At 32.8% G+C, this 72089-nt stretch overlaps 1 protein-coding gene across 1 annotated transcript; it reads right to left on the bottom strand.

The window, feature by feature from the left end:
* Window positions 1-43444: 43444 nt before the first annotated feature.
* Window positions 43445-44335, bottom strand: LOC139890290 (uncharacterized). Its single transcript, XM_071873182.1, has one exon. It carries the CDS (start codon window positions 44333-44335, stop codon window positions 43445-43447), a length of 891 nt encoding a protein of 296 aa, XP_071729283.1.
* Between the last annotated feature and the right edge of the window lie 27754 nt (window positions 44336-72089).

The following is a 72089-nucleotide window of genomic DNA, read 5'->3' as shown; positions in this document are numbered from 1 at the left end:
ACTTCAATTCCTTCCTTTGAGATTTTATGACCAAGAACGATGCCTTCTTTAACCATGAAATGACATTTCTCCCAATTAAGTACTAGATTTGATTGTTCGCATCTAATAAGCATTCGTTCAAGATTAACTAAACATGATTCAAATGTATCACCGAAGACTGAAAAGTCATCCATGAAAACTTCCATGCATTCTTCTATCATGTCGTGAAAAATCGCCATCATGCACCTTTGAAAGGTTGCAGGGGCGTTGCAAAGTCCAAATGACATGCGTTTGTAAGCAAAAGTACCATAAGGGCACGTGAATGTGGTTTTCTCTTGGTCCTCGGGTGCAATTGGAATTTGAAAGTATCCGGAAAAACCATCTAGAAAACAATAGTAACTGTTTCCGACTAACCTTTCTAACATTTAATTAATGAAAGGTAAGGGAAAGTGATCTTTTCTGGTGGCGTCATTTAATTTTCTATAATCAATACACACACGCCATCCTGTTACAGTCCTAGTAGGAATAAGCTCATTTTTCTCATTTGTAATGAGAGTCATGCCACCCTTCTTAGGCACGCATTGAACTGGGCTTACCCATGGACTATCAGAGATTGGAAAAATTAAACCTGCATCTAGCAGTTTAATAATTTCTTTCTTAACAACATCTTGCATATTAGGATTTAGTCTTCGTTGGCGTTGCACATACGTTTTATGACCTTCTTCCATAAGGATTTTATGTATGCAATACGAAGGACTTATTCCTTTAATATCATGAATTTTCCATGCAATAGCTGGTTTATGAGCTTTCAACACAGAAATGAGTTGAGATTTTTCATTTTCAGTAAGAGAAGACGATATTATTACAGGTAATTCAGATTCACCATGTAAATAAGCGTATTCCAAATTTTTTGGAAGTGGCTTTAACTCTAATGTTAGTGGTTCTTCTATCGATGATTTATATCGATATCTGTCTTCTTCTTTTAGCATTTGAATTTCTTCTATTGTTGGTTCATATCCATTAGCCATTAGTGTAGCTAACATTTCAGTTTCATCAATTGGTTCAGTACCTTCTCCTAAAGAACATTCTCCTGTTCCCTGTAATTCTGGAAATTCCTCTAACAATTCTGCATGTGATTCTATAGTTTGAATATAATAACATGTATCATCTGCAGATTGTGGTTGTTGCATTGCTCTATCAATTGAAAAGGTAACACTCTCGTCCTCTATACTTAGGGTCAGTTTCTTACCAAACACGTCTATCATTGCTTTAGCCGTGTTTAAGAATGGTCTTCCTAATATGAGAGGAACTTGAGAATCTTCTTCCATATCCAGAACAACAAAATCTACTGGAAATACTAAAGTACCAACTTTAACTAGCATGTTCTCCATTATCCCTCTAGGATATTTTATTGATCGATCGGCTAGTTGTATGCTTATTCTTGTTGGTTTCAATTCTCCAAGGTCTAGTTTAGCGTATAGTGAATACGGCATTAAATTTATACTAGCACCTAAATCTGCCAATGCTTCTATTGAACTAAGACTACCCAGAAAACATGGAATTGTGAAACTTCCTGGATCTTATAATTTTTCTGGTATCTTATTCAACAGCACTGCTGAACAATTAGCATTCATAGTAACGACCGAGAGTTCTTCCATTTTCTTTCTATTTGAGATTAGATCTTTCAGGAATTTATCATATCTAGGCATTCCTGAAATCACATCAATGAAAGGAAGATTTACATTTATCTGTTTAAACATATCCAAGAATTTGGATTGCTCGGCTTCAAGTTTTTCTTTTTTCATTTTACTCGGGTAAGGAAGTGGTGGTTGGTATGGTTTAACATAAGGTTTAGCTTTAACTGTGTTATCTTCATTACCCTTTTCAACTACCGGTTCTTTTTCCTTATCTTGTTTAGGTTGTGGTTCTTGTGGAGTAGGAATAGCTTCATCAGAAATTACAGGTATTTCAGGTGTTTTAAGTGTAATACCACTTCTTGTGGTAATAGCTTTAGCTGTTTCATTTCGGGGGTTAGCATTTGTATCACTAGGTAGACTTCCCGGTTTTCTTTCACCTATTAACCTTGCTAGGTTACTTACTTCTTGTTCCAAGTTTTGAATAGAAACTTGTTGATTTCTAAATGCTTGAGCATTTTGTTCATTCGTTTGTTTCTGAGATGTGAAAAACTGCGTTTGAGTTTCAACTAGCTTCGTCATCATATCTTCTAAATTCAGTTTTTTATCATCGGTTTGTGGTGGTTTGTTTTGAAAATTATGTCTTTGCTGATTGTAAGTATTATTGGATACTTGTTGATTGCTAGGACATTGTTGGTTGTTGTATGGAACATTTCGGTTATAATTCTGGTTTTGATTGTAAATTGGTCTTGGCGATTGATAATTATTCTGATAATTATTTTCAGGCCTTTGGTTTATGTATGAAATATTCTCTTTGTTCCATTGTTAGTTCAATATTGAGACAATCTTTTGTCAAATGTGGTCCTCCACACTGCTCACAACTAATTCGTATTGAGTGTATATCCTTAGTCATCTTTTCCATTCATCTCTCGACAGCATCTATCTTTGCGGAAATGGAATCTAAGTCATGGCTAGAATCGGCTCTAGCTGCTTTAGATGATCTAATGATATCTTTTTCTTGGTGCCACTCATGTGAGTGGGAAGCAGTGTTATCAATAATTTTATAAGCATCAGTTTCTGTTTTCTTCATAATAGAACCACTAGCTGCTATATCGATGTATTTCCTTGTAGTGATGTCGCATCCTTGGTAGAATATTTGTACTATTTGATAGGTGTCTAAACCATGTTGCGGACATCCTCTCAATAACTTTCCAAATCTGGTCCACGCCTCATATAGAGTTTCATTCGGTTTCTGTGTGAACGTAACTATTTTTCCTTGAAGTCTTACGGCTTTAGATGCCGGAAAGAATTGTTTGAGAAATTTTTCAACTAAAACGTCCCATGTATCGATCGCCCCTTCCGGTAACGATTCCAACCAATCTTTGGCTTCTCCCTTTAAAGTCCAGGGAAATAACATGAGATATATCTGTTCATCCTCAACTTCTCGGATTTTAAATAGTGTGCAGATCCTATTAAAGGTACGAAGATGTTCATTTGGATCTTCCTTCAGCGCACCACTAAATTGGCATTGATTAGTTACCATATGTAGAATTTGTCCTTTGATTTCATAATCTGGCGCATTAATGTCAGGATGAGTAATTGCGTGACCTTGGCCAGTGCGTTTAGCCCGCATTCGGTCTTCCATACTTAGAGGTTTCAGATTTTCCATAATTGAATTTGTTGAATCTGAATTACTAGAGGATTCTGATTTAATGGCTCGTTCCTCAACAATCTCTGTTTGAATGATTGGTGATTCTGGAGGAAAAATTAATGGTTCAGGATCTATAAATCGTCCCTGAATATTCTCCGAATTCTCAATTGTGAGGTCGGGTTCAAAAAATGGATTATCGGAAATTTGAATTGGAGTACTTGGTCGACTGGATATCGATTCTAAAGAAAAATCAACGGCGACAATATTTGCTAGATGTCTTGATCGAGTTACAGGTGGTGAACGTACAAAAGGTGGTGAACGTCTTGCTCGGTGCATTCACTGAATATCCTATTCCTATTCATATAAGCTTTTAAAGGGAAAGAAAAATTATATAAGTTATCCAATTAATAGACTTTTCTGATTTTGCCCACATTTCGAATAGCCAAAAGATGCAGCAGAGGGGCAGGATTCGTTTGGTCTCAATATAATTGAGTACTGTTTGGCTCCAATAACCCGGTCCACGTACAAATCCAACTATTACTACGAACCAGAAAATTTTGATGTCTATCAATTTAACCACTTAAAATAAATTTTCGTAATTTTAAGAAATTTAGAGAAGAAGTAGAAAAAATTCTAAGTCCTAAAAACTAGAATGGCGAGGAATAAGAGAGAAAAAGAGTGCGTCGAAAAAGGTCGAAAAAGAAAAGGGTTGAATAATAAAAGGTGTCGAAAAATAAGAAAGAAAAAGAGTGACTTATGAAACTTTAAAACACTCGACTATCCCAACCTTATTATTATCACTAACTTAAAATTGAAATTGCAAATTGAGATTACTAATTGGAGTGATAATTGATACATAGGTAAAAGGCGTCGAAAAATAAAAATAAAAATAAGAAAGTAGCGCGTTGAAACTTAAAAAGAAACTAAAAACTAAAAGTTGCGTCTAAAAATATTAAGGCTTACAAGTAAAACTATATCCCGAATGACAATAACTTAAAAAGGTATTAAAACTTAAAAAGGTGTCTCAAAATTCTAAAGCACCTAAATCTTAGTCTAAAGAAAAAGCACTTAAGGGATTTTACGGCAAAGTCTAAAAATCTAGAAATAAAAATAATTATGGCAAAAATTATGACTTAAAATTATAATTACGAACGATACGATTAAAAACAACGAACTAAATAACAAAAAGATAAAAATTATAAAAAGATATAAACTAAAATGATAAAAGTAATTGTTTTTTTTTGACCAACAAATATTTCTTTGCTTTTCTTCTTTTGGTGTTTTCGTGACTTACAGCAACAACACCAACAATTTATTAGCTTTTCACTCATGGGTCCCACCTGTAACAATTTAGTTCTTGTCCTTTTTGTTCTCTCACGTGATCACACCAAACCAAATACCAACTTCAATTCAATTTGTTTCTTTCTTTCTTCTTTATGTCGATCGAGCAAAACCACCGAGGGTCCCACGATTTTTTTTAACTTAAATAAAAAATAGAATAACAAACTTTTTAATTGTTTTTTTAATTCATTTACTATTTATTGAATAGTAAATGAAACGAAATTAATTAATTTACTATTTACATGAAAGCGACATGATAGAAATTATTAATTATAAGTTACATAATATACCCCTAAAGTATTTAATAAATACGACTTTTTAAATCAAATTTGATTCGAAATTATATTATTATATTTTACTTGAATTCTTTTTATAAATGAAAAAATGGCTACGATAAATATGGTTGGAGTTTAGTCTCCTTTTTATATCCAAAAGGCCAAAACAACACCGCTTCATCTTTTAAAGCTCACCATCGCCGTCACATACTATTATCGATTAATCAACCAAGTAATTATACAATAGCTATTACAAGATATTCCTAAATCATTCAACCTTTTCATCAATTATGTAACTGAAATTGGTTTAAAAACCCTTGATCTTGAAATCCATATATATGTTTACCTTAGCTAATTTTTTTTTTCAAACTATACTTATCTAAAATTTATATATTTTACAAAATCTAACTAAGAAAAAAACTTAAATATACCGTGAAGACACAAAAAGTGTCCCCGCAATTACTTTTTTTTATAATTATATTTTTACAAATATAAATTAAAAATACAGCGTATTAGCGCTTCCCCGGCAGCGGCGCCAAAAATACTTGATGTTATGCGAGGTGTATATGAAATAGCTTTATTTTTTACTAGGAAAAACTATTAAATACGATACAATTTTACACAAGATATTTATTTATTTATAGAATGGATATACTTAAACCTTGCTACAACACTTATAGACAGTGTACCTAATCGTACAGTAGTGTAGTTTTTAGTAAGTTCGGTTCATTCCACAGGGAAAGCTAGTGAAGTTTAACGCTATATTTTTAAAACTATATTTGTATAAAAATATATATATATATATATATATATATATATATATATATATATATATATATATATATATATATATATCGGTAGTAGTAGTATTATTATTATTATAAAATGGGGTTTTTACCGTTTAATGACCGGTTTGTCGATTTTAAAACTTAGTCGCAGTTAAAACCTAATGTAAAATATTAAATAAATAAAATACTTAATTTAAAGCGTAAAGTAAATAACGATAAATAAAAGTGCGATAAAATAAAATTGAGATAATTAAAAAGTACGATAATTAAAAGTGCAATTAAATACAATAACAATAAATAAAAGTGCGATAATTAAAAGTGCAATTAAATATAAAATAAAGGAAATTAAATATGAAATAAAAGAATTATGCTTATTTAAACTTCCGTAATCATGATGTTTGACGTGTTGATTTTAGTTTTATGCCCATGGGTTAATTGTCCTTTGTCCTGGATTATTTAATATGTCCGTCTGGTTTTTGTCCATAACAGTCCATCAGTCATAAATATAAAGTGCGAGTATCCTCGTCAAATTATCCTTATACCCGAAGTCAAATATTCTAACAAATTGGGGACTTAAACTGTAACAAGGTCTTAATACTTTGTTTAATAATTACACCAGGATATCGACTGTGTAACCCAAGGTTTTAATACTTTGTTAACAATTATGCCAAGTGTCCTTGTACATAATTTTACCCCTGTTTTAATAAATCCATAGACTATTAATCCATTCCCGTGTCCGGTTAAATGAACGATTATTCGTACATATAAATACCCCGCCCATCGTGTCCGATCGAGTGTATATGGTTATTTATAGGGACGTCCAATTGTAAATCTTTATATTAAAATTAACAAACTATCATTTAGTTAAACAAATATAAAGCCCATTAATAGCCCATAGTCTAATTTCCACAAGTGTCGTTCTTTTGTCCAAACCCCAATTATGGTACAAAGCCCAATTACCCAATTTTAGTAATTAGCCCAACATCATGATTACATCGGCTTAAATAAGCATAATAATAATTTAGCTACGAGACATTAAATTAAAAAGGTTAAACATAACTTACAATGATTAAAAATAGCGTAGCTTTACACGGATAGAATTTCGACTTACACCCTTACAACATTCGCTAACATACCCTTATTATTAGGATTTAAAATTAAAATTAAAATTAAAATTATAAATTATAAATATAAATATATTATGAGAGAGTGAGAAGAAGAAAAGACTGATTAGAAAAAGGTGTAATTAAATCGACGAATTACATGGCCTTTTATAGGTGAATGATTAATTTGAATTTTCACTTATGACCCCTTAACTATGCTCAATTAACAACTTTTTATTATTTATTATTATTCTTATTATGAATTATTTAAATATTATATTATATTCTTGTGCATAGTTGACTTGTACTTTCAGCTCCGTTGCGTCGAGCGTTGAAAGTTGGTTCATGTCTCGGTTCCGGATTTTCGAACGTCCTTGCGTACTATTTTATATCGTGTACTTTGCGTTTTGAGTCTTGTACTCTTGTAATTTTGAGATGTTTCTCAACAATAAATTGAACCACTTGGATTGTACTTTGTACTTTTGAGCTTTTTGGACCTTTGCGTCTTTAATTCGTCGAATCTGCCTTTTGTCTTCACCTTTTATTATTTAAACGAATATCACTTGTAAATAGAACAATTGCAACTAAAATCTTGTCTTTCTCGAGGAATAATGCTATAAAATATGTGTTCATTTTTAGCATTATCAGTATGGCAGCTCTTCTTTTTTCGATTGGGAACGTTTATTTACCACTCGTAGGCCTGTATATAAAGAGTGATGTGTTGAGCTAATGAGTACTATAGCTTTTAATAAGGATGTAGATAGGTTAGACGATAAGAGTTTTCTTAGATTTTTACTTGGCCGTAGGATGTACAGGATGTCCATGCTGGACATGGCCAGGGCTTTACAGATTTACACTCCCGCTGAATTACTATCACCTGATTGTACAAATTTGATTTATCATGGTGAGAGGGTAGATAGAAATTTTGACGCTAAGGCCATCTGGAGGCGTATGTCAAATTTAATGTGTTTACGCGAGGTGGAAGACACGCATACTTAGATATTGATAGAGCAGAGCTCCGGATAATACATCGATTCTTAGCGAACCCGATTACACAACGGGGTAGAAACATAGAAAAAATGACCCTAAACAATTTATTTTACCTTAAGTGTATTCGGGACCCGAGGAGCTTTGTTAACATTCCTTATTGCATAGGCCACTATTTATCTAAAGTGGTTGAGGGTATGCAAGCAGGAAGTATTATAGGGGGTGGTATTTTTGTTACTCTCATTGGAGAGTACTTAGGTGTAGATAAAGAACATGGGGGTCCGATGGTGGAGATTGAGGAACAAGCTGAGAGCATAGGCTTGTAGGTTTATCAAGGTGCCAAGGTACTAAAACGGAGACATAATATGCCAATACCATATCATGGCACCCATCCACAGGTAGAGAGGGGTTCGGATGAGGAGATAGAGGAAGCAGATGACATTAGGGATGTCATTAGGGATAGTTATACTGATGTCTTCCAGCATGTAGATGAAGTAGAAATGAATAACCATGATAGGCATCATCGGTATGAGCAGTGGCAAGCCGCGAATGAGTATGAGACTTCCAGGCGATGCCAACACGATAGCTGGTAAGTTCATCAGCACCAAATCATGAGCCAACTATCATATCAGGTACCAAATAACTACATCCCGACTTGACCTACTTACTATCCACCACATCAGCCCGACATGCGACCACCTTATGACCTGTACGACCCCAATCAAGCCTACCAGGACACCTATCACCAACATGGAACCCGAACGACGATATGAATTGGAATCCCTATCCAAATCAATAGTGTTCCATTGGTGATTTCTTATCTTTTATTATTTTTATCTATTTATGTTAAACACTTAACATTTTGATACTTTTATGTAATGTTTAATATTTTTATTATTGTATACTAATATTTCATTTTTTGTTATTTGAAAGTGGGATATTAAGTCCCATTTCAAATTACCATGCATGTTTATATTTGTATTATATGTATTTTATCTCATGTACACAACAGGGTAAAACAACGCATTTTCAAAGACTGGCACTAAGTTCAGCAAAAGCAACTAATTTTGACAACAAGATACAAAATAAATGTGAAATAACAACTGCAGGAATGAAAAAATGATGTGCACCATTTATTATTCAAACAAACAACAATATGTTTGGAAACTTTGGTAAAATTTAATCATTTTTTTACGCTAATCACCCTCAATAATTTAAATTGTTACTGATTTCTTGCAAATGAGGGCATTGCAAGATCTTAAGTGTGGGAAGGAGTTAAATTCTTTCGGGTTTTAAAATTTTAATTTAAACACTTGGTTACCATTAAAAATACTAGTAACGTAGTAGTTGTATTAGAATCTAGTGCTCTCTGATAATAAAGAACAGCCCTAGTCTTATATACTGACTACCCAATTCTAGTAAAATTTTTAAAAATTTTCAAATAAATGAATTCAAAATCATGTTTATACATATTTATGAACGATAAAACTAGGTGTTAACACCGAAATTATTGTTACCTCGAAAAGGACATAAATTGAGAAACAACCCAAAATGCTTGAATTCATTTAAAATGGAATAGGGGAGAATAAAAAGGCAAAGAAATGAAAATAAAAGCCAAGTGTGGGAAAAATTTACCAAGTTATTTAGAACATATATCACATATTTTTGTACAAATAATTGAAGATACTTTTTGTTTTGGACGATATTAATCAATTTTACCCAGTTTATTGTAATATAAATGGAATTTAAAAGGAAGTAAAGTCTTCCGAGAAAAAGACACGCGCTTCTTGATTTAGGTCAGGAAGTTGTCGTCCAGACCAGTTGTAGATCTACGAAAAATCTTGAAAACTTTTCTCGAAAATCAGCTGGAAATCCACGGACCTCAGCATCAAACAGGGTTGCCAAGTGGTCAGACTTATCCTAACCATGAGAGGATATGTCTCGTACAATGGGGAGCATGATGTTATGCGAGGTGTATATAAAATAGTTATTAAATTTTAGCAGAAAATACTATTAAATACGATACAATTTTACACAAGATATTTATTTATTTATAGAATGGATATACTTAAACCTTGCTACAACACTTATAGGCAGTGTACCTAATCGTACAGTAGTGTAGTTTTTAGTAAGTCCGGTTCGTTCCACAGGGAAATCTTTAAACAAAGCTCAACGCTATATTAGTTTACTTTTATAAAAATACAAATATATATATAAGTAATATTATTATTATAAAGGGGGGTTTTTACCGTTTAATGACCGGTTTGTCGATTTTAAAACTTTAGTCGCAGTTAAAACCTAATGTAAAATATTAAATAAATACAAGACTTAAATTAAAGCGTAAAGTAAATAACGATAATGAAATTGCCAATAATAAAAATGCGATAAAATAAAATTGCGATAATTAAAAAGTACGATAATTAAAAGTGCGATTAAATAACAATAAATAAAAGTGCGATAATTAGAAGTGCAATTAAATATAAAATAAAGGAAATTAAATATGAAATAAAAGAATTATGCTTATTTAAACTTCCGTAATCATGATGTTTGACGTGTTGATTTTAGTTTTATGCCCATGGGTTAATTGTCCTTTGTCCTGGATTATTTAATATGTCCGTCTGGTTTTTGTCCATAACAGTCCATCAGTCATAAATATAAAGTGCGAGTGTCCTCATCAAATTATTCTTATACCCGAAGTTAAATATTCCAACTAATTGGGGATTCGAATTGTAACAAGGTTTTAATACTTTGTTTAATGAATACACCAGGTTATCGACTGCGTGTAAACCAAGGTTTTACTACTTTGTTAACAATTACACCAATTACCCTTGAATGTAATTTCACCCCTGTTTTAATTATTCTAGTGGCTATTAATTCATTCCCGTGTCCGGTTAAATGAACGATTATTCGTACATATAAATACCCCGCCCATCGTGTCCGATCGAGTGTATATGGTAATTTATAGGGACGCCCAATTGTAAATCTTTATATTAACATTAACAAACTTTCATTTAGTTAAACAAATATAAAGCCCATTAATAGCCCATAGTCTAATTTCCACAAGTGTCGTTCTTTTGTCCAAACCCCAATTATGGTACAAAGCCCAATTACCCCATTTTAGTAATTAGCCCAACATCATGATTACTTCGTTTTAAATAAGCATAATAATAACTTAGCTACGAGACATTAATATAAAAAGGTTGAACATAACTTACAATGATTAAAAATAGCGTAGCGTTACACGGACAGAATTTCGACTTACACCCTTACAACATTCGCTAACATACCCTTATTATTAGGATTTAAAATTAAAATTAAAATTAAAATATAAATTATATATATATATTACGTATATATTGAGAGAGAGATAGAAAATATGTTATGAAATTTGATCAGAATTCGGTTTGCTTTATAGCCAGAAGTGAAATTTGGGGCTCCGCGACTCGCGGCAAAAGCCTCTCCAAACTCCGCGAGTCGCGGAGATAGAAATTACAGCTCAGTCCTTGGAGTTTTCTCTGCCGACGGTTTTTAATATATATATATAATATATATATAATTAATATAATTAATTATATATTATATTATATTTATATACATAGTTAACTTGTAATTTTTAGTCCGTTGCGTCGAGCGTTAAGAGTTGACTCTGGTCCCGGTTCCGGATTTTCGAACGTCCTCGCGTACAATTTTATATTTTGTACTTTGCGTTTTGAATCTTGTACTCTTGTAATTTCGAGACGTTTCTTATCAATAATTGGAACCTTTTTGATTGTCTTTTGTTCTTTTGAGCTTTTTGGTCGTTTGCGTCTTCAATTCGTCGAATCTGTCTTTTGTCTTCACCTTTTATTATTTAAACGAATATCTCTTGTAAATAGAACAATTGCAACTAAAAGCTTGTCTTTCTTGAGGAATAATGCTATGAAATATATGTTCGTTTTTAGCATTATCAAATATTCCCACACTTGAGCGTTGCTTGTCCTCAAGCAATATTGTCTTGAAATACTAGAATCACTTCTTTATTCTTCACACTTTGTACATCAGTGATTTCTATACGGCGGTATAAACAATGGTAGTAACGATATGGTTTACAGTCCCACATGACTATAAAAAGTTAGATCCATTAAGGAAATTGGATCTTTATGAAAACATTTGATCTTTTGAAATCTAGTTTTTTTCCCTAGATAAGTTTTCTGGGATAACCCTTTACCGGTGTTTGCAAAGTATTTTTGTGGGTTTGGTGGGTTTCAGATTTGAAAATTTTAGCTCAAACTTGCGGTTTTGTGTCACCCACTTGCTAACCTTGTATTTGGAAAGCAACACGTCCAGTTTACTTGTCCCGTATATTACCTTTCGGCAAACTACCGTCCGGTTGTAAAGGAAAGCGTTGAACAAGCAACTGTTTAAGGCAATGTCCCGTGACATGCTTTTGATTATGGTCTATAACGTGTCGGACGCAATTACTATCCTTGGTAGGAGCAATAGTAAAGCTCACCCTTATAATTTTTTTTTTTTTTTTCGGTCTGGCACAAGGTCCTGTCTTTGACCACTATGCAACCACCGTTCTTACGGTTGACACCCGATTTAGTTCAGGTGACCTAATGAATTCCAGGTGAATTCCTAGGATTTTACATTCAATGGTAATGAACGCATTGAAAATAGGGTTTTCAGAAAACAAATCGGTTTGTAGTTTTGATCAAAATATTTTCTCGTTTAAGCTCGAGTTTAGATATCATTGAATTCCATGAGTTTGAATTCTCAATCTTTAAGGTCAATCTCTAGGATTGAGTAATATCAGTCTTAAAAGCTGATTTTTAATCTTTAAGGAGATTATCCTTTCTGGGGATCTGATTCATTAGTCTTATCCAGCTAATTTGCATGGTGCCCCCCCATTGTACGAGATAAATCCTTCTCATGGTTAGGATAAATCTGACCACTTGGCGACCCTGTTTAATGCTGAGGTCCGTGGATTTCCTGCTGATTTTAGAGATGACTTTTCTAGATTTTTCGTCAACCTACAGCTGGTCTGAACGACAACTTCATGACCTAAATCAAGAAGCGCGTTTCTTTTTCGGAAGACTTTACTTCCTTTTAATGATGGAATTGATTCATCGTGTAGATCCATCTCTTCTTTTCTTTCATTGGGTAAAACAGTTTAGTTTAGTCCAAAGCAAAAGTATTTTCAGTTATTTGTTACAGATATATGTGACATATGTTTAAAATAATTTGGTAAATTTTCCCACACTTGGCTTTTTATTTTTCTTTTTATCGTCCTCTATTCCATTTTAAATGAATTTTAACATTTTAGTTTGTTTCTCAATTTATGTCCTTTCCGAGGTAACAATAATTTCGGTATTAAAACCTAGTTTTATCGTTCATAAATATGTATAAACATGATTTTAAATTCATTTAATTGAAAAATTTTACTAGAATTGGGTAGTCAGTATATAAGACTAGGGCTGTTCTTTTTTATCAGAGAGCACTAGATTCTAATACAACTACTGCTTTACTAGTATTTTTAATGGTAACCAAGTGTTTAATATAAAAATTTTAAAATCCGAAAGAATTTAACCCTTTCCCACACTTAAGATCTTGCAATGCCCTCATTTGCAAGAAATCAGTAACAATTTAAATTATTGAGGGTGATTTGTGTGAAAATGATTAAATTTTTACCAAAGTTTCCAAATATATTGGCGTTTGTTTGCTGAATGATAAATGGTGCACATCATTTGTTCATTCCGTCTTGTTGTTATTTCACATATATTTTGCATCTTGTCGTCAAAATTAGTTGCTTTTGCTGAACTTAATGCCAGTCTTTGAAAATGCGTTGTTTTACCCTGTTGTGTACATAAGATAAACTGCAAACATATATACATATTTTTGAAGTTTGGTTTATTACCCCACATTCAAAAATTATTAAAATCTAAGAATAAAAGTTAGATAATTATAAAAATGATTACAATATTAACAAAAGTATTAAACATATCAATAATTACAAATTACAAAATAAAAAAAAATAAAAAAAATAATAAGTAAACTAAGGATGATATTGGTACCAATAGGGGTTCCAGGCATAACCATAAGTGCTATAGAATGCTTCGGCAGGGTCATACGTAGGATATGGTGGCTGCATCTCTATCGACCAAGGAGGGAAGATGGGTTTCGGTGTAGGAATATAGTTTCTACCTATATGTTGGCAATGAGCTATGATCTGGTTCTGATGAACTTGCCAATCTTCAAATGCTCTCTGTCTAGCATTTTCGTATTCCTGAGAAGCTATAAACCTATGCATTTCTTGCATCTCATTCCCCCCCTCCTACATTACCTTGTTCCTGGTTTCTCTCCACCTGTGGATGTCTACCATGGTATCGTACTGCGGCGTTATTTCGCCGCTTCAAAACTTTCGCACCATGGTATACATTTAAACCTATAGTGTCGCGGGGTTCCGGCTCTTCTAGTAATAATCCCCCCCGACTTATATCCACACCGAGATATTCACCAATCAAAGTAATAAAAATACCACCTCCTATTATGCTATGTTGGCGCATCCCCCGAACCATAAATGATAAATAATAACCCACACAATATGGTATACTTACAGCGCTCTGTGGGTCTCGAATACACATATGGTAAAACAAATCTTGTTCATTTACCTTTTCTTTGTTTTTACCCCTTTGTGTAATCGAATTAGCTAAAAACCTATGTATTACTCTTAATTCGGCTCTATCTATATCCAAATAAAAGTAGTTTCCCCCTTTGAAACGGTGATGGCTTGTCATTTGACTCCACACACCGTGTGTATCAAAATTCTCATCTATCTTTCTACCGTTTAGTATCAATCCTCTACAATCGGCAGACGCTAACTCCTCAGGCGTATATATACGTAAAGCCTGAGCCATGTCCAGTAAAGACATGTGGCGCATCGAACCGCCTAACAAAAATCTAATAAAAGAACGATCGGTTAAACTAGCTACCCGATCATTCAACTCTATACTACATAACAACTCTTCACACCATACTTTATATACAGGTCTGCGTATGGTGAATAAACATATCCAGTCATTAAAAGAAGAATTACCATACCTCTGTACAAGTAATTCCCTAATTGGCCCGGCCAATTCTACAGCTTCTAAGGGTCCCCATTCTATGACCCTCGGTACCTCAACAACCTTAGAGTGAAGAGTATGCAAACCCCGTTGATATTTTGGATAATCTATCCAAAGTCTGTCAAATCGCAGGTTCGGGTGCAACTCTTCCAAATGCATATCGGAAAAGGTCATGACTGGATGAGGTACATCCTGCTTGTAGTAGTTATCTACCTCCTGTTGTTCCAAATTCTCGGCAGGAGCATTGCGGGCTTGGGATGAAGATTCACCCCTTTCATTCTGTAAAACACATCAAACACAAATTTTGTGCATCCAAATATGCATTAGTGTCAGCAAAATCATCAATCAAAATAATTACAATGACATTATCAATTTATATCAAACTTAAGCTCATTTTCATATTTTTATCAAATCTACACTTTTTCAAATAAGCATATACGAAAATGTTCGCCAAGTTCATAAGCATTCAACTCAAATAACATGTCAAAATAATCATTACTAGCAATCAAACAAGTCTCAAATGGCATTATTTTTCAAAAATCAAGTTCATGAATTTTGGACTTGAAAAAGTCCACTTTAATTCTCAAAATCATGTTTAGGCTCAAAGTTTGGATCATTTAACTACCTAGACATGTTACACTACTTAATTTAGCAACAATTCATGACAAAAATCGGCCATAACCTGTTTATATCAAAAAGCCCCAAATTTGCTCAAGAACACAAACCCTAGATTATTCAAAATTTGAAGTTTAAGGCTTCTAATCATGTTAAACAGCATCAATCTAGGTTATACAAGCATAATACATAAACAATTTAAGTCTAATTACACTAAAAAGCATCAAAATCAAATTGGGGAAAAAATAGCTCAAGAACACCTAATTTCGAATTAATGGTGTTTAGGTGTAGAAATTTACCGTTTTTCTTGAGTAATTCTTAGATAGCATCCTTCTCAACATGATTTTAGCAAAAAATTTGGTGATTAACGGTTAAAAATTGGGATTTTTGGGGTGTTTTTGGGTGGTTTTTCGTGGGTTTTTCGCAGTGTTTTCGAGTTGTTTTTGTGTGTGGGAGCTGATCAGTTCGTGCAGCTCTTTTATTTTTTTTTCTGGGTTTTGGTCCCTCCGCGAGTCGCGGGGATTTACCCTCCAAACTCCGCGACTCGCGGAGTTTGGTATTTTTTTTTTTTTTTTTTTTATATAATCTTTAACTTATTAAAACAATTTAGTAAATAATTTTAAAATTTTGTTTCCCTTGTTATTTAGGACGAGGTCGTTTCGGATCGATGTCCTAGTCCGTCCTTCGACAAAATTTTAAAATTTGTCTTTTTGTAGCGATTGTTTTAAAAGCTAAGATTTTTGGGTTTTTTCAATGTTTTTGGCATACTTTAAATCAATAAGATTAAAAATAATGATAATAAAAGTTCTCGTCCCTCCCTCGGGTAAAGCAATTTCGGTTCAAAGACCTAGTCTTCAACTTACGACGAATTTTAAAAATCATATTCTTAACTTAATGAGATAAAATAAATTTTTGTTTTTAAATTCACACAACATAAATATAAAATTCAAAATTAATATTAAAAATTCACACCAAACTCAAAATTTAAAATGCATAAAATTAAAAATTAATATTTTAAAAATTAAAAATTCACACCAAACTTAATTTAAAAATTTATAAATTCATATCAAACTTATATTAATTTTTCAAATATTTACAATTTTAAATATATTGTTTTTACAAAGTTTACAATATTAATTTAAGATTTAAATATTAATTTTAAAAACATGGTAAAAATAAAATTAAAAATCTTTTTGTCTTTTTATCCCACTTTAATCAATCAAATATTATCAAAAATATGCGCCCCTCTTTTCGGTAAAGTAATTTCGGTTCCAAGACCTAATTTAACTCATGACGAATTTTTGAAATATTTTGGGTTGATTGATTAAAGATATTTATACCTTAAGAATAAACGTTAAATTTCGCAGTGATGTAATAAATTTTTGAATGATATCAATAATTTCGGTCGCCAAACCTAATTTTATTCAATACCAATTTAATACTTTTTAGCGAACAAATTAGCGTTTATTATCAAAAGGTTAAAAATAAAAATAAAAATAAAAACTGTACAGACATACCTGTGAAATAGATTTCTTAGTTATATGATCTATCCCATTCATAAGATAGTCGGTTTAATTGGTTTTCCATGGCTCCAAAGGCGTAACCTCGAGCATTCAGTGTCTTTTCTTCTAAACATATGAACGGTCCGTCTCTGCATAAAGTAACAAATTCGGTATTTGAATAGGTTTGATTATTTGAACATTTACCTCCATGTGACCATTTTCCGCATTTGTGACATCGTTCTAGGTGTCGTGCTCTTCTTTTCGCTGCGGATTTTGATTTTCCTTTACCAAATTGTAACTTATTATCTTCGCATCTGGATCCTTTTCTAACTCCGTCCATTCTTTCTCTGATTACTGATACTAATTCGCTCGGTAGTATGTCATTATTTCTTTTAGTGATCAAAGCGTGTAGCATTAGACCATGGTTTAGTTCACAGGCAGTCTTCATATCGTAAAAACCTAAAAAAAATAAAAATTCAGAATGGGGGGAGAAGACTAGTTCTTTAGGGTCTGCTAGGGAAAGACCATACGTGTTCCATTTTCGAGAACTACACGAAAACAGACAATCTAACTCTAACAGAAATACATATTATCCTTTAAAGACTTGATTCTCCCCACACTTAGTTAGCTGTGGTGTCGAAATTGTGATTAACTTCGTTGTCGACTTCCATCGGACCATGTATGTAATGTTTAACTCTGTGACCATTAACTTTAAATTCAATCCCATTTAAATTTATCAATTCTATCGTTCCGTATGGGAAAACTCTTTTGACTATGAATGGTCCAGACCATCTTGATTTCAATTTTCCAGGAAATAGCTTGAATCGTGAATTGAAAAGAAGAACTCTGTCTCCTTCTTTAAATTCTTTTGAACTTCTGATTCTTTTATCATGCCATTTCTTCGTTCTTTCTTTATAGATTAACGAATTTTCGTATGCTTCATGTCTTAATTCTTCTAATTCATTTAGTTGACTTAATCGTAGACGTCCGGCTTCATGTAAATCAAGATTACATGTCTTCAAAGCCCAAAATGCTTTGTGTTCAATTTCTACTGGAAGATGACATGCTTTTCCATAAACAAGTCTAAAAGGTGTGGTTCCAATTGGAGTTTTGTAGGCTGTTCTAAAAGCCCAGAGTGCATCCTCCAATTTAATGGACCATTCCTTCGGATTTGATCCTACGGTTTTCTCTAGAATACGTTTTAAAGCTCGGTTGGTATTTTCAACTTGTCCACTTGTTTGTGGATGATATGCGGTGGAGATTTTATGAGTTACTCCATATCTTTTAAGAACTTTCTCAAGTTGATTATTACAGAAATGAGTACCCCGATCACTTATTAAAGCTTTCGGTGTTCCAAACCTTGCAAAAAGACGTTTTAAAAAGTTGACTACAACTCATGCATCGTTAGTTGGGAGAGCTTGTGCTTCCGCCCATTTAGATACATAATCAATGGCTACGAGTATATATAGATTATTATGAGATTTTGGAAATGGACCCATAAAGTCAATACCCCAAATGTCAAATACTTCACATACTTGGATGACATTTTGTGGCATTTCATCACGTTGACTTATTTTTCCGGTCCTTTGACATGCATCACAGGATTTGCAAAGAAGGTGTGCGTCTTTGTAAATTGTAGGCCAATAGAATCCAGCTTCATAAACTTTTCTTGCTGTTAGTTGAGGCCCATAATGCCCTCCTGTTGGTCCTGTGTGACAATGGTTTAATATTTTACTAGCTTCATCTTCAAATACACATCGGCGTATTATTCCATCGGGACAACTTTTAAACAGATGTGGATCTTCCCAGAAATAGTGTTTTATATCACTGAAGAATTTCTTTCGTCTTTGGTACGATAATCCTTTTTCAAGGAATCCACAAACTAAGTAGTTTGCATAGTCTGCAAACCATGGGATTTCTTTATAATCTATCTTCAATAGATATTCATCAGGAAAGTTGTCTTGTATGGCCGATTCATTTAGAACTTCTAATTCGGGATTTTCAAGACGAGAAAGATGATCAGCGGCGAGATTTTCTGCTCCTCTTTTATCTCGGATTTCAATATCAAACTCTTGTAAGAGTAAGATCCAACGGATTAATCTTGGTTTAGCATCTTGTTTTGAAAATAGGTATCTAAGAGCAGAATGGTCGGTATAGACCACCGTTTTTGCTAGAACGAGATATGATCGAAATTTGTCAAAAGCAAAGACAATAGCAAGGAGTTCTTTTTCAGTAGTTGTATAGTTCGTTTGTGCTCCTTGTAATGTCTTACTAGCATAATATATAGGTTGAAATCGTTTTTCAATCCTTTGTCCTAAAACGGCTCCCATTGCAAAATCACTTGCATCGCACATTAGTTCAAATGGTAGATTCCAATTTGGTGTTATCATGATCGGTGCATTAGTGAGTTTTTCTTTAAGAATATTAAAAGATTTGATACACTCATCTGAAAAGATGAATGGCGCATCCTTTTCTAGGAGTTTATTCATAGGAGTGGCAATTTTAGAAAAATCTTTTATGAAACGTCGCTAAAAACCGGCATGCCCTAGAAAACTCCTAACTCCTCTAACATTGGTGGGATGTGGAAGTTTAGCAATTACATCTACTTTAGCTCTATCCACTTCAATTCCTTCTTTTGAAATTTTATGTCCAAGAACGATGCCTTCTTTAACCATGAAATGGCATTTCTCCCAATTAAGTACTAGATTTGATTTTTCGCATCTAATTAGCATTCGTTCCAGATTAACTAGACATGATTTAAATGTATCACCGAAGACTGAAAAGTCATCCATGAAAACTTCCATGCATTCTTCTATCATGTCGTGAAAAATCGCCATCATACACCTTTGAAAGGTTGCAGGGGCGTTACAAAGTCCAAATGGCATTCTTTTGTAAGCAAAAGTACCATAAGGGCACGTGAATGTGGTTTTCTCTTGATCTTCGGGTGCTATTGGAATTTGAAAATATCCGGAAAATCCATCTAGAAAACCATAGTAACTATTTCCGGCTAATCTTTCCAACATTTGATCTATGAAAGGTAAGGGAAAGTGATCTTTTCTGGTGGCGTCATTTAATTTTCTATAATCAATACATACACGCCATCCTGTTACAGTCCTAGTAGGAATAAGCTCATTTTTCTCATTTATAATGACAGTCATACCACCCTTCTTAGGTACGCATTGAACTGGGCTTACCCATGGACTATCAGAAATTGGATATATCAAACCTGCATCTAGCAGCTTAATAATCTCTTTTTTAACTACATCTTGCATATTAGGATTTAGTCTTCGTTGGCGTTGCACATACGTTTTATGACCTTCTTCCATAAGGATTTTATGTGTGCAATACGAAGGACTTATTCCTTTAATATCATGAATCTTCCATGCAATGGCTGGTTTATGAGCTTTCAACACAGAAATGAGTTGTGATTTCTCATTTTTAGTAAGAGAAGACGATATTATTACAGGTAATTCAGATTCACCATGTAAATAAGCGTATTCCAAATGGTTTGGAAGTGGCTTTAACTCTAATTTCGGAGGTTCTTCTATCGATGATTTATATCGATATCTGTCTTCTTCTTTTAGCATTTGAATTTCTTCTGTTGTTGGTTCATATCCATTAGCTATAAGTGTAGCTAACATTTCAGCTTCATCAATTGGTTCATTACCTTCTCCTAAAGAACATTCTCCCGTTCCTTGTAATTCTGGAAATTCTTCTAATAATTCTGCATGTGCATCTATAGTTTGAATATAATAACATGTATCATCTGCAGATTGTGGTTGTTGCATTGCTCTATCAACTGAAAAGGTAACACTCTCATCCTCTATACTTAGGGTCAGTTTCTTACCGAACACGTCTATCATTGCTTTAGCCGTGTTTAAGAATGGTCTTCCTAATATGAGAGGAACTTGAGAATCTTCTTCCATGTCCAGAACAACAAAATCTACTGGAAATACTAAAGTACCAACTTTAACTAGCATGTTCTCCATTATCCCTCTAGGATATTTTATTGATCTATCGGCTAGTTGTATACTTATTCTTGTTGGTTTCAATTCTCCAAGGTCTAGTTTAGCGTATAGTGAATACGGCATTAGATTTATACTAGCACCTAAGTCTGCTAATGCTTCTATTGAACTAAGACTACCCAGAAAACATGGAATTGTGAAACTTCCTGGATCAGATAATTTTTCTGGTATCTTATTCAACAGCATTGCTGAACAATTAGCATTCATAGTGACAGCCGAGAGTTCTTCCATTTTCTTTCTATTTGAGATTAGATCTTTCAAGAATTTAGCATATCTTGGCATTCCTGAAATCACATCAATGAAAGGAAGATTTACATTTATCTGTTTAAACATATCCAAGAATTTGGATTGCTCGGCTTCAAGTTTTTCTTTCTTCATTTTACTCGGATAAGGAAGTGGTGGTTGGTATGGTTTAACATAAGGTTTATCCTTAACTGTGTTATCTTCATTAACCTTTTCAACTACCGGTTCTTTTTCCTTATCTTGATCAGGTTGTGGTTCTTGTGGAGTAGGAGTAGTTTCATCAGAAGTTACAGGTATTTCAGGTGGTTTAAGTGTTGTACCACTTCTTGTGGTAATAGCTTTAGCTGTTTCATTCCGGGGGTTAGCGTTTGTATCACTAGGTAGACTTCCCGGTTTTCTTTCACCTATCAACCTTGCTAGGTTACTTACTTCTTGTTCCAGATTTTGAATAGAAGCTTATTGATTTCTAAATGCTTGAGCATTTTGTTCATTGGTTTGTTTCTGAGATGTGAAAAACTGCGTTTGAGTTTCAACTAGCTTCGTCATCATATCTTCTAAATTTGGCTTTTTATCATCGGTTTGTTGTGGTGGTTTGTTTTGAAAATTCGGTCTTTGCTGATTGTAAGTATTATTGGATACTTGTTGATTGCTAGGACTTTGTTGGTTGTTGTATGGAATATTTCGGTTATAATTTTGGTTTTGATTGTAAATCGGTCTTGGCGGTTGATAATTATTCTGATAATTATTTCCAGGCCTTTGGTTTATGTATGAAATATTCTCTCTTTGTTCCATTGTTAATTCAATACTGAGACAATCTTTTGTCAAATGTGGTCCTCCACACTGCTCACAACTAATTCGTATTGAGTGAATATCTTTAGTCATCTTTTCCATTCGTCGTTCCACAGCATCTATCTTTGCGGAAATGGAATCTAAGTCATGGCTAGAATCGGCTCTAGCTGCTTTAGATGATCTAATGATATCTTTTTCTTGGTGCCACTCATGTGAGTGGGAAGCAGTGTTATCAATAATTTTGTAAGCATCAGTTTCGGTTTTCTTCATAATAGAACCACCAGCTGCTATATCTATGTCTTTTCTTGTAGTGATGTCGCATCCTTGGTAGAATATTTGTACTATTTGACAGGTGTCTAAACCATGTTGCGGACATCCTCTTAACAACTTTCCATATCTAGTCCACGCCTCATATAGAGTTTCATTTGGTTTCTGTGTGAACGTAACAATTTCTGCTTGAAGTCTTACGGCTTTAGATGCAGGAAAGAATTGTTTAAGAAATTTGTCAATTAAAACATCCCATGTATCGATTGCCCCTTCAGGTAACGATTCCAACCAATCTTTGGCTTCTCCATTTAAAGTCTAGGGAAATAACATGAGATATATCTGTTCATCCTCCACTTCTCGGATTTTAAATAGTGTGCAGATCCTATTAAAGGTACGTAGATGTTCATTTGGATCTTCCTTCGGCGCACCACTAAACTGGCATTGATTAGTCACCATGTGTAGATTTTGTCCTTTGATTTCATAATCTGGCGCATTAATGTCTGGATGAGTAATTGCGTGACCTTGGCCAGTGCGTTTAGCTCTCATTCGGTCTTCCATACTTAAAGGTTCCAGATTCTCCATAATTGAATTTGTTGAATCGGTATCACTAGATGATTCTGTTTTAATAGTTCGTTCCTCAACAATCTCTGTTTGAATGATTGGTGGCTCCAGAGGAAAGTTTAGTGGTTCAGGATCTACGAACCGTTCCTGAATATTCTCTGGATTCTCAATTGTGAAGTTGGGTTCAAAAAATGAATTATCGGAAATTTGAACTGAAGTACTTGGTTGACTGGATGACGATTCTAAAGAAAAATCAACGGCGGTTATATTTGTTAAACGATGTCTTGATCGAGTTACAGGCGGTGAACGTACAAAAGGTGATGAACGTCTTGCTCGGTGCATTCACTGAATATCCTATTAGTTTTTAAAAAGGAAAGAAAAATTATAATAAGTTATCCAATCAATAGACTTTTCTGATTTTGCCCACGTTTCGAATAGCCAAAAGATGCAGCAGAGGGGCAGGATTCGTTTGGTCTCAATATAATTGAGGACTGTTTGGCTCCAATAACCCGGTCCACGTACAAATCCAACTATTACTACGAACCAGAAAATTTTGATGTCTATCAATTTAACCACTTAAAATAAATTTTCGTAATTTTAAGAAATTTAGATAAGAAGTAGAAAAAATTCTAAGTCCTAAAACCTAGAATAGCGAGAAATAAGAGAGAAAAAGAGTTCGTCGCAAAAGGTCGAAAAAGAAAAATGGTTGAAAAATAAAAGGTGACGGAAAAATAAAAGAAACTTATAAAAACTTAAAAATACTTAACTAACCTAACCTTATTACTACAACTAACTTAAAATTATAATCGCAAATTGAAATTATTAATTGGAATGATAATTGGTACATAGTAAAGGTGTCTAAAAATATTAAAGCTTACAAGGAAAAACTAAATCCCAAATGGAAATAACTAAAAAAAAAACTAAAACTTAAAAAGGCGTCGCAAAATTCTAAAGCACCTAAATCTTAGTCTAAAGAAAAAGCACTTAAGGAATTCTACGGCAAAGCCTAAAAATATAGGAGTAAAAATAACTATAGCAAAAACTAAGTTTAAAATTAAATATGAGCGAAAAATATAAATATTACGCTACAACGATTAAAAAGGGACAAAATATAAAAATATACAAAAAGTTGTAAAAAGTACAATTTTTATAAAAATATTATTTTTATATTATTTATTTAATAAAACTACTAATTTTACAATTTAATAAAACTAATTTAACTAAAATATATAAATAAAAAGTAAAAGTAAAAATAAAACTAATAATAATAATAATAATAATTAGGTTTAAATATTAATAATAATTAATTAAAAACCGTAATTAATGCTGAATTAGGGCTTCCTGTGCGCGTGTCAGATGATCTCCGCGAGTCGCGGCAATTAAAGAAGAAAACCCCGCGAGTCGCGGGGTTCAGAAATTCTGTTGACAGCTTTCAATTTTTACGCGTTTTTCTTTATTTTTTTTTTTTATTTTATGTTTTCTGTTTTTTTAAATAAATAAAAGATTTTAAAATAAAACTTATATTTTTATAAACTAAAATAGAAATAAAGAAACTTATAAAACTTAAATATTTAACAAAATCTTAAAAATGCTTATATTTTTGTTTTTTTCTTTTTTATATTTTTGAATAATTAAAACGTATTTTTAAAAAAACGAATTTTAATAAAAGTAAACTAAAAAATCTTCTTTTTTTTTCTTCTTATTATTAGCGTTGCGCTTCCGGCTTTTAAGATAGTTCCCCGGCAGCGGCGCCAAAAATACTTGATGTTATGCGAGGTGTATATAAAATAGTTATTAAATTTTAGCAGAAAATACTATTAAATACGATACAATTTTACACAAGATATTTATTTATTTATAGAATGGATATACTTAAACCTTGCTACAACACTTATAGGCAGTGTACCTAATCGTACAGTAGTGTAGTTTTTAGTAAGTCCGGTTCGTTCCACAGGGAAATCTTTAAACAAAGCTCAACGCTATATTAGTTTACTTTTATAAAAATACAAATATATATATAAGTAATATTATTATTATAAAGGGGGGTTTTTACCGTTTAATGACCGGTTTGTCGATTTTAAAACTTTAGTCGCAGTTAAAACCTAATGTAAAATATTAAATAAATACAAGACTTAAATTAAAGCGTAAAGTAAATAACGATAATGAAATTGCCAATAATAAAAATGCGATAAAATAAAATTGCGATAATTAAAAAGTACGATAATTAAAAGTGCGATTAAATAACAATAAATAAAAGTGCGATAATTAGAAGTGCAATTAAATATAAAATAAAGGAAATTAAATATGAAATAAAAGAATTATACTTATTTAAACTTCCGTAATCATGATGTTTGACGTGTTGATTTTAGTTTTATGCCCATGGGTTAATTGTCCTTTGTCCTGGATTATTTAATATGTCCGTCTGGTTTTTGTCCATAACAGTCCATCAGTCATAAATATAAAGTGCGAGTGTCCTCATCAAATTATTCTTATACCCGAAGTTAAATATTCCAACTAATTGGGGATTCGAATTGTAACAAGATTTTAATACTTTGTTTAATGAATACACCAGGTTATCGACTGCGTGTAAACCAAGGTTTTACTACTTTGTTAACAATTACACCAATTACCCTTGAATGTAATTTCACCCCTGTTTTAATTATTCTAGTGGCTATTAATTCATTCCCGTGTCCGGTTAAATGAACGATTATTCGTACATATAAATACCCCGCCCATCGTGTCTGATCGAGTGTATATGGTAATTTATAGGGACGCCCAATTGTAAATCTTTATATTAACATTAACAAACTTTCATTTAGTTAAACAAATATAAAGCCCATTAATAGCCCATAGTCTAATTTCCACAAGTGTCTTTCTTTTGTCCAAACCCCAATTATGGTACAAAGCCCAATTACCCCATTTTAGTAATTAGCCCAACATCATGATTACTTCGTTTTAAATAAGCATAATAATAACTTAGCTACGAGACATTAATATAAAAAGGTTGAACATAACTTACAATGATTAAAAATAGCGTAGCGTTACACGGACAGAATTTCGACTTACACCCTTACAACATTCGCTAACATACCCTTATTATTAGGATTTAAAATTAAAATTAAAATTAAAATATAAATTATATATATATATTACGTATATATTGAGAGAGAGATAGAAAATATGTTATGAAATTTGATCAGAATTCGGTTTGCTTTATAGCCAGAAGTGAAATTTGGGGCTCCGTGACTCGCGGCAAAAGCCTCTCCAAACTCCGCGAGTCGCGGAGATAGAAATTACAGCTCAGTCCTTGGAGTTTTCTCTGCCGACGGTTTTTAATATATATATATAATATATATATAATTAATATAATTAATTATATATTATATTATATTTATATACATAGTTAACTTGTAATTTTTAGTCCGTTGCGTCGAGCGTTAAGAGTTGACTCTGGTCCCGGTTCCGGATTTTCGAACGTCCTCGCGTACAATTTTATATTTTGTACTTTGCGTTTTGAATCTTGTACTCTTGTAATTTCGAGACGTTTCTTATCAATAATTGGAACCTTTTTGATTGTCTTTTGTTCTTTTGAGCTTTTTGGTCGTTTGCGTCTTCAATTCGTCGAATCTGTCTTTTGTCTTCACCTTTTATTATTTAAACGAATATCTCTTGTAAATAGAACAATTGCAACTAAAAGCTTGTCTTTCTTGAGGAATAATGCTATGAAATATATGTTCGTTTTTAGCATTATCAGAGCACCGTGCAAATTAGCTTATAAGACTAATGAATCAGATCCCCAGAATAGATAATCTCCTTAAAGATTAAAAATCAGCTTTTAAGAATGATATTACTCAATCCTTGAGTTTGACCTTAAAGATTGAGAATTACAAACTCATGGAATTTGATGATATCTAAACTCGAGCTTGAACGAGAAAATATTTTGATCAAATTATAAACCGATTCGTTTTCTGAAACTCTATTTTCAATACGTTCATTACCATTGAACGTAAAATCCTAAGAATTCACCGGAATTCATTAGGTCACCTGAACCAAATCGGGTGTCAACCGTAAGAACGGTGGTTGCATAGCATGGTCGAAGACAGGACCTTGTGCCAGACCAAAAAACTATAGGGTGATCTTTACTATTACTCCTACAAAGGATAGTAATTGCATCTGACACGATATAGACCATAATCAAAAGCATGTCATTAGACATTGCCTTAACAGTTGCTTGTTCAACGCTTTCCTTTACAACCGGACGGTAGTTTACCGAAAGGTAATATACGGAGCAAGTATACTGCACGTGTTACTTTCCTAATACAAGGTTAGCAAGTGGGTGACACAAAACTGCAAGTTTTGAGCTAAAATTTTAAATACGAAACCCACGCAAACCACAAAAACAATTTGCAAACACTGGTTGAAAGGACCCGTTCATATACATTATAAATGATTCACAATAGTTGATTACATCACGAGGTATTTGACCTCTATATGATATGTTTTACAAACATTGCATTCGTTTTTAAAAGACAAACTTTCTTTACATCTAAAATTGACGGCATGCATACCATTTCATATTACATCCAACTATAATTGACTTAATATTAATCTTGATGAACTCAACGACTCGAATGCAACATCTTTCAAAGTATGTCATGAATGACTCCAAGTAATATCCTTAAAATGAGCTAATGCACAGCGGAAGATTTCTTTAATACCTGAGAATAAACATGCTTTAAAGTGTCAACCAAAAGGTTAGTGAGTTCATTAGTTTATCATAATCAATCATTTCTGTAATAGTAATAGACCACAAGATTTCATATACATAAACGTTTTAATAAAAATATTCTAAGTGGTTGAGCACTTGGTAACCATACTTAACATTTAATCAACGTCGCATATTCCCTTTATTATGAAATCTCACTACACTGTACCAAGTGTAGTCACTGAAATGAAGTACTGTGCAACCGTTGAATACTGGTCGTCCAGTCCGGTTGGGGTTGTCAGGCCCGATAGATCTATCAACAGGATTCACGTTTACAATACCACATGTAAATAGTAGTTACCAAGCTATTAGGGAAGATATGCAGGGTGGTACAACTCAACGTAGAATATATTTTAAGTACTTGTGTCTATTTCGTAAACATTTATAAAAGCAGCGCATGTATTCTCAGCCCAAAAATATATATTGCAAAAGCAATTAAAAAGGGAGCAAATGAAACTCACAATACTGTATTTCGTAGCAATTATGTATATGACGGCACTGAACAAGTGCAGGGTTTGTCTCGGATTCACAAACCTATATTAAGTATATATATTTATATGTTGGTCAATATCTGTCTAACAATTTAGGTCAAGTCGGAGTGTATCACAATCCTAATGCTCGAGACCGACATGCAAAAGTCAACAAAGGTCAACTTGACCCAAAAATGACTTCCAAAATCTATACATGTTTATTATATAACTTATATATAGTCGTTTTATGTATTTAAATATATTTATCAGATCTTATTATACTAAATAATACAAGTCATTTATTAATAAATAAAAATTTATATTTAAATTCATATATGATAAAAATATACTTTTATATATCTCAAGTAATAAAATTTATAAAATTCACTTAATATCATAAAAATATAGTGGTATGTATTATTAATGTAATTATATTACGTGTGGTAAAAATATCTTTGTACGCATATTTATTTGATAAAATAATATTGATAATAATAATAATGATAAAAATAATAAAATGATAGTTTCAATAAAAATATTAATTTTTAGTAATAAAGATAATTTTAGTAATAACATCAACTGATAACAATTATAATAATCGTTTTAATAATAATATTAAAATTAATAATAATTCAGTTGACCATATCTTTTAATCCGTTCATCGAACCCACACGATTTCTAAATGAAAAGTTATTAATTTTTCTTTAGCTTTTCAACGACATGCATATCATATACCTTATCTCAGTAGCATATGTATCAAATTCGTGATTTATCATAAACTATTTAACTAAAAAACTAAGCATACAAACATGCATAATCATATATACTCGAGCACTAGTCAGGGATACACTATTAATACATAAAAGATAAGATATGAATGCTCACGTATCAATATTGTGATTCAATATTGCAGGAAAGTACGTACACGCAACCAAAATGATAAACGTTAGGTTGACCTCACGAGCAATACCCTTGAACAATACCCATAACCTCCATAGCTATAACCCATAATTTCCTTTGCTCTATCCCGTTTGAAAACTTATTTTGAAATCGTCTGAATATAACTCCGTCGTAGTATTTTATGTATACTAATAATATCTTGAAATAATACTAAGTAAATATATATATGTAATTCGATTGAGAGAGTTTAGAGAAATATATTTACAAGTTTCTATGAAATAATGAAACCTATTGAATTCTATTTATAATAGATTTTTGAATTATTAAAGTGAATTATTAAAGTATGAATTATTAAAGTGAATTATTAAAGTATGAATTATTAAAGTGAATTATTAAAGTGAATTATTAAAGTGAATTATTAAAGTAAAAGTAAAGTAAAAGTAAAGTAAATGTAAAGTTAAAGTATAGTAAAAGTATAAAACTATGTACGTATAATACGCGTATAAATATATTTAATATTAATTTAAATCGTTATATCATAAAACATTTTAGAAAAGTAGAATTATATATATTCATAATAGGTTTCAAGTTTTTAAATTACAGTCTATTGGTGAAGCATGGGATAAAGTCCAAAGGTTTAATAAACGTATGAAATCACCTTAATGAAAAATGTCGAGTCACTTAACTTGTCGATATCCAACATCTAAGTTATTTACACTTCACGTTCTTACTTATAGATCACTTTACCATTTTCCGAATATTGTCAAAGAGAATAGATTTCTTAAATCACAGTGGACCTCATAACATTGGCCCGTAATCATATCATAATGTATCTGATAATTCAATCATTTGATATTATCTCTTAATTCTGTCGATAAATATATCGAAACAAATACGTTCATTTAAAGTATCATATATCTAATACTTTGTTAATGTTTTCAGTTAATATTATATATTATATATACATATCTATATACACATAATTGTTCGTGAATCGTCAAACACGGTCAAAGGGTAATTGATTACATGAATGTAGTTCCAAACTTTTTGAGATTCAACATTACAAATTCTGCTTATCGTGTCGGAAACATATAAAGTTTAGGTTTAAATTTGGTCAGAAATTTCCGGGTCGTCACAGTACCTACCCGTTAAAAAAATTTCGTCCCGAAATTTGATCGAGGTCATCATGGCTAACCATAAAAATGTTTTCATGACAGATATGTGTTGATAGATAGGATTTTATTACCATAGAGTAATATAGATAAAATGATCCGATTACTCGAAGCGTATGAGTGAAGCTATCACAAAATAGTGGAATGAGGAAAATAAGTTTCGTCATAATTTTTGACGTAGTCAAGGTTGAATTCCGGAATTCAAGGGATTCAAAAAAAATCTTGGAAATCTATAAGATCTGTTTCTTCGAGATTTAAGGAAATTAGGATCTCTTTAATTAAATGCGATGATCTGACCTGATTACTACGTCTGATATTTCCCTTATTTACCTTTTCCATTCCATTAGTTTTTACCACTTCTATACTCAATTACAATTTCAAAAGATTGCGAAAATGCTTAATCCAGTTTTAATCCTTGTCCTTATCCTTACTATCGCAACAATCATTCTCCTTTTCCTACTTCTACCGGAGGAATCTGTTTTCTTCTACTTCGCCCTTGGGGTTATAGTGTTTTTAATTCTCCCATGTCTTTATGTTGCGATAAACATTGATATACACGGTTTATAATTTATGTGTTGTTATTGGAATTTATATTCTCCCTTACATTTCGGAGTTTCATACTTTTGTTGTCTCTTCCCGGCTTTAAGTCAAGCGAATAATGGTCCATAATTAGTAGGTATGAAGTTTTGGATGAACATAGTTTATGTTCTAAGAAGGAAATCGTAATGGTACGATCTTGATTTGGCAAATTACCAGAATATCCGGAAAGATAGAACTATCAAGAAGATATGTTCTTAATATGTTTAAAGATTTGGTAGAATGTAAGAGTTGTATAAATGGCATATGATGACGGTATGTTCTGTGAATCATCACGTTCCATTAGAAACTCAGCATGAATTACTGTAATATAATCACGTTGATCAAGTGTCATTATATTATACTAACTCATGCTTCAGTTCCCAACACTACTTCAAAACATTCATATTTGAATTTTTTTCAGAATTTAGAAACCAACACAGTTTCTTTTATGTTGCAGATATTATGGAGAGATAAATGATCTCAGATAAGAATAGTTGTGAAAATATCTCCAGAAATATGGAGAATATGTATAATGAGAGATACGAAGATATCTTATAATATTTAAGATAAGATGATGATGAAGAATAAGGTCCGCAAAGATTTAGAGTCAGGAGCAAGGTATTCGTTAATGACTTCGTCAGAAACAGAATCATCAAGATTCTTTAAATACAGACTTTGGTCCTTGTATTTGTCCTTGGTCTCCTTCACGGTCTGCCAATCCATTGTTCAGTACCAACTCTTCTCTTTTTTTGGGTTTTACCAACACATTATTCTTTATCATCAAACTTTTGACTGTTAAAGTCGTTTACAGTTTCTGTTGCTTCATTAGCATTTCGAGAACTAATTCACAGTTCGAGATGTTTTTCAGAAACTTCACATTCGAAGTGTGTAAGTTTAGGAGATAGACGTTATATGTATATATAACTATTGAAGTAGAAACGCTGCGAGATTTCAAAATACTGATTGCTGATTTTCAGTAATTGGTATGGCAATTCTTGTTGCAAGATGCGGATGAGTAAGAGATGGAGTTTCAATGAATAAGTATAGTGACTTTTCGGAGAGGTTTAAGTCGAAGGTTAATGAAGTTGTTGATAAGTTTACTGCTAATGTGGTGAGATATGAAAGGTTCCCCAGTAACGATGGTGAAAGGGCAGCGTATCTATCAAAGTTATAATAAAATTAGTTTTACTGAAAAGTCGAAGTTGACTTGTTGGAGCTGTGACAAAACTGGCTACTTTGAAAAGAATCATAAGGTTGTTTTTGCTAATAAATGCTAAAGAATTCAACCCGGGTACGTGTTAAACTATGACTTTGGGTTCGAGAGTTTTTCAGGTACAAGACTTCGGGTAATGTGTGATTGGATCATCATCTCGATTGTTCCTTATTTGAAGTGTCTTCCGAAATTTCGAAGCGTTTTAAATGCAGCTTGTCATTGTCAATATCCAAAGGATAAATTTGTCATAAATCTCGATTGATTCTCGTATCCTTTTGAGTGTTACAATTAAAAGTGATGTTCTATCACAGTTTTGAAGTCAAAGTATAGCTTTGAAAAAATGTAAGGATCTAAGAGTGATGGTTTTGCTTATATCTCGAGTTGCATTCTGAGATTTCAAAAATCAGAATAGGTGATTGAATTTGAATGAGTACGGTTCTTTTGATTTCTTATAAAAGAAGGTATACTGTTGTGAAAATAGGGAGTATAGTTGATGATTTACTGAATTAGAATCGAAGAATGTAATATATTAATTGTGCATTTATATATCTCTCGGGTATTACCTACCCGTTAAAAAAAATGTCACAAATAATATTTTGAACAAGAATTTTTCATTACAGTCTTTATGAAAATATATGTATGTATATTTTCTTCAGATGTAATACAGATTTAATGAGTTAATATCATATTAAGCTCATTTGATTTTCGGCTTGGATTAGTAAAGAATAATCTCTAAAACATTAGAGATTACATAATCTTCGCGGAGTATTTCGCTAATGTAATTAATACTTCAATATTTATTCTTATAAATATTTCCTTAGTGAATTATGCTGATGCTCATAGAACTCTTGCTAACTTCACAAGATACGAATGTTGTTTTCCAGTAAGTTTCGAGTACATTGAAGATGAAAGTGTAAAATCAAACATGTTATGGAATGATACACTTGGTTTATTATGAAACCAAATTCATTTAATTGAATCAAAGATTGTAGTTACGATGGTTAGGTTGTTAACGAAGGATGTACATCATAGCATATTAGTAATATGAATTTAACTGAGTAGTATCTACCCTTTTTCAATTCATATTCAATAGCTTAGTACGAAAAAATTTTATAGTTTCAGCATTCATATATATAAAATATATATATATAATTTCTTCAGAAGAATGAGTTAATACTTCATAACTCGTTGATACAAAATACTCGTTGTTGATCAATGATGACATCCACGACGATTGTTGAACTGACGGAACTTGTGATGTTATAGGTGCTGCTAGTGCTGATGATGCTGACAATACTGACGGTGATGGTGGTGCTGACGATATTGTTGATGCTGATGATACTGTCGGTAACTACTGGTGATGCTGCTGAAGCTTGTGGTATTGAGGCTTGCGATGTGGATGTTACTGGCAATATTGGTTATGCTGCTGGTGCTGCTGATGGTGTTTGTAATCCTTGCACCATGTGTTCCAAAGCCACTACTCGGGCGCGAAGTTCGTTAATTTCTGCTAGTACACCGGGATGATTGGCGGTTGGAACGAGCGGATGAATAAGATTCGCAATATGGGATAGTATATAATCATGACGAGATACTCTAGCAATGAGTGAGAAAATGGTGTCTCGAACAGGTTCGCCGGTAACTGCTTCAGGTTCATCGCCAAGAGGGCAATGTGGTGGATAGAAGGGATCACCTTCTTCTTGTCTCCAATGGTTGAGTTGACTACGGACCCATCCCTAATTCATCCAAAATAGATGATGGGAAATTGGTTGATCCATTCCGGTGATGCTACTTTCGGAGATCAGGTAGATATCCATATCGGAATAGCTGTCGGAATCTGAGGAATTCGAACTGGTTGAGGGATCCATCTCGTAGGATCAGGGAAAGAATTTTTGGTATGAAATAGATTGTAGAATTTAGATTTGGTATTCTTCAATTACATAATTTGCATATGTATATATAATACCAAAATTACGCAAATTACGGAGAATCTTTGAAAAGATGTCAGTTAAAGTTCACAGTAATAGATGTGCTAAGATAAGAATCCGTCTATACACTATTATGCAATAAATGCAGGAAAATGTGTCTAGACTTAAGATGATAACCAGGTAATTTCCTAAGGATGATAAGTAGATGATTTCCGACTAGAATTGATAAGCAAACTTTTTGACATGTAGACATGGTCGAAGTCCAGACTCACTAATGCATCTTAACAACTATCAGTTAGACACACTAATGCAAGACCTGGTTCGCTAAGACCACCGCTCTGATACCAACTGAAAGGACCCGTTCATATACATTATAAACGATTCACAATAGTTGATTACATCGCGAGGTATTTGACCTCTATATGATATGTTTTACAAACATTGCATTCGTTTTTAAAAGACAAACTTTCTTTACATCTAAAATTGACGGCATGCATACCATTTCATATTACATCCAACTATAATTGACTTAATATTAATCTTGATGAACTCAACGACTCGAATGCAACGTCTTTCAAAGTATGTCATGAATGACTCCAAGTAATATCCTTAAAATGAGCTAATGCATAGCGAAAGATTTCTTTAATACCTGAGAATAAACATGCTTTAAAGTGTCAACCAAAAGGTTGGTGAGTTCATTAGTTTATCATAATCAATCATTTCTGTAATAGTAATAGACCATAAGATTTCATATACATAAACGTTTTAATAAAAATATTCTAAGTGGTTGAGCACTTGGTAACCATACTTAACATTTAATCAACGTCACATATTCCCTTTATTATGAAATCTCACTACACTGTACCAAGTGTAGTCACTGAAACGAAGTACTGTGCAACCGTTGAATACTGGTCGTCCAGTCCGGTTAGGGTTGTCAGGCCCGATAGATCTATCAACAGGATTCACGTTTACAATACCACATGTAAATAGTAGTTACCAAGCTATTAGGGAAGATATGCAGGGTGGTACAACTCAACGTAGAATATATTTTAAGTACTTGTGTCTATTTCGTAAACATTTATAAAAGCAGCGCATGTATTCTCAGCCCAAAAATATATATTGCAAAACCAATTAAAAAGGGAGCAAATGAAACTCACAATACTGTATTTCGTAGCAATTATGTATATGACGGCACTGAACAAGTGCAGGGTTTGTCTCGGATTCACGAACCTATATTAAGTATATATATTTATATGTTGGTCAATATCTGTCTAACAATTTAGGTCAAGTCGTAGTGTATCACAATCCTAATGCTCGAGACCGACATGCAAAAGTCAACAAAAGTCAACTTGACCCAAAATGACTTCCAAAATCTATACATGTTTATTATATAACTTATCTATAGTCGTTTTATATATTTAAATATATTTATCAGATCTTATTATACTAAATAATACAAGTCATTTATTAATAAATAAAAATTTATATTTAAATTCATATATGATAAAAATATACTTTTATATATCTCAAGTAATAAAATTTATAAAATTCACTTAATATCATAAAAATATAGTGGTATGTATTATTAATGTAATTATATTACGTGTGGTAAAAATATCTTTTTACGCATATTTATTTGATAAAATAATATTGATAATAATAATAATGATAAAAATAATAAAATGATAGTTTCAATAAAAATATTAATTTTTAGTAATAAAGATAATTTTAGTAATAACATCAACTGATAACAATTATAATAATCGTTTTAATAATAATATTAAAATTAATAATAATTCAGTTGACCATATCTTTTAATCCGTTTATCGAACCCACACGATTTCTAAATGAAAAGTTATTAATTTTTCTTTAGCTTTTCAACGACATGCATATCATATACCTTATCTCAGTAGCATATGTATCAAATTCATGATTTATCATAAACTATTTAACGACAAAACTAAGCATACAAACATGCATAATCATATATACTCGAGCACTAGTCAGGGATACACTATTAATATATAAAAGATAAGATATGAATGCTCACGTATCAATATTGTGATTCAATATTGCAGGAAAGTATGTAGACGCAACGAAAATGATAAACGTTAAGTTGAACTCACGAGCAATACCCTTGAACAATACCCATAACCTCCATAGCTATAACCCATAATTTCCTTAGCTCTATCCCATTTGAAAACTTATTTTGAAATCATCTGAATATAACTCCGTCGTAGTATTTTATGTATACTAATAATATCTTGAAATAATACTAAGTAAATATATATATGTAATTCGATTGAGAGAGTTTAGAGAAATATATTTTCAAGTTTCTATGAAATAATGAAACCTATTGAATTCTATTTATAACAGATTTTTGAATTATTAAAGTGAATTATTAAAGTGAATTATTAAAGTATGAATTATTAAAGTGAATTATTAAAGTAAATTATTAAAGTTAAAGTAAAGTAAAAGTAAAGTAAATGTAAAGTTAAAGTATAGTAAAAGTATAAAACTATGTACGTATAATACACGTATAAATATATTTAATATTAATTTAAATCGTTATATCATAAAATATTTTAGAAAAGTAGAATTATATATATTCATAATAGGTTTCAAGTTTTTAAATTACAGTCTGTTGGTGAAGCATGGGATAAAGTCCAAAGGTATAATAAACGTATGAAATCACCTTAATGAAAAATGTCGAGTTACTTAACTTGTCGATATCCAATATCTAAGTTATTTACACTCCACGTTCTTACTTATAGATCACTTTACCATTTTCCGAATATTGTCAAAGAGAATAGATTTCTTAAATCACAGTGGACCTCATAACATTGGCCCGTAATCATATCATAATGTATCTGATAATTCAATCATTTGATATTATCTCTTACTTCTGTCGATAAATATATCTAAACAAATAAGTTCATGTAAAGTATCATATATCTAATACTTTGTTAATATTTTCAGTTAATATTATATATTATATATACATATCTATATACATATAATTGTTCGTGAATCGTCGAACACGGTCAAAGGGTAATTGATTACATGAATGTAGTTCCAAACTTTTTGAGATTCAACATTACAAATTCTGCTTATCGTGTCAGAAACATATAAAGGTTAGGTTTAAATTTGGTCGGAAATTTCCGGGTCGTCACACCGATGAAGGGTTATTCCGGAAAACTTATCTAGGGTAAAAGCAAGATTGAATTTTTAAAGATCAAATGTTTTCATAAAGATCCAATTTCCTAACGAATCTAAAATTTTTATATAGTCATGTGAGACTGTAAATCACATCGTTACCATCATTGTTCATAACTGCCGTATAGAAATTACTGATGTACAAAGTGTGAAGAATAAAGAAGTGATTCAAGTATGTTTTTATTTCAAGTTCTATATTGTGACAACCCGGAAATTTTTGACCAAATTTAAACTTTATCTTTAAATGATTTAATGTTTTCGACACGATAAGCAAAGTCTGTAATGTTGAGTCACGAAAGTTTTGGAACTATATTCATGTAATCAATTATTTTTTGACTGTTCTCGAAGATTCACGAACAATATATATATATATATATATATATATATATATATATATATATATATATATATATATATATATATATATATATATATATGATTTCAAGTTATTTAGTAAATGATAGTAACATTCGATTATTGATTCGATTGATATTTAGATAAGTTAACTAAAACGTTTAAGATGAACCAGTAAAACATTAATTTGCTACAGTATTTTCGAATTGCTACAGTACCCGAAAAGCTACAGTGTTTTCGAAAATCACTATTTGCTACAGTAAAAAAACTTTGCTACAGTAAACCACTATTTCAAAATGAAAATGTATAAATGTATATGTATATACTACGAGACGATGATTTATAGAAGCAAATAACCAAAACACTTAATTGATTAAAGCTACACTTCGAATGACATAGTTTATCAATGATTAAGTTTAATTTTTGATAAAGGTACACGTCACGTAACGAAAAGTACTAGTTTTCTAAGCGTACGAAAATGCGTTCGAGAAACCGAAAAGGGGGACATAAGTCGAACGTAAACATACAAGACATCGGAACCAAGATTACAAGTTAATTAGGCACGAGAATATAATATAATATATAATTAATTATTTTAAATTATATATATTATATTAATTTAATATTATGTCGACGAGGAAAATAACAAAAATCATGTGAGCTGGAAAAGGACCCCATGCGATCGCATGGGAATCCCTCTACCAAGCCATGCGATCGCATGGTACATGGATTCAGCAAAAGTCCTATAAATGCTCCAGTTTTTGCCGAATGTTTTACACTCTTTCAATATCTCTGCTCTCTCTATATATAATTATATTTATTATTATTATTATTATTATTATTATTATTATTATTATTATTATTATTATTATTATTATTATTATTATTATTATTATTATTATTAAGATTAATATTATTATTAATCTTATAGTCCGGAGTATTATTAATTAGTATTATACATAAAATACTACGACGATGTCATGAGCATGTCACTTTCAAAACAAGTTTTCAAACGGGTTTAAGCTAAGGAAACTATGGGTTATAGCTATGGAGATTATGGATAATGTTCATGGGTATTATTCGCAAGTCTAACATAGTGTTTATCATCTCCGTTGCGTCTACGTACTTTCCTGCAATATTGAATCACAATATTGATACGTGAGCATTCATATCTTATCTTTTATATATTAATGGTGTATACATGTCTAGTGCTCGAGTATATATGTTTATGCATGCTAGTATGCTAAATTTCGTCGTTAAACAGTTTATGATGAATCACGAATTAAATACATATATTACTGATAAAAGGTATATGATATGCATGTTTTTGGAAAGCTGGCGAAAAATCAATAAATTTTCATTTAGATATCGTATGATTTCGATGAACGAATTAAAAGATACGATCAACTGAATTATGATTGACGATAATTGAAATTGCTTTTGAATCTGCAATTAATATTTAAACAACTTCATTAATTGATAAATTGAATTTTTAAATATTGCCAGCGGAGTAAATGAATTCTTATATAAGGCACGTCTTGTTTTGTTGAACAATTGTCAAAATTGATTGTTTTATCATATTTTAAAGCCTTATAAAAACTATAGTTTAATTTTACAAGAATTAGGAAACTATGTGAAATGTTAAAATGTTTCGATTGCCATGATCATTCAACTATTGTATTGAGTCAGATTGACTTTTTGAAAAGACTTTTGATAAACCTTTGTATGTCGATCTCGAGCATTAGGATTGTGATACACTATGACCAGACCTAGCTTGTTAGACATTTATTGACCAACATATGTTCTCTAGGTTGAGATCTACGGTTATTTGATATTTCGAGTTTCGGTCACATTTCGATGAACAACTTTATGTGCTGCTAAGGTGAGTTTCATTTGCTCCCTTTTTAAATGCTTTTGCAATATATATTTTTGGGCTGAGAATACATGCACTTTATTTTAAACACAATGGACACAAGTACTTACTAAATTCTATACTGAGTTTGAACCGAAAATCCCTTAGCTTTGGTAACTAGTAACTGCCGATTATAAGAACTGGTGGGCGCGAGTAGTAGTATATGGATCCATAGGGCTTGATATCCCCGTCCGAGCTAGAGCGCTAGCCTTTTAACGGACGTATGCTATTTGAGAAGCGTACACGTTGGTTTGCTTGTATTATTAAGATGATTATACAAAGGATACAAATTATATATACGTTAAGTTTAGTTACCAGGGTGTTCAATTTCGTAGAATATTTTGATAAACGTTTCCGGATGAAACAACTGAAATCTTGTGATCCACCTTTATATACAGATTATGCGAAACATTAAAACTATGAACTCACCAACCTTTGTGTTGACACTTGTTAGCATGTTTATTCTCAGGTTCCCTAGAAGTCTTCCGCTATTTGCTTATATGTTATATAAGCTATGTGCATGAAGTCATACATGATTTATTCGAGAAAACGTTGCATTCACAAAATCATCACCATGTATCTATTTTTGACTGCATTGTCAACGGAAGTATTAGTGTAAATTATTATTTACGATGATTGTCTATATGTAGAAATCATCAGATGTTGAAAACTTTGGATTTAAATATTCATTTATGGTGTGTCTTTTCAAAAGAATGCAATTTTGTAAAACGTATCATATAGAGGTTAAATACCTCGCAATGAAATCGATGAATGACGTATTCGTCCATATGGATTTGGAGCGATCGTCACATATATTGCTTGAGGATAAGCAACGCTCAAGTGTGGGAATATTTGATAATGCTAAAAACGAACATATATTTCATAGAATTATCCCTCAAGAAATACAAGCTTTTAGTTGCAATTGTTCTATTTACAAGTGATATTCGTTTAAATATTAAAAGGTGAAGACAAAAGACAGATTCGACGAATTGAAGACGCAAATGACCAAAATGCTAAAAAGTACAAAGTACAATCCAAGAGGTTCAAATTATTGATGAGAAACATCTAAAAGTTACAAGAGTACGAGCCGCGGAACGCAAAGTACAAGATATTAAATAGTACGCAAGGACGTTCGAAAATCTGGAAACGGAACATGAACCAACTATCAACGCGCGACGCAGCGAAGCTAAAATTAGAAGTCACCAATACATAAGAATATAATATAATATATAATTAATTATATAAAATTATATATATTATATTATATATTAAATAAATACGCGCAGCCCACGTTTTGGAATCATTTGGAGCAGGAAAAGACGGCCATGCAATCGCATGGCCTGGAAGAGTTAATTCCATGCGATCGCATGGATCACTGTACATGGCCACATCTATAAATAGCAGCATATTTCGGACGAATGGAGTACACCTTTTTCTAATCTCTTACTCTCTCAATATATATATTTATATTTATAATTTTAATTTTAATTTAAGATTAATAATAATAAGGTTATAGTAGCAAATGTTGTAAGTTTGTAAATCGAAATTCTGTCCGTGTAACACTACGCGATTAATACTCATTGTAAGTTATGTTCAACCTTTTTAAATTAATGTCTCGTAGCTAAGTTATTATTATGCTTATTTAAGCCAAAGTAATCGTGATGTTGGGTTAAATATTAAAGACGGGGTTATTGGGCTTTGTACCATAATTGAGGTTTGGACAAAAGAACGACACTTGTGGAAATTAGACTATGGGTTATTAATGGGCTTTATATTAACTAAACGATACCTCGTTAATTTAATATAAAGGTTACAATTTGACGAATCTATATATAACCACATATGCTTAATCGGGTATGGTGGGCGGGATATCTATAAATACGAATAATTGTTCATTTTACCGGACACTGGAATGGATTAATAGTTAATGGACTCATTAAAACAGGGGTGGATTACATTCAAGGGTAATTGGTGTAATTGTTAACAAAGTATTAAAACCTTGGATTACATGCAGTCGATAACCTGGTGTATTCATTAAATAAAGAATTAAGACCTTGTTACAGTTTGAATCCCCAATTAGTTGGAATATTTGACTTCGGATATAAGGTTAATTTGACGAAGATCCTCGCACTTTATAATTATGACCGATGGACTATTATGGACAAAACTGTATGGACATATCGAATAATCCAGGACAAAGGACAATTAACCTATGGTAATAAATTAAAATCAACACGTCAAACATCATGATTACGGAAGTTTAAATAAGCATAATTCCTTTATTTTATATCTCATCGTACTTTAAATTATCGCACTTTTATTTACTGTCATTTTATTTATCGCACTTTTAATTATCGATCTTTTATTTATCGTCATTTACTTTACGCTTTAAATTAAGTTGTATTTATTTTTAATATTTTACATTAGGTTTTAATTGCGACTTAAGACATAAAATCGACAAACCGGTCATTAAACGATAAAACCCCCTTTTTATAATAATAATACTACTTATATATATATATACCCTTTTTATAATAATAATACTACTTATATATATATATATATAGCGTTAAACTTGGCTAGCTCCCTGCGGAACGAACCGAACTTACTAAAAACTACACTACTCTACGATTAGGTACACTGCCTATAAGTGTTGTAGCAAGGTTTAGGTATATCCATTCTATAAATAAATAAATAACTTGTGTAAAATTGTATCGTATTTAATAGTATTTCGCAATAAAAATATAACTATTTCGTATACACCTCGCATAACATCAGCCGCGCTGTGTGGACTAGCGCATACACAAGTTTCTCCATTGGTGAATAGTTTACTTCATTTACTGTCAGTGTCTTGCTTACGAAGTAGACCGGCATTTGCGTCTGAGAAAACCTCAGCGTTACGAAATAAATAATTTGTAAATAAAATAATGGATTACCTTTCCGCGGTCCGCGATAAGAACCGAGCTAACAGCCTCTTTTGATGCCGCAAGGTACAGCGTAAGCGTTTCTCCTGACACTGGCGCGGTGAGCGTTCGTAATTCGGCAAGTAACTTTTTCATCTCTTGAAAAGCTGATTCTGCTTCCTGAGTCCATACAAAGTCTTTTTTCTTTAAACAATTCTTCAAAGTATTGAAGAACGACAACTGTCATTCCGCGGCTTTTGACAAGACCCGCGTGATTGCTGCGAGCTTCCAAGTTAGACTCTGCACATCCTTCTTTGTCTTTGGAGATGGTAAAATGTTAATGGCTTCAATCTTTTTGGGATTCGCCTTGATTCCACGCGCCGTCACCACATGACCTAGAAACTTGCCTTCCTCTTCCCCAAAACTACACTTGAGCGGGTTAAGTTTCATGTTGATCCTGCGTAAAGACACAAATGTTTCCAGGATGTCTGCGAACATTTCTTCTTCGGTGTTACTTTTAATTACCAAATCGTCGACATATGTTTCAAGATTTCTCCCAATTTGGTGCTTGAAGGCTGCGTTATTACGCGCTGATAGGTAGCTCCTGCGTTCTTTAATCCGAAAGGCATCTTAGTATAACAATAAATACCCTGCGGCATATGAAAAGCATTTTTATTCTCATCTTCCACAGCCATGAGGATTTGGTGATAACCCTTATACGCATCCAGAAAGCATTTGTATCGAAAACCCGATAATGACTCTACCTTCCAGTCAATCTCTGGGAGAGGGTAATTGTCTTTAGGAAACGCTTTGTTAATGTCCTTAAAATCAACGCACATCCGCCAGTTACCATCAGCTTTTTTCACTAACACAGGGTTAGCAACCCATGTCTGGTACCGCACTTCACGCAAAATGTTTGCTCTGACAAGATTATCAACTTCTGTGCATAACCAATCACTGCGCTCAAGGGCCATGTGCCACTTCTTCTGCCTAACGGGCGTGAGTGATGGGTTAACATTCAACCTATGTTCTGAAATATCACGCGGGACCCCAGTCATGTCTGATTCTTTCCATGCAATAACATCTGCGTTAGCGGACAATATACCGTGCAATTTAGCTTTGGTTTCAGCTGACAAGCCTGCACCTATTTTGATACGCTTGTCCGGATGCAATCAATTAGCTATGACTGTACTGCCTTTAAGTTTCTCTCCTATGCTGGGAATGCTTACATGCACAACTGAACCACATAACTCGGTTGCTTGATGTGACGCAATTGTGGCAATTCCACCCATGGTAGAAAACTTGATCAAGCCATGCACTACTGAGGGTATAATGTTAAAATGCCGCATGAAATTTCTCCCCAGAAGCGCATTGTAGCGAGAAGTCGAACGGACCACATAAAAGTCAATTAACTCGCTTCTAACCAACTGCGGATTCTTGTCATCTGAAAGCTCTACTATAAGCTCTATGCGGCCAAGCGGCCACGAGATTTCCCCAGAAAATCCTGATAGCGTAATGTCGGGATGACGTAGCCGCGCTTTAAATTCTGCGGGAAGAAAACGATAGCAATGTTCGTACATAATGTCGACACCACTGCCGGTATCAACATGCATGCATTTGATCTGTATACAGTGATCAGGAATGCGACACTTGATGATGATAGGTTCGTTAGCTATGTCGATTGACATTACAGGAGGGAATGAAATTGGAATGATTTCCCAATCCCTGTAATCATTGCACTTTCTTCGTTGACCGACTCTTTCCGCGTCAACCATATTGATGGTTACATTGGTGATTTTAGCTTTATCTGCTTTTTGCCATGCGAACGTTTTGGCTTTTGAACTCTCTTCCTCGACCTTTCCCTTATCTTTCTTTGGCGGCTTGAGATGATCTAATTTTCCTGCGCGTAGCGCTTCCAGCACTCGCTCCATTAAATTTTTACACCGATTGGTCTCATGGCCGTGATCGTCATGGAACTCGCAGTCTTTTGTTTTATCCCGCTTGCCAAATTCTGTCAGCGGGGTTGGAACCGCGAAGGTTGCACACACTGGTTCGGTGGCCATAATCTATTTTGGTGTTTTGGATAGACTTTTGAGCAGCGCATAGTTCTGATTATTAATGCCGCGCTGATTATTGTTTCGAAAACCACTACTTGTTCGCCCTTTATCATTTCTTATATGACCACCACTAGGGTATCTTTCGCGAGAGCTGTTACCGCGGTTTTGATCACGCGAACGATCATCGTCGTCTTTCCTTTCGTTGTGTGAGCTAGCTGCGGGAATATCATTATCTTCACCACTCCGCATATAATCGTGGCATTCATTAAGCGCTTCAGCATAAGTTGTTGGCACCGTGTGGCGTAGACGCCTGACCAGCATTGGATGACGCTCCGTACTTATACCATGTATGAGCCCAGAAATTTGCTGCTCCGGTTTTAAGTCCGGTATGTGTAGTGACCCGAACTTTTCCATGTTTATATATATTAAATGAAATTGTTATTTACATGATTAAGTGTTTCCAACATGTTAAGCAATCAAACTTGTTAAGACTTGATTAATTTAAATAGGTTTCATATAGACAATTGACCACCCAAGTTGACCGGTGATTCACGAACGTTAAAACTTGTAAAAACTATATGATGACATATATATGATTATATATATAGTTAACATGATATTATGATAAGTAAGTATCTCATTAGGTATTTTAACAATGAGTTATATACATAAAATTGAGTTTATTGAATTAAGAAACTCGAAACGATATATATAACGATTATCGTTATAACAACGTCTTACTAAATACATATGAATCATATTAAGATATTGATACACTATGTTTAATCATGATAAATGATAAGTAAACATGTCATTAAGTGTATTAACAATGAACTACATATGTAAAAACAAGACTACTAACTTAATGATTTCGAAACGAGACATATATGTAACGATTATCGTTGTAACAACATTTAACTGTATATATATCATACTAAGATATATTAATATATCATAATATCATGATAATGTAATAATTTAACATCTCTTTAGATATAATAAACAATGGGTTAACAACATTTAACAAGATAGTTAACCTAAAGGTTTCAAAACAACATTTACATGTAACGACTAACGATGACTTAACGACTCAGTTAAAATGTATATACATGTAGTGTTTTGATATGTATTCATATACTTTTGAAAGACTTCAATACACTTATCAAAATACTTCTACTTAACAAAAATGCTTACAATTACATCCTCATTCAGTTTCATCAACAATTCTACTCGTATGCACCCGTATTCGTACTCGTACAATACACAGCTTTTAGATGTATGTACTATTAGTATATACACTCCAATGATCAGCTCTTAGTGGCCCATGTGAGTCACCTAACATATGTTGGAACCATCATTTGGCAACTAGCATGAAATATCTCATAAAATTACAAAAATATTAGTAATCATTCATGACTTATTTACATGTAAACAAAATTACACATCCTTTATATCTAATCCATATACCAACGACCAAAAACACCTACAAACACTTTCAATCTTCAATTTTCTTCTTCAAATTGATCTCTCTCAAGTTCTATCTTTAAGTTCTAAGTGTTCTTCATAAATTCTATAAATTCTAGTTTCATAAAATCAAGAATACTTCCAAGTTTGCTAGCTTACTTCCAATCTTGTAAAGTGATCATCCAACCTCAAGAAATCTTTCTTATTTACAGTAAGATATCTTTCTAATACAAGGTAATACTCATATTCAAACTTTGATTCAATTTCTATAACTATAATAATCTTATTTCGAGTGAAAATCTTACTTGAACTTATTTTCGTGTCATGATTCTGCTTCAAGAACTTTCAAGCCATCCAAGGATCCTTTGAAGCTAGATCTATTTTTCTAATTTCCAGTAGGTTTATCCACAAAACCTGAGGTAGTAATGATGTTCATAACATCATTCGATTCATATATATAAAACTACCTTATTCGAAGGTTTAAACTTGAAATCACTAGAACATAGTTTAGTTAATTTTAAACTTGTTCGCAAACAAAAGTTAATCCTTCTAACTTGACTTTTAAAATCAACTAGACACATGTTCTATATCTATATGATATGCTAACTTAATGATTTAAAACCTGAAAACACGAAAAACACCGTAAAACTGGATATACTCCGTCGTAGTAACACCGCGGGCTGTTTTGGGTTAGTTAATTAAAAACTATGATAAACTTTGATTTAAAAGTTGTTCTTATGGAAAAATGATTTTTCTTATGAACATGAAACTATATCCAAAAATCATGATTAAACTCAAAGTGGAAGTATGTTTTCCAAAATGGTCATCTAGACGTCGTTCTTTCGACTGAAATGACTACCTTTACAAAAACGACTAGTAACCTGTATTTTCGACTATAAACTTATACTTTTTCGGTATAGATTCATAAACTTAAGTTCAATATGAAACCATAGCAATTGGATTCACTCAAAACGGATTTAAAACGAAGAAGTTATGGGTAAAACAAGATTGTATATTTTTACTTATTGTAGCTACGTGAAAATTGGTAACAAATCTATACTAATCATATCCTAGCTAACTTATATTGTATAATACATATATTCTAATATATTATGTAATCTTAGGATACCATAGACACGTATGCAAATGTTTTGACATATCATATCGACCCATCTATATATATTATTTGGAACAACCATAGACACTCTATATGCAGTAATGTTGGAGTTAGCTATACAGGGTTGAGGTTGATTCCAAAAATATATATACTTTGAGTTGTGATCTAGCCTGAGATGTGTATACACTAGGTCGTGGATTGGGTCAAGATAATATATATCAATTTATTTCTGTACATCTAACTATGGACAACTAGTTGTAGATTACTAACGAGGACAACTGACCTAATAAACTTAAAACATTAAAACGTATTAGAAATGTTGTAAATATATTTTGAACATACTTTGATATATATGTACATATTTGTTATAGGTTCGTGAATTGACCAGTGGCCAAGTCTTACTTCCCGACGAAGTAAAAATCTGTGAAAGTGAGTTATAGTCCCACTTTTAAAATCTAATATTTTTGGGATGAGAATACATGCAGCTTTATAAATGTTTTACAAGATAGACACAAGTACATGAAACTATTTTTTATGGTTGAACGATCGAAGCCGAATATGCCCCTTTTACTTGGTGACCTAAGAATTAGTAAACCAGTCTACTAATTGACGCGAATCCTAAAGATAGATCTATTGGGCCCAACAAACCCCATCCGTTGTAGCGGATGCTTTAGTACTTCGAGTTTTTATATCATGTCTGATGGATGTCCCGGAACGATGGGGATATTCTTATATGCATCTTGTTAATGTCGGTTACCAGGTGTTCACCGTATGAATGATTTTTATCTCTATGTATGAGATGTATTGAAATATGAAATCTTGTGGTCTATTATTATGATTTGATAATATATAGGTTAAACCTATAACTCACCAACATTTTTGTTGACGTTTTAAGCATGTTTATTCTCAGGTGATTATTAAGAGCTTCCGCTGTTGCATACTAAAATAAGGACAAGATTTGGAGTCCATGCTTGTATGATATTATGTAAAACTGCATTCAAGAAACTTATTTTTGATGTAATATATTCATATTGTAAACAATTATGTAATGGTCGTGTGTAAACGGTATATTTTAGATTATCATTATTTGATAATCTACGTAATGATTTTTAAACCTTTATCGATAAAATAAAGGTTATGGTTGTTTTAAAAATGAATGCAATCTTTGAAAAACGTCTCATATAGAGGTCAAAACCTCGTGACGAAATCAATTAATATGGAACGTTTATAATCAATATGAACGGGACATTTCAGTTGGTATCAGAGCGTTGGTCTTAGAGAACCATAAATTTGCATTAGTGTGACTTATCGAGTTTGTTAGGATACATTAGTGAGTCTGGACTTCGACCGTATTTTCTTTAAAAACGATTGCTTAACACTTTTGTTGGAAACTATATATTATTAACATGTAAATATTATGTGATATATTAACCTCTTAATGTGTTTGATATTGTGTGATAGATGTCTACCACTAGTACAAATCCCATCGATTCAGCTAATAATAATGAAGAGTCGAATATATTTTGGGAAGATTCACAAATTCCCGAAGAGGAACCGGAAGAAGAGGAACCGGAAGAGGAGGAATCGGAAGAGGAGGAACCGGAAGAGGAGGAACCGGAAGAAGAAGAGGTTCCGGAGGAAGAAATATTGATACCTATAGTAAATCGATTAAATAAAAGAAAATCCTCAACCAACGGACCAAAGTTAATAATGGTCAATGGTGTTTCCGCCGAGGAAGCAAAATATTGGGAAGATTATCAATTTTTCGATGAATCGGATCCCGATGAGGATTCCGATGATGTTATAGAAATTACCTCGACCCAATTTAATAAAGCGATAGAAAATAATAAGGGAAAAGGTATAAAAATAGAGAAACCCGATTCCAACCCCGATGAACTTTATATGTATCGGCAACATCCGTATTTCCTAAAATGTAACAATGACCCGGGAACCTCTAAACCACCAGGTTTTCTAAAACATTGTGGAAAACGATGGCTCGTATTAGAGTAACACCATATATTCCTAGAAAATTAGGAAAACGAACCAAGTCCGAAGAAGAAGAAACCAGTGTTTCAGATTAGAGGGCTGTAATCATGTTTTGTATTATATGTATTATAGTGTACTTGTACTTTTATGTTCTATGTAAAAATTGCTTGTATTGTTTGTTAATTATCTTTTACGAATCTAATCCTTGTCTATTTTACAGTATAAAAACAAAATGGACGTTAAGGGTAGACAACCGAATATTTTAGAAGACCTACCAGAGGATTTGATTGAGGAAATATTTTCTAGAGTCGGTCAGAATTCATCAGCACATTTAGTTATGGTGAAATTAACTTGTCAAACATTTGAAAGACTTTCCAGAAATGCCTTAGTTTATAAAAGGCTTTCCTTTGATAGGTGGGGTATATCACATTGGGGAGACCGTAAGTTACACCGTGTTTTCTTTAAAGCATTAAATGCGGGGAACCCAAATGCAATTTTACGCTACGGATTAAGAACCTATTTTGACTCAACATATCCCAACATAGGATTTCGTGAATTAGAAAGAGCTTCTAACATGCAACATAAAGAAGCATGTTATGCTTACGGGTTAGTGATGTTCGCTTCTTACCAAAGTGAGAAAAAGAACATCGGATTGCAGCTTTTAAATAAAACTTTCCCACAAGTGACGGATTCAGTAGTTGGGGTGAGAAACAAGGTTTTTAGATTATTACGGGGCTGTTGGACATTACGAAACCCTCATCCTTTTGACGACATTACAACATGCTGCCTAGCCAATGGTCATAATGGTTATTTTCCACAAGATCAAGGATGGGAAGTCGTCTTAGTAAAACCTGAATGCATGACTTGTTTCTGGACTTATGAATTACGTGTCTTTATTTCTTTTGCTGAACAACTTGCGCATTAACTAGAATTGCCTTCATAGCTGCCGAGTAGCAAAGTTATTATGTTCTATATTTCATCCTATATGTATTATAGCGGTATTGTAAGTTTGTAAAATATTGTATAAAGTTTGAACGCGAAATATTATTGTAATAAGTTTTTCATATAGAATCCAAGTAGTTGAATTGTATAATAGCTGCTAAGTATGAACTTAACGGGTAGGTACTACCCGAATTAAAACTATAAAATGCTAATATGAAGAAAAAGCTTTTATAAATAAGTTCATATTATGCTATGAAATACTATTGACTACTCTTAAATTCTATATGATTAACTCAATTTTTTTGGCTATTTTGAAGGAAATGGCACCGGCGACTCGTCAGAACTTGAACATGAGTGGGGAAGACTTCCGTGTTTTCCTTACTGCGAACATAGCCGCAGTGCAGGCTGCAATGCAAAATAACAATAACTCTGGATCTAGCAGTGAAACTAATTCTGCAAGAAATCGTGTAGGATGCTCCTACAAAGAATTCACTGCCTGCAAACCTTTGAAATTTGATGGAACCGAAGGACCAATTGGATTGAAATGGTGAACCTAGAAGGTCAAATAGGTGTTTGCCATAAGTAAGTGTACTGAAGAGGACAAAGTTAAGTACGCTACGCATACCTTCACAGGTACGGCGTTAACGTGGTGGAATACTGATGTTAAAGCGAAGGGGTACTAAATACTATAATATTTTACTAGGAAATACTATTAAATACGATACAATTTTACACAAGTTATTTATTTATTTATAGAGTGGATATACCTAAACCTTGCTACAACACTTATAGGCAGTGTACCTAATCGTACAGTAGTGTAGTTTTTAGTAAGTCCGGTTCGTTCCACAGGGAGCTATCCAAGTTTAACGCTATATTTTTAAAACTATATTTGTATAAATATAAATATAAATATAAGTAGTAGTATTATTATTATAAAAGGGGGTTTTTACCGTTTAATGACCGGTTTGTCGATTTAAAAACTTAAGTCGCAGTTAAAACCTAATGTAAAATATTAAATATATAAAAGACTTAATTTAAAGCATAAAGTAAATAACAATAATTAAAGTGCGATAAATTAAAGTGCGATAAATAAAATGACAATAAATAAAATTGCGATAATTAAAAGTGCAATTAAATATGAAATAAAGTAATTATGCTTATTTAAACTTCCGTAATCATGATGTTTGACGTGTTGATTTTTGTTTATTACCATGGATTAATTGTCCTTTATCCTGGATTATTCGATATGTCCATACGGATTTGTCCATAATAGTCCATCAGTCATAATCATAAAGTGCGGAAGTCTTCGTCAAATTATTCTTATTCCCGAAGTCAAATATTCCAACTAATTGGGGATTCGAACTGTAACAAGGTCTTATTACTTTGTTTAATGAATACACCAGGTTATCGACTGCGTGTAAACCAAAGTTTTAATACTTTGTTAACAATTACACCAATTACCCTTGAATGTAATCCACCCCTGTTTTAACTAGTCCATTAACTATTAATCCAGTCCCGTATCCGGTAAAATGAACAATTATTGGTATTTATAGATATCCCGCCCACCGTACCCGATTAAGCGTAAGTGGTTATTTATAGAAACGTTAAATTATAACCTTTATATTAAATTAACGAGGTATCGTTAAGTTAATATAAAACCCATTAATAGCCCATAGTCTAATTTCCACAAGTGTCGTTCTTTTATCCAAACCTCAATTATGGTCCAAAGCCCAATTACCTAATTTTAATATTTAGCCCAACATCACGATTACTTCGGCATTAAATAAGCATAATAATAACTTAGCTACGAGACATTAATTTAAAAAGGTTGAACATAACTTACAATGATTAATAATAGCGTAGCGTTACACGGACAGAATTTTGACTTACACACTTACAACATTCGCTAACATACCCTTATTATTATTAAATTAAAATTAAAATTAAAATTAAAATTATAAATTTTATATATATATATATATATATATATATATATATATATATATATATATTACGTAGAGAGTGAGAGATAGATTAGAAAAAGATGTATTTTTTCGTGCAGAATTCGATGGCTTTTATAGGCCCACATTTTACTGTGCAGCTCCGCGAGTATGGAGCTTTTGTTCTTCTAAACTCCGTAAGTGCGGAGGTCTTAAATATAGCTCACATTATGATCCAAAAGGTGGGCGGCTTTTAATTAATATATATAATAATATATATAATTAATTATATATTATATTATATTCTTCTGCACAGTTGACTTTTAATTTTTGGTCCGTTGCGTCGCGCATTGAGAGTTGATTCATGTCCTGGTTCCGGTTTTTCGAACGTCCTTTTGTACGATTTAATAATTTGAACTTTGCATTTTGCGGCTCGTACTCTTGTACTTTTGAGACGTTTCTCATCAATAATTTGAACCTCTTTGATTGTACTTTGTACTTTTTAGCTTTTTAGTCGTTTGCGTCTTCAATTCGTCGAATCTGCCTTTTGTCGTCACCTTTTATTATTTAAACGAATATCACTTGTAAATAGGACAATTGCAACTAAAAGCTTGTCTTTCTTGAAGGATAATGCTATGAAAAATATGTTCGTTTTTAGCATTATCAAATATTCCCACACTTGAGCGTTGCTTGTCCTCAAGCAATATAGTACTTTGAATAAAAACATACTTGAATCACTTCTTTATTCTTCACACTTTGTACATCAGTGATTTCAATACGGCGGTATGAACAATTATAGTAACAATGTGGTTTACAGTCCCACATGACTATGAAAATTTAGATCCTTTAGGAAATTGGATCTTTATGAAAACATTTGATCTTTTGAAAATTTAATCTAGCTTTTACCCTAGATAAGTTTTCTGGAATAACCCTTCACCGGTGTTTGCAAAATGTTTTTGTGGGTTGTGTGGGTTTCAGATTTGAAAATTTTAGCTCAAAACTTGCGGTTTTGTGTCACCCACTTGCTAACCTTGTATTGGGAAAGCAACACGTCCAGTATACTTGCTCCGTATATTACCTTTTGATAAACTACCGTCTGGTTGTAAAAGAAAGCGTTGAACAAGCAACTGTTAAGGCAATGTCCCGTGACATGCTTTTGATTATGGTCCACAACGTGTCGGATGCAATTACTATCCTTTGTAGGAGAAATAGCAAAGATCACCCTATATTTTTTGGTTTGGCACAAGGTCCTGCCTTTGACCATGCTATGCAACCACCGTTCTTACGGTTGACACCCGATTTGGTTCAGGTGACCTAATGAATTCCAGGTGAATTCCTAGGATTTTACGTTCAATGGTAATGAACGCATTGAAAATAGGGTTTTCAGAAAACAAATCGGTTTGTAATTTGATCAAAATATTTTCTCGTTCAAGCTCGAGTTTAGATATCATCGAATTCCATGAGTTTGAATTCTCAATCTTTAAGGTCAATCTCAAGGATTGAGTAATATCAGTCTTAAAAGCTGATTTTTGATCTTTTAAGGAGATTATCCTTTCTGGGGATCTGATTCATTAGTCTTATAAGCTAATTTTCACGGTGCCTCCCCATTGTACGAGACAGATCCTCTCATGGTTAGGATAAGTCTGACCACTTGGCGACCCTGTTTGATGCTGAGGTCCGTGGATTTCCAGCTGATTTTCGAGAAAACTTTTCAAGGTTTTTCGTAGACTCTACAACTGGTCTGGACGACAACTTCCTGACCTAAATCAAGAAGCGCGTGTCTTTTTCTCTCGGAAGACTTTACTTCCTTTTAAATTACAATAAACTGGGTAAAACTGATTAATATCATCCAAAACAAAAGTATTTTCAATTATTTGTACAAAAATATGTGATATATGTTCTAAATAACTTGGTAAATTTTTCCCACACTTGGCTTTTATTTTCCTTTCTTTGCCTTTTTATTGTACTCTATTCTATTTTAAATGAATTCTAACATTTTGGGTTGTTTCTCAATTTATGTCCTTTCCGAGGTAACAATAATTTCGGTGTTAACATCTAGTTTTATCGTTCATAAATATGTGTAAACATGATTTTGAATACATTTATTTGAAAATTTTGAAAAATTTTACTAGAATTGGGTAGTCAGTATATAAGACTAGGGCTGTTTTTTATTATCAGAGAGCACTAGATTCTAATATAACTACTGCGTTACTAGTATTTTTAATGGTAACCAAGTATATAAGTCAAATTTTTTTTAAAAATCCGAAAGAATTTAACCCCTTCCCACACTTAAGATCTTGCAATGCCCTCATTTGCAAGAAATCAGTACAATTTAAATTATTGAGGGTGATTAGCGTAGAAAAATGATTAAATTTTACCAAAGTTTCCAAACATATTGGCGTTTATTTTCTAAATGATAAATGGTGCACATCATTTGTTCATTCCTGCAGTTGTTATTTCACATATATTTAGCATCTTGTCGTCAAAATTAGTTGCTTTTGCTAAACTTAATGCCAGTCTTTGAAAATGCGCTGTTTTTACCCTGTTTTGTACATGAGATAAACTATAAACATATATATACATATTTTTGAAGTTGGGTATATCACCCCACATTCAAAAATTATTAAGATCTAATAATAAAAGTTAGAAAATTATAAAAATTATTATAGTATCAAAAGAAATATTAAAAGTATAAAATTACAAGTTACCAAATAAATAAAAATAAGCATAAAAGAAAATCAGGGTTGATGAGAATGGTGCCAGTAGGGATCCCATTCATAGCCGTATGTGCTGTAGAATGCTTGAGCTGGGTCATATGTAGGGTACGGTGGTCGGGTCTGTATAGTCCAGGGAGGAAATACGGGCATTGGAGTAGCAATGTAGTTTGCATTTATGTGTGCACGATGACTTATGATTTGGTTTTGATGATACTGCCAATCTTGAAATGCTCGTTGTCTAGCCATTTCATACTCATGATGAGCCATAAAAAGTTGCATTTCTGTCATCTGATTACCCCCTCCTGCATTACCTTGCTGTTGATCTCTCTCGACCTGTGGATGCCTTCCATCATACGGTGCTGCAGCGTTGTTTCGTTTCTTTAAAACCTTAGCACCATGATACACACGTAAATCTATCCTATCACGGGGTTCTGGTTCTGCCATTAATAATCCCCCCGACTTCTATCCACACTGAGATGTTCAGCAATTAATGTAACAAAGATACCACCTCCTATTATGCTATTAGGCCGCATACCCCTAATCATAGTCGATAGATAATAACTCACGCAATAAGGTATACTTACAGCGCTCTGTGGGTCTCGAATACACATGTGGTAGAATAAATCTTGTTCATTTACCTTCTCTTTGTTTCTACCTCGCTGTGTAATCGAGTTTGCTAAAAACCTGTGGATTACTCTTAATTTAGCTCTATCTATATCAAGATAAGAGTAAGATCCCCCTTTGAATCAGTTATGGCTAGTCATTCTACTCCATATTTCATTCATAGGAAAATATTCATCAACCCTCCTACCATTAACTATCAACCTTTGACAATCATAAGATGCTAGTTCCTCAGGCGTATACGTAAAGCCTGAGCCATATCTAGTAGGGACATATGGCGCATCTCACCTCCTAATAAAAATCTAAGAAAACTTCGATCGGTTAAAGTAGATACCCGATCATTTATTTCAATACTACATAACAACTCCACACACCATTCTCTATATACAGGCCTATATATGTTGAATAAACGTACCCAATCATTAAAAGTAGAATTACTATACCTTTGTGTAAGTAATTCTCTGATTGGTTCGGCTAATCCAACTGCTTCTAACGGGTCCCATTCTATTATCCTAGGCACCTCAACAACATTAGACTGAAGGATGTGCAAGTTCCTCTGATATTTTGGATAGTCTATCCAAAGTCTGTCAAACCTTAAGTTTGGGTGTAAATTCGGCACATCGATATTTGAAAATGAAACGATTGGATGCGGTACATTTTGTCGATAAAAGTCATTAACTTCCTGTTGTTCCGCATTCTCAGGAGGAGGAGCATTGCGAGCCTGGGATGAAGATTCACCCCTTTAAGTCTGCAAAACACATCAAATACAATTTTTGTGCATCTAAATATGCATTAGTGTTAGCAAAATCATAAATCAAAACAATTACAATGACATGTTTAAACCATATTAAACTTTATACACATTTTCATAATACTAACAATTCTATATTTTTACAAATAAACTTATATGAAAATGTATACAACATTCCTAAGCATTTAACTTCTAAAACATGTCAAAAATAATCATTATAGCAATTAAACAGGTTCCACATGGCATTCATATCAATTAGATCAAGTTCATGTATTTTTGACTTAAAAAGTCCACTTTAATCTTCATAAATCATGTTTAGGATCAAAGTTTTGATCATTTAGCAACCTAAACATGTTACACAACTCAATTTAGCATAAACTAACAACAAAATTCGGCCATAACCCGTTTATATCAAAAAGCCCCAATTTTGCTCAAGAACACAAACCCTATATTACTCAAAATTTGAAGTTTAAGGCTTCTAATCATGTTAAATAGCATCAATCTAGGTTATACAAGCATAATATACAATCAATTTAAGCACAATTACACTAAAAATAATCAAAATTAAATTAGGTATAAATTTGCTCAAGAACATTAAAAATCTGGATTAAAGAGTGTTTAGATGTATAAATTACCGTTTTTCTTGAGTAACTCCTTGTTAATAATCTCCTCATTATGATTTTAGCAAAAAATTTGATGATTTATGGTGAAAAATTGTGAATTTGGGAGTGTTTTTGGGTATTTTTTTCGCAAAAAATTGAGATGGGGAGTGTTGGGGACTGGTCTGTTCGAGCAGTTATCCCTTTCTGGAATTTTTAAACTCCGCGAGTGCGGAGGTGGTCCCACTCTAAACTCCGCGAGTGCGGATTTACTTTTTTTTAAAAATAAAAACCTTTACTTAATAAAACATAAATTAATAAATTTTAAAATTTTGTTTCTTTTAAGAATGAGGGCATTTCGGATCGTTGTCCTAGTCCGTCCCTCGACAAAATTTTAAAATTTGTCATTTTTTAGCGCGGTTTTTGTAAATATTTTTGAGTTTTTTAAATGTTTTTGGCATACTTTAATTCAATAAGATTAAAAATAATGATAATAAAAGTTCTCGTCCCTCCCTTGGGTAAAGCAATTTCGGTTTAAAGATCTAGTTTTCAACTCACGACGAATTTTAAAAATCATATTTTTAACTTAGTGAAATAAAGTAAATTTTTGTTTTTAAATTCACACCAAACTTAAATTCAAAATACATAAAATTAAAAATTCATATTATTAATATTAAAAACTCACACCAAATTTATATTATATTTTTGTTTTTATACATACAAACTTATATTAAAAATATTAATTTTTTTTCAAATATTTACAAACTTAAATATATTGATTTTAAAAAGTTTACAATATTAATTTAATATTTATATATTAATTTTAAAAACATGGTAAAAAAAATAAAATTAAAAATCTTTTTGGTCTTTTATCCCACTTTAATCAATCAAATATTATCAAAAATATACGCCCCTCTTTTCGGTAAAGTAATTTTGGTTCAACGACCTAGTTTTACTCCTGATGAATTTTTGAAATATTTTGGGTTGATTGATTAAAGATATTTATACCTTATGAATAAACGGTAAATTTCGCAGTGATGTAATAAATTTTTGTATGATATCAATAATTTCGATTACGCATACCTAATTTTATTGAATACCAATTTAATACTTTATAGCAAACGATTCAGCGTTTATTATCAAAAGGTTATAAGCAATAAAAAAACTATACATACTTACTTGTGAGAAAGAATTCTCAGAGACCTGCTTTAGCCGACTCATAGAAGAGTCGTGTGATTTGGTTCTCCATAGCTACATAAGCGTAACCTCGATTCTTCAATATCTTTTCTTCTAAACATATGAACGGTCATTCTCTGTATAGAGTAACAAATTCGGTATTTGAATATGTTTGATTATTTGAACATTTACCTTCGTGTGACCATTTTCCGCATTTATAACATCTTTCAAGGTGTCGTGCTCTTCTTTTTGTTGCGGATTTTGATTTTCCTTTACCAAAATGTATCTTATGATGATCTTTTCTGAGTTCTTTTCTTACTCCGTCCATTTTGCCTCTTATGAATGATACCAGTTCACTAGGAAGTGTGTCATTATTACGTTTAGTAATCATAGCGTGTAGCATTAGACCATGGTTCAGATCAAAGAAATTCTACATCTCGTAAAACCTAAAAAAAAAAAAATTCAGAATGGAGGGAGAAGACTAGTTCTTTAGGGTCTGCTAGGGAAAGACCATACGGATTCCATTTTCGAAACTACACGAAAACAGAAAATCTAACTCTAACATAAATACATATTACCCTTAAAAGATTCGATTCTCCCCACACTTGGTTAGCTGTGGTATCGAATTTGTGATTAACTTCATTGTCAGTTGGATCATTAACAATTTGTACATCTCTGACTTTTGCTTCAATCCATTTGTTGATTTCCTCTGTAACTTTCACAAATTCAACTAACATCCCCTTTTCTTTAGGCGATAAATTGGATACTAATCGGTTACATAACTTAAAGTTCCCCTTAATCCTAGCATCGTGAATCCGTTTATAAAGTTTCTTTGTTGAAGTGTTAAAAATGGGTTCATCTAATTTCGTATCATCAATAGGGTTCTTTGTTATCGGATCATCATTAAGTGTTTCTTCATCTTCCCCACACTTAGGCATTTTTATTGGTTTAACAGTTTTGGTTGGTGGAGATCTAGACTTTCGGTTCACAAAGGTGACCGATTTATCACCATCCCTAAGTGTCATTCTACCTTCTCTTACATTAATGAATGCCTCGGTGGTTGCTAAAAATGGGCGACCTAAAATTAGAGGAATATCAAGGTTTTTCTCCATATTAATAACTATAAAGTTTGCAATAAAGGTCAAACTTCCCACTTTAACAAGTAAATTATTGGCTATTCCAACCGGGTGTTTAATGGTTAGGTCAAATGATTGAACACCTATTTTGGTTGGTTTTAATTTACCCACACCTAATCTTTTTGTATAAGGAAAGAGGCATAATATTTTCACTTGCTCCTAAATCTGCGAGTCCATTATATATAGCACCATCATTAAGCAAGCAAGAAATGATAAATTCACCCGGGTCTCCTACTTTAGTAAGTCGAGTTGGTTTGTTAACCTTTTTTGGGTGATCTTTTCTTGGTTCTTTCTCTTCTACTTGAACTTCTTTTTCTTCATTTCTTGGAATGGGAGGTTTATATAGGAATTCTTCTGCATCAATCCAATTTGAATCTTCCCTATTTTCCAATTCTGATTTTTCATATGTTGTTGATAACATATTTATGTTTTCATTTTGAGGGTTTTCTTGAGTGGTGAAATTATGATTGACTTCATTGTTAACTTCCATCGGACCATATATGTAATGTTTAACTCTGTGACCATTAACTTTAAATTCAATCCCATTTGAATTTATTAACTCTATTGTTCCGTATGGGAAAACTCTTTTGACTATGAATGGTCCAGACCATCTTGATTTCAATTTTCCAGGAAATAGCTTGAATCGTGAATTGAAAAGAAGAACTCTGTCTCCTTCTTTAAATTCTTTTGAACTTCTGATTCTTTTATCATGCCATTTCTTCGTTCTTTCCTTATAGATTAAGGAATTTTCATATGCCTCAAGTCTTAATTCTTCTAATTCGTTTAGTTGACTTAACCGTAGACGTCCGGCTTCATGTAAATCAAGATTACATGTCTTCAAAGCCCAAAATACTTTGTGTTCAATTTCTACTGGAAGGTGACATGCTTTTCCGTAAACGAGTTCAAAAGGTGTGGTTCCAATTGGAGTTTTGTAGGCTGTTCTAAAAGCCCAAAGTGCATCCTCCAATTTCATGGACCATTCCTTCGAATTTGATCCTACGATTTTCTCTATAATACGTTTTAATGCTCGGTTAGTATTTTCAACTTGTCCACTTGTTTGTGGATGATAAGTGGTTGAGATTTTATGAGTTACTCCATATCTTTTGAGAACTTTCTCAAGTTGATTATTACAGAAATGAGTACCCCGATCACTTATTAAAGCTTTCGGTGTTCCGAACCTTGCAAAAAGACGTTTTAAGAAGTTGACTATAACTCGTGCATCGTTAGTCGAGAGAGCTTGTGCTTCCGCCCATTTAGATACATAATCAATGGCTACGAGAATGTAGAGATTATTATGAGATTTTGGAAATGGACCCATAAAGTCAATACCCCAAACGTCAAATACTTCACAAACTTGAATGACATTTTGTGGCATTTCATCGCGTTGACTTATTTTTCGGCCCTTTGACATGCATCACAGGATTTGCAAAGAAGGTGTGTGTCTTTGAAAATTGTAGGCCAATAGAATCCAGCATCGAAAACTTTTCTTGCTGTGAGTTGAGGCCCATAATGCCCTCCTGTTGGTCATGTGTGACAATGGTTTAAGATTTGAATGGCTTCATCCCCGAATACACATCGGCGTATTATTTCATCGGGACAACTTTTAAACAAATGTGGATCTTCCCAGAAATAGTGTTTTATATCACTAAAGAATTTCTTTCGTTTTTGGTACGATAATCCTTTTTCAAGGAATCCACATACTAAGTGGTTTGCATAGTCTGCAAACCATGGAATTTCACTATAATCTATCTTCAATAGATATTCATCAGGAAAGTTATCTTGTATGGCCGATTCATTTAGAACTTCTAATTCAGGATTTTCAAGACGAGAAAGATGATCAGCGGCGAAATTTTCTGCTCCCTTTTTATCTCGGATTTCAATATCGAACTCTTGTAAGAGTAAGATCCAACGGATTAATCTTGGTTTGGCATCTTGTTTTGAAAATAAGTATCTAAGAGCAGAATGGTCGGTATAGACCACCGTTTTAGCTAGAACGAGATATGAACGAAATTTGTCAAAAGCAAAGACAATAGCAAGGAGTTCTTTTTCAGTAGTTGTGTAATTTGTTTGTGTTCCTTGTAACGTCTTAATAGCATAATATATAGGTTGAAATCATTTTTCAATCCTTTGACCTAAAACGGCCCCCATTGCAAAATCACTTGCATCGCACATGAGTTCAAATGGTAGATTCCAATTTGGAGTTATCATAATCGGCGCATTAGTGAGTTTTTCTTTAAGAATATTAAAAGATTTGATGCATTCATCTGAAAAGATGAATGGAGAATCCTTTTCTAGGAGTTTATTCATAGGAGTGGCAATTTTAGAAAAATCATTTATGGAACGCCGGTAAAAACCGGCATGCCCTAGAAAACTCCTAACTCCTCTGACATTGGTGGGATGTAGAAGTTTAGCAATTACATCTACTTTAGCTCTATCCACTTCAATTCCTTACTTTGAAATTTTATGACCGAGAACGATGCCTTCTTTAACCATGAAATGACATTTCTCCCAATTAAGTACTAGATTTAATTGTTCGCATCTAATAATCATTCGTTCAAGATTGACTAGACATGTTTCAAAAGTATCACCGAAGACTGAAAAGTCATCCATGAAAACTTCCATGCATTCTTCTATCATGTCGTGAAAAATCGCCATCATGCACCTTTGAATGGTTGCAGGGGCGTTGCAAAGTCCAAATGGCATGCGTTTGTAAGCAAAAGTACCATAAGGGCACGTGAACGTGGTTTTCTCTTGATCCTCGGGTGCTATTGGGATTTAAAAGTATCCGAAAAATCTGTCAAGAAAACAATAGTAACTATTCCCGGCTAATCTTTCCAACATCTGATCAATGAAAGGTAAGGGAAAGTGATCTTTTCTGGTGGCGTCATTTAATTTTCTATAATCAATACAAACACGCCATCCTGTTACAGTCCTAGTAGGAATAGGCTCATTTTTTTCATTTGTGATGACAGTCATGCCACCCTTCTTAGGTACACATTGAATTGGGCTTACCCATGGACTATCAGAGATTGGATAAATTAAAACTGCATCTAGCAGTTTAATAATTTCTTTCTTAACAACATCTTGCATATTAGGATTTAGTCTTCGTTGGCGTTGCACATACGTTTTATGACCTTCTTCCATAAGGATTTTATGTGTGCAATACGAAGGATTTATTCCTTTAATATCATGAATTTTTTATCCAATAGCTGGTTTATGAGCTTTTAGCACAGAAATGAGTTGAGATTTTTCATTTTCAGTAAGAGAAGACGATATTATTACAGGTAATTCAGATTCACCATGTAAATAAGCATATTCTAAATGGTTTGGAAGTGGCTTTAACTCTAATGTCAGTGGTTCTTCTATCGATGATTTGTATCGATATCTGTCTTCCTCTTTTAACATTTGAATTTCTTCTGTTGTTGGTTCATATCCATTAACCAAGAGTGCGGCTAACATTTCTGCTTCATCAATTGGTTCAGTTCCTTCTCCTAAAGAACATTCTCCCGTTCCTTGTAATTCTGGAAATTCTTCTAACAATTCTGCATGTGAATCTATAGTTTGAATATAATAACATGTATCATCTGCAGATTGCGGTTGTTGCATGGCTCTATCAACAGAAAAGGTAACACTCTCGTCCTCTATACTTAAGGTCAGTTTCTTATCGAACACGTCTATTATTGCTTTAGCCGTGTTTAAGAATGGTCTTCCTAATATGAGGGGAACTCGAGAATCTTCTTCCATATCCAGAATAACAAAATCTACTAGAAATACTAAAGTACCAACTTTAACAGCATGTTCTCCATTATCCCTCAAGGATATTTTACTATCGATCTGCTAGTTATATGCTTATTCATGTTGGTTTCAATTCTCCAAGGTCTAGTTTAGCGCATAATGAATATGGCATTAAATTTATACTAGCACCTAAGTCTGCCAATGCTTCTATTGAACTAAGACTTCCCAGAAAACATGGAATTGTGAAACTTCCTGGATCAAATAATTTTTCTGGTATCTTATTCAACAGCACTGCAGAACAATTAGCATTCATAGTAACAGCCGAGAGTTCTTCCATTTTCTTTCTATTTGTGATTAGATCTTTCATAAATTTAGCATATCTTGGCATTCCTGAAATTACATCAATGAAAGGAAGATTTATATTTATTTGTTTAAAGATATCCAAGAATTTGGATTGCTCGGCTTCAAGTCTTTCTTTTCTCATTTTACTCGGGTAAGGAAATGGTGGTTGGTATGATTTAACATAAGGTTTAGCCTTAACTGTGTTATCTTTATTAACCTTTTCAACTACCAGTTCTGTTTCCTTATCTTGTTCAGGTTGTGGTTCTTGTAGATTAGGAATAGAGTCATCAGAAATTACAGGTATTTCAGGTGGTTTAAGTGTAATACCACTTCTTGTGGTAATGGTTTTAGCTGTTTCATTCTGGGGGTTAGCATTTGTATCGCTAGGTAGACTTCTCGGTTTTCTTTCACCTATCAACCTTGCTAGGTTGCTTACTTCTTGTTCCAAATTTTGAATAGAAGCTTGTTGATTTCTAAATGCTTGGGAATTTTGTTCATTCGTTTGTTTCTGAGATGTGAAAAATTGAGTTTGAGATTCAACTAGTTTTGACATCATATCTTCTAAATTTGGCTTTTTATCATCGGTTTGTGGTGGTTTGTTTTGAAAAACAGGTCTTTGTTGATTGTAAGTATTGTTAGATACTTGTTGATTACTAGGACCTTGTTGGTTGTTGTATGGAACATTTCGGTTATAATTCTGGTTTTGATTGTAGATTGGTCTTGACGGTTGATAATTATTCTGATAATTATTTCCAGGCCTTTGGTTCATGTATGAAACATTCTCTCTTTGTTCCATTGTTTGTTCAATACTGAGACAATCTTTTGTCAAATGTGGTCCTCCACATTGCTCACAACTAATTCGTATTGAGTGAATATCTTTAGTTATCTTTTCCATTCGTCTCTCGACAGCATCTATCTTTGCAGAAATGGAATCGAAGTCATGGCTAGAATCGGCTCTAGCTGCTTTAGATGATCTAACAATATCTTTTTCTTGATGCCACTCATGTGAGTGGGAAGCAGTGTTATCAATAATTTTGTAAGCTTCAGTTGCGGTTTTCTTTATAATGGAACCACCAGCTGCTATATCGATGTCTTTTCGTGTAGTGATGTCGCATCCTTGGTAGAATATTTGTACTATTTGATAAGTGTCTAAACCATGTTGCGGACATCCTCTCAATAACTTTCCAAATCTTGTCCACGCTTCATATAGAGTTTCATTCGGTTTTTGTGTGAACGTAACAGTTTCTCCTTGAAGTCTTACGGCTTTAGATGCCGGAAAGAATTGTTTAAGAAATTTTTCAACTAAAACATCCCATGTATCAATCGCCCCTTCAGGTAATGATTCTAACCAATCTTTGGCTTCTCCCTTTAAAGTCCAGGGAAATAACATAAGATAGATCTGTTCATCCTCCACTTCTCTTATTTTGAATAAAGTACATATCCTATTAAAGGTTCGAAGATGTTCGTTTGGATCTTCCTTCGGTGCACCACTAAATTGGCATTGATTAGTTACCATGTGTAGGATTTGTCCTTTGATTTCATAATCTGGCGCATTAATGTCTGGTTGAGTAATTGTGTGACCTTGGCCAGTGCGTTTAGCCCTCATTCGGTCTTCCATACTTAGAGGTTTCAGATTTTCCATGATTGGAATGGTTGATTCTGAATCACTAGAGAATTCTGATTTAATGGTTTCTTCCTCGACAATCTCTGTTTGAATGATTGGTGGTTTCGGAGGAAAGATTAATGGTTCAGGATCTCTGAATTGTCCATGAATATCCTCCGGATTCTCAATTGTGAGGTCGGGTTCAAAAAATGGATTATCGGAAATTTGAATTGGAGTACTTGGTCGACTTGATGACGATTCTAAAGAAAAATTAACGGCGAAAATATTGGCTAGATGTCTTGATCGAGTTACAGGTGTGAACGTATAAATGGTGGTGAACGTTTTGCTCGGTGCATTCACAGAATATCCTATTAGTTTTTAAAAAAAATTAAAAATTATTTAAAGTTATCAAATTAATAGACTTTTCTGATTTTGCCCACGTTTCGAATAGCCAATAGATGCAGCAGGTAGCCAGGACCCTTTAAATCGGAAGCCCACAACTCGCCACTAACAAATCCAACTATTACTACGAACCAGAAATTTTTGGATATCTATCAATTTAACCGCTTAAAATAATTTTTCGTTGAAATTTAAAGAAATTTTACAGAAGAAATAGAAAATTCTATGTTCTAAAAACTAGAGCGTCGAGAAATAAGAAAGAAAAAGAGCGCGTCGAAAAACGTCGAAAAATAAAAGGTCGAAAAAATAAAAATAAGAAAGTAGCGAGTCAAAAATTAAAAAGGAATTAAAATTTATAAACAGCGTCGCAAAATTCTAAAGCAACTAAATCTTAGTCTAAAGAAAAAGCACTTAAGGGATTTTACGGCAAAGCCTAAGAATCTAAAAATAAAAATAAACTACGGCGAATACTAGTCTTAAAACTAATTACGGGCGAAAAATATAAATATTACGAATAAACGATTAAAAAGGTACGAAAAAAAATAAAACTTAAAGTTGTAAAAAAAATACAATTTTTATAAAAATATTATTTTTATATTTTTTTATTTTATAAAAGTATTAATTTATATATTAATAAAACTTAAAAATACAAATTTAATTAACTAATTAATATTAAATATAAACCCTAATTATAATTAATGATAAATAATTTAACCCTAATTTCGCATTAATTACGTACTATGTTTCAGTCTGTCAGACTGCTCCGCGAGTGCGGATATATTCTGTTTAAAAACTCCGCGAGTGCGGAGGATGCAGGTTCAGTTGAAGTGCAGGTCGAAATATTACAGGTTCAGTTATTTATTTATTTTTACTTTTTGTTTTTAATTTTTTGTTTTTTTTATAGAAAATGTTTTATAATATAACTAAAACTTATATTTTGAATAAAAATTACTTATTAGTATTTTATAACTAAAAATACTTTTTTTTAAAGACTTAAAGATATATATATATTTTTTATATTTTTATATTTATGATATTTAAAAACTTATGTAAATATATTTTTACAAAAATAACTTAAAAACTAATTTTTTTTTTTTACTTTTTAATAGCGTCTTGCTTCGGCGTTAAGTGTTGTTCCCCGGCAGCGGCGCCAAAAACTTGATGTTAAAGCGAAGGGGTACTAAATACTATAATATTTTACTAGGAAATACTATTAAATACGATACAATTTTATACAAGTTATTTATTTATTTATAGAGTGGATATACCTAAACCTTGCTACAACACTTATAGGCAGTATACCTTATCGTACAGTAGTGTAGTTTTTAGTAAGTCCGGTTCGTTTCACAGGGAGCTAGTCAAGTTTAACGCTATATTTTTAAAACTATATTTGTATAAATATAAATATAAATATAAGTAGTATTATTATTATAAAATGGGGGTTTTACCGTTTAATGACCGGTTTGTCGATTTAAAAACTTAAGTCGCAGTTAAAACCTAATGTAAAATATTAAATATATAAAAGACTTAATTTAAAGCGTAAAGTAAATAACAATAATTAAAGTGCGATAAATTAAAGTGCGATAAATAAAATGACAATAAATAAAATTGCAATAATTAAAAGTGCAATTAAATATGAAATAAAGGAATTATGCTTATTTAAACTTCCGTAATCATGATGTTTGACGTGTTGATTTTAGTTTATTACCATGGGTTAATTGTCCTTTGTCCTGGATTATTCGATATGTCCATACGGATTTGTCCATAATAGTCCATCAGTCATAATCATAAAGTGCGGAAGTCTTCGTCAAATTATTCTTATTCCCGAAGTCAAATATTCCAACTAATTGGGGATTCGAACTGTAACAAGGTCTTATTACTTTGTTTAATGAATAAACCAGGTTATCGAGTGCGTGTAAACCAAAGTTTTAATACTTTGTTAACAATTACACCAATTACCCTTGAATGTAATCCACCACTGTTTTAACTAGTCCATTAACTATTAATCCAGTCCCGTATCCGGTAAAATGAACAATTATTGGTATTTATAGATATCCCGCCCACCGTACCCGATTAAGCGTAAGTGGTTATTTATAGAAACGTCAAATTATAACCTTTATATTAAATTAACGAGGTATCGTTAAGTTAATATAAAACCCATTAATAGCCCATAGTCTAATTTCCACAAGTGTCGTTCTTTTATTCAAACCCCAATTATGGTCCAAAGTCCAATTACCCAATTTTAATATTTAGCCCAACATCACGATTACTTCGGCATTAAATAAGCATAATAATAACTTAGCTACGAGACATTAATTTAAAAAGGTTGAACATAACTTACAATGATTAATAATAGCATAGCGTTACACGGACAGAATTTTGACTTACACACTTACAACATTCGCTAACATACCCTTATTATTATTAAATTAAAATTAAAATTATAAATTTTATATATATATATATATATATATATATATATATATATATATATATATATATATATATATATATTACGTAGAGAGTGAGAGATAGATTAGAAAAAGATGTGTTTTTTCGTACAGAATTCGATGGCTTTTATAGGCCCACATTTTACTGTGCAGCTCCGCGAGTGCGGAGCTTTTGTTCTTCTAAACTCCACGAGTGCGGAGGTCTTAAATACAGCTCACATTATGATCCAAAATGTGGGCGGCTTTTAATTAATATATATAATAATATATATAATTAATTATATATTATATTATATTCTTGTGCACAGTTGACTTGTAATTTTTGGTCCGTTGCGTCGCGCGTTGAGAGTTGATTCATGTCCTGGTTTCGGTTTTTCAAACGTCCTTTTGTACGATTTAATAATTTGAACTTTGCGTTTTGTGGCTCGTACTCTTGTACTTTTGAGACGTTTCTCATCAATAATTTGAACCTCTTTGATTGTACTTTGTACTTTTTAGCTTTTTGGTCATTTGCGTCTTCAATTCGTCGAATCTGCCTTTTGTCTTCACCTTTTATTATTTAAACAAATATCACTTGTAAATAGGATAATTGCAACTAAAAGCTTGTCTTTCTTGAGGGATAATGCTATGAAATATATGTTCGTTTTTAGCATTATCAAATACCTATCTCGAACAGGTAGGACAAGATGCTGCTTACGCACTACCATGGTCAGCATTCAAACAATTGATGAACGAGCAGTATCGTCGCAGGAACGAGGTCAATAAGCTCAAGGTAGAGCTTAGAGGATTACGAACGCAATGTTTCGATATCACCACGTACGAACGACGATTCACAGAATTGTGCCTATTGTGTCCCAGAACGTTTGAAGATGAAGAAGAGAAGATCGACGCATTTGTAAAAGGGTTACCGGAAAGAATTCAAGAAGATATGAGTTCACACGAGCCCGCCTCCATTCAAAAGGCAAGTCGAATGGCTCACAAATTAGTGAACCAGATCGAAGGAAGGATTAAAGAGCAGGCGACCGAAGAGGCTAACATGAAACAAGTCAAGAGAAAGTGGGAAGAAACCAATGACAAGAGTCACCAATACAACAACAACAATCACAACCAAAATCGCAAAAACTATCCTAATAACCGCTACATCAATCGCAACAACAATTTCAACAAACATCCCAACAACAAATACAATAACCGGCCCAACAACAATAACAACAACAACAGCAACAATAACAATCCCAACAACAATCTCAATAATAACAATGGCAATAAAAACCAAAAATAGCCATGCCAAAGATGTGAAAGCATCACCTGGGGTTCTGCACGACATTTTGCAACAGGTGTAAAAGAAATGGTCATAGAGCGAAGAAGTGCAAAATCTACTGACCAATGCATAACAGAACTAAAGGAACAAATAATGTCGGAACAAATAATACCGCCATAGTTTGTTTTGGATGTGAAAAACCGGACCACTTTAGTAGAAATTGCCCGAATCAGGGGAATACTAATGGGCAGGGCCGCGAAAGAGTTTTCAATATTAATACAGCAGAAGCGCAGGAAGACCCGGAGCTTGTTACGGGTACGTTTCTCATTGACAATAAATCTGCTTATGTTTTAGTTGATTCGGGTGCGGATAGAAGCTATACGAGTAGAGATTTTTGTACTAAACTAAGTTGTTCACTGACGCCCTTGGATAATAAATTTTTACTCGAATTAGCAAACGGTAAATTAATTACAGCAGATAATATATGTCGGAATCGAGAAATTAAACTGGTTAGCGAAACATTTAAGATTGACTTGATACCAGTAGAGTTAGGGAGTTTTGATGTGATAATCGGTATGGACTGGTTAAAAGAAGTAAAAGTAGAGGTCATTTGTTACAAAAATGCAATTTGCATTATACGAGAAAAAGGAAAACCCTTAATGGTGTACGGAGAAAAGAGCAACGCGAAGTTAAATCTTATTAGTAACCTGAAGGCACAAAAACTAATAAGAAAAGGTTGCTATGCTGTGCTAGCACAGGTCGAGAAAGTCAATTCCGAAGAAAAGAACATCAATGATGTTCCAGTCGCAAAAGAATTTCCCGATGTATTTCCGAAAGAATTATTGAGACTACCTCCACACCGATCCGTTGAATTTCAAATAGACCTTGTACCGGGAGCTGCACCAATAGCTCGTGCTCCATACAGACTCGCACCTAGAGAAATGAAGGAACTTCAGAGCCAATTACAAGAACTTTTAGAGCGTGGTTTCATTCGACCAAGCACATCACCGTGGGGAGCTCCGTTTTTGTTTGTCAAGAAGAAGGATGGTACATTTAGGTTGTGTATCGACTACCGAGAGTTGAACAAACTTACCATCAAGAACCGCTACCCACTACCGAGAGTCGACGACTTATTTGATCAACTACAAGGCTCGTCGGTTTATTCGAAGATTGATTTACGTTCTGGGTATCATCAAATGCGGGTGAAGGAGGATGATATTCCAAAGACTGCTTTTAGGACGCGTTACGGTCATTACGAGTTTATGGTTATGCCGTTTGGATTGACGAACGCACCAGCTGTGTTCATGGACCTCATGAACCGAGTGTGTGGGCCATATCTTGACAAGTTTGTCATTGTTTTCATCTATGACATACTTATTTACTCGAAGAATGATCAAGAGCATGAAGAACATTTAAGAAAAGTGCTAGAGTTGCTGAGAAAAGAAAAACTGTACGGTAAGTTTTCAAAGTGTGCATTTTGGTTGGAAGAAGTTCAATTCCTCGGTCACATAGTGAACAAAGAAGGTATTCAGGTGGATCCAGCAAAGATTGAAACCGTTGAAAAATGGGAAACCCCGAAAACTCCAAAGCATATACGCCAATTTTTAGGACTAGCTGGTTAATACAGAAGGTTCATCCAAGATTTTTCCAGAATAGCAAAACCCTTGACTGGATTAACGCATAAAGGGAGGAAATTTGAATGGAAGGATGAACAAGAGAAAGCATTTCAATTGTTAAAGAAAAAGTTAACTACGGCACCTATATTGTCATTACCTGAAGGGAATGATGATTTTGTGATATATTGTGACGCTTCAAAGCAAGGTCTCGGTTGTGTATTAATGCAACGAACGAAGGTAATTGCTTATGCGTCTAGACAATTGAAGATTCACGAGCAGAATTATACGACGCATGATTTGGAATTAGGCGCGGTTGTTTTTGCATTAAAGACTTGGAGGCACTACTTATATGGGGTCAAAAGTTGTCATAACCCGACCTTAACCATAAGGACGAATACAATAACATATGATTTCATCGCGAGGTATTGACCTCTATATGTGACATTTTTCAAAAACTGCATTCGTTTTTACAATACAAACCATAGCTTTTATTACAAATACAAGGTTTAAACAACTTAATAATGATTATCGTTTAGCGATAATCTTAGACTTACAAACTTTACATGTGATAATAACAATACGACTTCCAACATATTTTACATTACAAATCCTCCGATATGCAGTTTTATTTTTGACACAAATATGCATACTCAAGATCTTGCTTAAATTCAACATGTTGCAGCGGAAGCTTTTAGTTATCACCTGAGAATAAACATGCTTAAAACGTCAACATAAAGTTGGTGAGATTTAGGTTTAATGCCGGCAGCGTTATAAATATAGACCACAAGATTTCATATATAAACGTTTTAATAAAAATATTCTAAGTTGTTGAGCACTTGATAACCATACTTAACATTTAATCAACGTCGCATATTCCCTTTATTATGAAATCTTACTACACCGTACCAAGTGTAGTCACCGAAATGAAGTACTGTGCAACCGTTGAATACTGGTCATCCAGTCCGGTTAGGGTTGTCAGGCCCGATAGATCTATCAACAGGATTCGCGTTTACAATACCTCATGTAAATAATAGTTACCAAGTTACAGGGAAGTATGCCAGTGGTACAACTCAACGTAGAATATATATTTTTAATCACTTGTGTCCATAACGTAAATCATAAAATGCATGTATTCTCATCCCGAAATATTTAGAGTTTAAAAGTGGGACTATATACTCACTTTTGCCTTGAAGGTATTTATCACGACTTGGTCTCCGACAGATATCACGAACCTAACCATATATATAATATATCAACATGTTTTCTTTTTAAGTAATCGTTATATATATATATATATATATATATATATATATATATATATATATATATATATATATATATATATATATATATATATATATATATATATATATATATATATATATACTTTTAATACTTTTAATATTTTCTTAGTCCGTAGTTAGCAGTCCGATGTTAGTGGTCCACAATTAGTTGCTCAATAAAATAAATAAAGACCCCATCGTATTAGTATTGATCAGAATTAATCTTGACCCATGGTACCATGTTGTCAAATGACGTGTTGAGTACATAAAGTACCGTGTTGTCAAATGACGTGTTGCGTACAATCATGAGGTCTTATGATTAATCTTCTCGTGTTGTTTACGGGTGGTCCTGAAATATATAAAATCAAATCATAAGTAAATATATATGAAATATCATATTAATTAGAAATATATGATTAATTTAATTTTTCTCCAAATATTTTCGTAGCTAAACTAGCTTCGCATACCCGATCTTGTTTTAGTCGTAGTTTCTTCATTACAACTCCGTTTTTGTTGGTTCAACTTGCCACTTCCTTGGATCGAGTCAAATTTTAAGAATATGAACTGAAAATACCTTAGGTTGTATTCGAAATCACAGGTTATAGGTCAAACTTTGGTGAAA

Source organism: Rutidosis leptorrhynchoides, chromosome 2 (genome assembly GCF_046630445.1).
Source record: "Rutidosis leptorrhynchoides isolate AG116_Rl617_1_P2 chromosome 2, CSIRO_AGI_Rlap_v1, whole genome shotgun sequence".
NCBI lineage: Eukaryota > Viridiplantae > Streptophyta > Magnoliopsida > Asterales > Asteraceae > Rutidosis > Rutidosis leptorrhynchoides.
Note: the sequence above shows the minus strand (reverse complement) of the source record. Positions and strands in the feature narration are given on the sequence as shown.

Excerpts from the sequence above, each read along its gene's own strand:
- LOC139890290 (XM_071873182.1), bottom strand. The coding sequence starts at position 44,335 with ATGGCCACCGAACCAGTGTGTGCAACCTTCGCGGTTCCAACCCCGCTG.